Here is a 72,089-nt window from a genome sequence, read left to right as displayed (position 1 = left end):
CAGGCTCAAAAAGTAACCTTTAGTGTATTGTCAGTTACAACGACTAACCTTTATTGTTTTGCCAGTTTCAACCACTAATCTTTAGTGTTTTGTAAGGTTAAACAACTAACCCTTGTTGTGATTTTCCAGTTTCAACAGCTTTGACGAAGCTCTGTCACATGCTCTTAGTGCCCATTGTGACAGTATGAACGAGACATTTCCCTGTCCGCTTTGCCAGAGTATCACGACCAGCGAGCAGGAGTTACGAAACCATGTAGACTCTCACAATGATAAGAGAGAGGTGATTAATTTTGGTTTAGCTTGGTTTAAAATTTAATCTTTACAGGTAGTCCTCGCTGTATGACAATGTGCTCTGCAATATATGTTAAGTAGACGCCTTGGGGTATTTTCCTGGTAAAACTATAAACAAATATTTTAATTTTACTAACTTACAGCTTTTTAAGTTAAAGATGTAACATTAAGGGGCTAGGTTTTTAAGATTTTAAGTGAGGATAGATCAGGCTGGCTACCATTAAGTCTGCAAACTCACTCTTCCTCGATGTTTTGTGTACCGGTATTTGTGCAGTTTTGTGTTTCTTGTGCCAGTTTGGTCTCTTTACCATTCAGATGTGCTTACAGCTTTTAAAGTTTTACTTATAGTATTGAGTTGAAAAAAATCATTTACTGTGTATGGGGTTACATAACCTCATGTAACATTTTGCTCTAAATGTTGATGTATACACAAGATTTTAAAAACAGATTTTTTAAAGTCACAAAAAAATCAAAGCTGGAAAATAACAACAGTGCTCATTCAATGTGTAGAGGCTCAGTATGAACAATATTAAACTTAAAAGGGGTTCTCAGGTAGGGAGTGGGCCGGGAGGCATCTGGCACAAGGAAAAAACGTCATCACATTTTTAAAAGTTAAGTTGTTTTAATGTTACCTGGTGTGGCAGTAGGGGAGAAGGCAACTACATTGACTGGTTTATGTGGTTCCCAGTATAAGGTTGTATTGCAACACTATAATATGGTGTTTTGATGGTGTGATTAATCTTGTTAAACTCCAATTGTCATACATTAGGCCTAAGGGTTGTATAAATTTGAACCATCCATAATTATATTTTAATTACCCTTAATATTTTGGCATTGATTATGCTTGTTTAAGGAACCAAGGGATTAGAAAACGTTTGAATTAACAGGTTTGAAGTTGGGAAAATTAAGCTATTCAAAATTATATTCAAACTACCGTTACTGATGATATTTTAATACGATTGGACCAAGACAACATTTTTTTTTAATAAGTAAGTTGTAATCAAGCACGTTCTACTGTAAGTTTTCAATTTCACTAAAATAAATAAAAATTTAAACATTAATAAAAGTTTTTATTTTTTAACTCTATATCTATATATATAAAATCCAATGTATGTTTGTATATTTGTATGTTTGTATATTTGTATGTTTGTCCTTTATGGACTCCGAAACCGCTCGGCAGATTGTAATGAAACCTTCAGGCATTATTAAGAATTATTCAAGGATGGTTTGTGTGAAGTTTGGTGCAGATCCGTCAAAAGGGCTCCGCCCCAGTGGCTCTGGAGTTTCCCATGTTAACCTTATGAGTACTCATATTTAAATGGAATTAAAGAATCTTAACAGCTGGTTCAACTAAACTATCTGATTCTGTGATGTTCAATAGCATTAAAAAGTTAATAGGTTTACCAACAGGGTGCAGCTCTATATTTTTTTAATTTATGATAACAGCTAACTTGCAACCAAAAGGTGAGTGAGCGTAGCGAACGAACTTCAACCTGGAGGCGAGTTAGCGTAGCGAACGAGCTAACCTGAAGGCAAGTGAGCGCAGCGAACGAGCTCCAACCTAAAGGTGAGTGAGCGTAGCGAACGAACTTCAACAGCTAATTAGCAACCAAATGGTGAGTGAGCGTAGCGAACGAACTTTAACCAGGACATGATTGAGCCATGCGAACGAACTCATCTTGAAAATGAACGAGCATTTTACATAAATCCACACTAGGACAGGACGACGTCTGTCGGGCCAGCTAGTTTAAAATATACTAAACTGTTGTGTTTGATTTAAAAATATTGTGTGAAGTTTATTTTATTATATTTTTTTTGATTGTGCATTATGGTATGGTCTAAGTAATTTATAAAATGTTATTAAACCATATAACTTACTTTATTTCCAGTTACTTGTGATACGTTGTGTGTGCGGGGCTGAGTTTAGTAATGTCAGCTCCTTCAACAAACATGTCAGTACAAATCACCCCACGTTTGTGGGGTTCCGCTGTCCTCTGTGTAACTTAACAGTCAACAACAACGCTGAAGATCTTACGAGGCATGTCTTTCAAGAGCATCAGGATACGACGGAGCCAAACGTGTTTACTTGTCCAGTATGTACTATGGGTAAGCACTTGAACCCTTAAAAAAATGTTTAAAACATTGTTCTGGATAATTCTTTTTAAGTACAGTTTAGTAGATTACTCTCGGTAAACCTACATTTAAATGACCAGCAGGGTGTCAACCACTAGGTGCTCTAAGACTAACCAATAAACTGAGAATCGTAAAAAAGTCCATGGATGCCTTAGAGATGGATGGATTTTAACTGGAGTCACTACTCTCTGGGGGTTGAACATTAAAAAAAAACGTGCCATCCAAGTGTTTTGTTGGTCACACTGTCTCGGCTGGTTGGACTTGTCAAAAATAACCCCATCTGATTGGACCGAATTTACAGCAATCCAAGCAACCAAATCATATAGCCAACATAACAACACAAAAAAACTGATAAAAACTGCATTAACAGTGGCACACTTTTTTAAACACAGAGGGGTGACTCCAGTTAAAATCTATTCATCTCTATGATACCTTACTACAGGAGACGCTCGATAATCCGGCTGGTGTGGGACTGCGGCCATTCTGGATCATTATAAATGCTGGATAACAAAATGTGTTCTTTAAACTGAAACATTTTTTACAATACTAGCAAAATGACCACTAAATTCAGAGCCTCAATGTTGTATTCGGCGTTTTATTGTGTTGTCTGTTATTTTTTCAAGGCCTCTTTAACCTTGCATTTCCCTGTCCACATGGACTACAGATCTGTGCGTGGAACGTATCCAGCAAGAGTGAGACAGTACAATGCTGAGCTGAGAAAAAGTAGTGGCAGTGACCAGGATACGAACCAACGACATCGCTGCCTTAAGTCCATAGTCTGCTACGCTACCTACTAAAATAACACCAATTACTTAAATAACTTTAGAGCTATCTACTCTCTGAAGAGGTCTAAGATTAAATATCAGCGTAATGTTATGTGACCTTTATAGTCAATCTATAAACCCCTGGAATTGTCTCAGGAAATCTAGCAAAACTCTTCCCCAAAATATTCAAAACAAGAATTACCTAACCTAAAAATACTGTTTCAGTGTTCCAGTCGGAGGGAGACGGTGAGAAACACTGCTTCGAGACTCACATCACCGAGCTACAGATGTGTCCCGTGTGTAACTCCGAGCTCGGCTCCGATGAGGAATATTTCAGCCACTTCATGGAATCTCATTGTTCTACTGATACATTCACAGTTCCCTCGTTCTACAACTGCTGTGTATGTGGAAACAACTTCCGCTCTCAGTACCACCGCATCAAACACACTTGCAATGTGAGTACAGAGTTGATTTTGTGTGTCCGACGGGGTGTAATTGGAACCTGTACATCGTCCTGGTGGGGAACCATAATAAATCACAATTTAGTTTCTTCTTCCAAAACATATGTTCAAGGTTCTCTTCATTTGTGTAAGAGGTAGACTCCAATAGAGAAGATTTAAACGTATGATCAGGTGATGTAAGATCTTATACCAAACTAATGTTTCCATACATTTTTAAGTCAATCTAACTTAATTAAACACTGTTTAAGCAAAATCAATTGCAGTAGAACTCCGATGTCTGTACTCTATTTATTTTTTTCAATCGCTTAGAGTAACAATTTTTAAAACCTGTAACTACAGTAATAATAATCGTTATCAAAGAAGGAAGAAGCTGTGAACTGTGATCAAGGAAAAATCCTGATCATCTCCTGCACAACTGGGGGAGATGTTAAGATTCTTTTTTTTATTTGTATTTAATATAAAATTGTAGCCTAAATTATAAACTAATTGAATGGTGATACTGAATCTTAAACTCTTTTTTTATTATACTTAACTGATAACTTAAGTAAAGCAGGCCAATCATGTGCAACTTCTCCTATTTACTACAGGTGGCGTCAGATGAGCTGTACTGCCGCGATTGTGACAAGGGGTTCCCCACCAGGGCGAGGTATGTGTTTCATCTGCAAATCCACCAGTCCGCAGACACAAGTATGAGGTGTGAAGAGTGTCTGCGCACCTTCACAGATGAGAATATGTTCTACGATCATGTTAGGTGAGGACTGACAGCCCAATAGAACATCTTTGTTTGAACTAGGGTTTAAGAATTTTTCACTATTTCCCCCGATATTAGGTCATTAGCTGGAGGAATTAAATTTTGTATTAGATTGACTATTGTTATAGTACAAACATGTCAGCTTTACTGAGCGCCAACCTTGGAAAAATGTTTGGTCAGGCAAATTGTTGACTTAAATTTTTCATAAATTGTGAGGCCTCGTTAGAACTTTCCCTTTTTCTAAGCGCCAGTTTGATCTGGTTCATGTTTACCATCTGTTGTTTTAAATTAACTAGCAGCCAGTGTCAATTTGTGACTGTATCCATGATATATTTGAATTAATTTACAATTTTCTATTGCTCAATTTGAAAATTATCAATTTTTTACGTGAACTTATCACTGACTTGTAATTGCAAATCCTAAACATAACTTTGTAATTAGTTTTTCCAATACGATATGAAATCATTTGCTAATAACTCCTGTAGCTGTTTATTCACATCTAAAATATGAAACATGACAAAAACTACAAACTTCATTTATTAGTCCGAGTTCAAAAAAGGCAGATTTATTGGATTGTCCATGGCTAAAGGCGGGTCTACACACAAGGATTTACCGTACATTTTACCTGCGCAAGTAAATCGTTGCAGTCAAATCGTTGCGTGTGTACCGCAAAACTGTGCATTTTTGAGAACTGCGCAGAGACGGAAGACGGAGCGATAAAACTATTGCAGAGAGCATAGTTTTGACAACGTTTTCAGACAAATTGTTGCGTGTGTACACTGTCATCTGTTTCAACTCCGTCTTCACGCTGAAAATCCCAGTATGCAGTGTTGTCTTCACGTGCTGTCAGAGGTACAACTGTGTTTTTTAATTACGATCGCAGATCTTCACCAATGTTCCCGTGATTTTATTGTTGAATTCATCAAACTGTTCATCGAAGTTTTCCTTATTTATGGAGGGTTAAGAGTAAGGAACATATTGACTGTTATAAGAAAAAGACTTAAGAGACTTTTGAAAAATACAAAGCAGTAAATTCGAACGTGAATAGAGAAACTATTATGGAATTGGTTGTCTTTTTAGTAACCAAGGTCTTGACCATAGTGAGCGCCGTCGTCGCTCAGACTTATATCTTTGCTTTCTGCAGAAATACACTGGCAGCAGAAATTGACCACAGTTAACACATCTTCCATGATATTGAGTGAGGTGAATAAAAACAAGTAATAACTTGAGAGTGTTCACTAAGCAAGTCTAGTCTACTCTTAAATAACATGTGAATAAACACAAGAGTTCGCTTGCGAGAGTTGTCTTGTGGTACGGAGGGTTCCCTCTTGCGCCGGCAAGTGATCACTTGTAGAGAACACTTGCTTTTTAAAGAGAACACTCGTTTTTCATAATAAAAACAAAAAATTTAACTTGGGCAATTTAAATGTTTGAAGCAGCTTAATTCTGCGGCCAAAGTAATCAGAACAAACATTAAATAATAATATATGTATTATGTATATAATGTATTATGTATTATGTATATATTATATATGTATTATGTATTATGTATGTAATATATGTATATATGTATTATGCATTGTATATGTATAATATATATATTAAATAATTTAATATGGTTTGTTTTTAATATGGCATCGTATTGATTACTTCAAGTTGGCTTAATTTGTTTCAAAAATGTCTATTTTTAAATTAAGTCATAATGCTTTGTCATATTTATGTATTGGTTTGACCGTTGGTATGAACAAATAATAAATAAATAAATAATCAGATTTAGGATATTCATGAACAAATTACACAGGCCTACTAAGTTATAAGTTTATTTATTGCTCTGTGTATTTAACAATAATTGTTAATAAGCATATGTTTGTTTAAAGTTTGTTTTTTATTGCATCTTCAAATCTGAGTAATTGTTTGCACTTGTTAGAGCTTATACTTCTTCTAATCCCATATTGTTTTCGTTCACGAATATGCATGAAAGCAGCCATTTTAGGCAAGTGAACAGTTACAAGTGTGGGTTGACCCTGACTTGTAAATCGAGTGTTCTCTTTCTAGACAAGTGTTTGCTTTTTCTTTATTCACATGTTTTTAAGAGTTGTCTTGTGTCAGAAAAGGGTTCCCTTGTAGTGGAAGTGAACTCTTCCTTTATTCACTTGCTGACAAGTGTTCACTCAAAATAATACAAGTGGGAGAGTTCTCTAGTTTTTATTCACCTCGCTCATAACTCACATGCACATACACTGAAAGTTATCACAAAACTACACTAAAAGAAGAAGAAGCTGTTTCTGAAACCTGTACGGTGTGGACGCATTTCTTTGCAACGACTTGACTCCAACGTTTTACCTGCACAGATAAAACGTTTGCGAAATCCTTGCGTGTAGACCCCCCTTAAGGAAAAATCCTATCAAAACACAAAATCTAGCGTAAGTAACTTTCTTCTTTACATTTTATGCATAATAATATTACAATATTTTACTTGAATTCACTAAAACATCACAAACTGTAATGATAACCCCATTTTCGTATGGATGTAGTAAACAAATGTAAACTTGAAAAAGTTCAGATAATTGACAACAGAATTCAGCTCAAACTTTTAAAGCCTATAGCAAAGGGCTTTCACGGAATATCATTCCATCCCGCAAAAGGCACATCTAGAGGATAAGAGCTTTAAATTTATATCCAGTATGCCAATAAAAATAAATATTTATGTGGCGATTTGGTGAATTTAAAAAATCCATCAAATTATTTTAATAATTTAGATGTTGGTATCAAGTATTCTAGTAATCATTGCCAACATAGAGTGATTTCACACGTTAGTACGTCACTCTACACTATATCACACCCACATCACAGCAACCATGTCTGATCACATACTGTAGAACAGTACAAACTGGTTCTGTCTGCAGGTTCCAGCATGAATCAGAGGAGCAAGTGCAGTGTAAGGTGTGTCAGAAGTTGTTTAAGAACATAAACAGTCTCAACACACATATGAAACGACACGAAACCACCCGGAACCACAAGTGTGAGGTAAAGTACCGTTAAGTAAATATTAGGGATGGACGAGATTGGATTTTTAGTTCGAGACGAGACGAGACGAGATTTTTTATTTCTCATAAAATTTCGAGACGAGATCGAGACGAGATTTCTCTTCTCATACACAACGGGAAATGCACGTTCGAAATTTTTACCTGATTTTGTAACATTGTTAGATGACTGTTTAAATACTAAAATACCCCCGCCGCAGCAAACCTGCCGTCTAAGCGAATTTCTATTTGGCCGAATTGATTTTCAATTGATCTATTTAAATAACATTAGGTTTAACGAGTACCTAGGTTTGCTGCTACAAGGAAACTAATAAAGTAGTGTGTTTTTAGTAAAATATTGATAGCTTACTAAAAAATAAATAAATTTGCCAAGTTTGATCAAAATATATCCATAAACAAGCAAACTACAACATTTTACAATATTCTCCATAAGAATAACGTGAGAATTTTAAATTTACAATTTTTTTAGTTTTCTCCGTAACCAATAACCGTACAAAAACACTTTGATATACTGAATTGTTTGTTTTTTTAAGCTCTTTAAGAAGGTTTAGAGAAAAATTGGGAAATTTTGTGTTTTGAGGGTAAAAAGTGAGAAAAACCAAATTTTACCCCATAAAACCCCCCATAAAACCATGTTCCCATGGTTCGATCATGCTGGATCGCGAACTCATTCAAGTTTATCCCGCCTTACACCTTCAAACCAAATTTCATCAAAATCGGATAAAAATTACTCAAGTTATCGTGTTCACGGACACATATATATATATATATATATAAATCTATATATATATATACCTATATATATATACATATATAAAAATTTGAACGAATGGTGTTTTTGGCCTCTGGGGACATTAAAATGAAAAAGTAAATCGGTCCCGGGCCTAAGTCTTACCATGAGACCTACGGTAATAGCTACTTCCCTATAGGGAAATTCGCTAATAATGATAATAGGCAAGAATATTTACAATCTTTCATTAAATAACATCAGCATAACATTTTTTTATTAATCACGCCTAACTTATTAAAAATGCCTACAATTAGGAAACATGGTGATATCAGTTAGGATAGAGTTCAACTTATCCTAAAATAAAATAAATCATAAAATAAAAGCAATATTAATTTTTATAAAATAGTTACTTGTTTTGACTTTTTTTATAGTAATAAAACATTCCTCACACTGCTTACACTTAACAAAACTTCTCAAATGTTATTAAAGTAATATTATTAAAATAATGAAAGTAATATTTACATTAAAAGAATTAAAGTAATATTTACATTAAAAGAATTAATTAAATAAGAACACCTTCGAAAAGGAAACGCAACCACAACACGCTCCTGTATTGCGGGTATTGCATTGACTTTCTGCAGGCGTTTTTAATTTTTTTTTTTTTTTTTTTATTCTCGTCTCGATAAAAATCTCGGCCAAAAAGTAATCTCGTCTCGTATAACGAGATTGAATGAATAAATTGAGTTTATTTCCCACAAAAAAACTACAATACCATAGTGTGGTAGTGGTAGTGTGAATCTTCCATCCCAAATACTGTACTCCAGAAGTGCCATAACTCATTGACTTTTGGATTCTGAATTAGTGTCATTAAGCGTCTGCGGGTCCCTGATATTTTCGGGTTGAGGCCAGCAGATAGCCCGGACCGAGTTGAGCGAGCTTTTATTTTGCAAACGGAAAAATGATTATTTGCAACGATTCTGTGGGCTGTTACAATTTTGCTATGACTGCAGATGTTCTAGATGTTACTGTGACCACTAAAGAAAGACATTTACAATTACACTGTGACTAAGCAAGATAGCGATTTTGACGCGACTAAGGAAGATTTCGTTTATTGTACCAGGACTGCAGAATATGTTCTAGATTCTATTGTGTCCTTGGAAGATGTTCTAGATTCTATTGTGTCCTTGGAAGATGTTCTAGATTCTATTGTGTCCTTGGAAGATGTTCTAGATTCTATTGTGTCCTTGGAAGATGTTCTAGATTCTATTGTGTCGTTGGAAGATATTCTAGATTCTATTGTGTCCTTGGAAGATGTTCTAGATTCTATTGTGTCCTTGGAAGATGTTCTAGATTCTATTGTGTCGTTGGAAGATGTTCTAGATTCTATTGTGTCCTTGGAAGATGTTCTAGATTCTATTGTGTCGTTGGAAGATGTTCTAGATTCTACTGTGTCCTTGGATTATTTTCTAGTTTCCACTGTGACCTTGATAGATGTTCATAATTTCACCGTAACCGTGAACTTTGACAATTTCATTGTGTTCTTGATTTTGCCACGACCACAGTAGATATTCACGATTTTATCGTGATATGGAGAAGACCATTTACAATATTGTCAATAAACCGATTGTAGTGAAATTACACTTATATATTTTAAAATCAACCTGATTTCGCCCAACCCAATTTAGTTCCGAGATTGTGGACCAAAATTTTAGACCTGACTTGACATAAAGTAAAATGTCTGGCACACAGTGCCTACCCTATACAAGTTACAGACTTTCAGGATCAAACTAGGGAACTTCTAATTACATGTTGAGCACTATTACCTCTCGCCTTAGACAAATAGAATAAATATAGACTGTCAAAGGAAGCTTCCGGCGCCCACCGCTAGGAGTGTCGTGTAGTTACAGCGCACACTGCTGCAGCGGCTGCTGGCTCCTGCGCTCCTTGCCTGCAGCGGTGTGCGCCGTAACTACACGACACTCCTAGCTGTGGGGTGCCGGAACATATGCTAACTGCAGCACTGCTGCCGGTCTACAAGATTCAAATTATTTTGTTAAAATAATTGTACCTTTTTGCGTTCCGACTGTTTGAGGGACTCTACCTTATAAAGTTATTCTATTGAACTCATGTTGTTCAAGGAGTGCGGCAAGAGGTTCCAGAACGCCCAGACCCTCAGGGAACACATGGTTAGTCACATGTCCGTGAAGCCGTTCCAGTGTCACATCTGCGGAGCTTACTTGTCACGCCTGTCTCGTCTGAGGGTACACCTTCGCACTCACTCTGTCAAAGCGTCCAAGGCATCCATGAAGGCGTACAAGTGTTCTATTTGTACTCAGGTTGGTGCAGTGGTGTAGCCAAGGGGGGGGGGGTTTTGGCCCCCCCCTTGACAAAAGGATTTTGCCCATAAAAAAACTCCTAGTACTGTATAAATGAACATTATTGTGATGATTAATTTTCTTTTCACAATTAAAAGACAATTACAGTAGTATTGTGCAATCATAATAAGTTGTCATTAGCTTTTGGTTCAGTAATAAAAACTGTAACGTTTAGAATCATAGCTGACTCAAAGTTTTACTCAAACAAACAAATTTCCAAACACTTTACTGTACAGAAATGAATCGTGGAAAGAACAGAAAAATATATAGTCTAGTAATCTAGTCATAGGCTTACTGTTGGCCATAGGCTACTGCTATGTGCTGTTTTAGGACAGAATAAGATCTGTGACATAGCGCAAAGCACACAGACAGATGTGTAAGGAGTAGACGACTGTCAGTGAACTGTTATGTTTCAAAAATAATAATGTAAGAACCTACTGCATGTAAATAATATTGTTAACAAACTAGTTAAATTGAAAATACAATTCATTTCAACACATTAGACTAAAGAAACGCAATTAAAAATTTTTTCTTGGTATTGGATAGTGAGGTTATGTAACATACTTTTATAAGCATTTATATTGACCACTCTGGTTAATCGAGGTTCTTAATAGACAATAGATAACGTACAAACCTACTGAAAAAAACTGGACCTCACTGCTATTTAGCTTATTATGTTTAGTGCTCAAGTGGAACTGTGCAAATGAGGAATATAAAAAATCAAATGTACTAGAGGGTATACCCCTTTCTACAGTTACGGCTGTGCCCCTCCCCCCCCCCCCCCCCCCGATCAGCTATGTGAAACCCCCCCTTTGACATAATCCTGGCTACGCTACTGGGTTGGTGGGAATAAAACTTTTATCATTCTTGGGAGAGATAGGCGAGATAAGATTTTTAGTTCAAGACGAGACGGGATTTTTTATTTCTCATACATAGTAACATTATTTAAATACCTACTGATTTATGACAGATGACTGGTTAATTATAAAAATGATAATATTAGAAAAGAATATTTCAAATCTTTTATTGAAAATCATTAACCTCTTGAATCCCGGCTTTTGTTAGTACTGGCCTTAGCCCCAACCCGGGTTTATTTAGTGAATTCGCAGACATTGTTTAAAAAATTTATAAAAAATCTAAAAATTGAGCTATTACAACAATGTTTATACTTATTTTGTTCAGAATAAACAGTAGAATCTGAAAATAATATAAAAAAACATGGTAAAACATTTACAACATTTTTTTATACATGCAATATCTATATATATAAAAAAAAAAAATTTAAAGTAAGCTCACAGTAAAAATAAGCAAAACACTTTTTGGACTAATAGTTATACCAATTATGTAGAGAATTTAATTCCCTACATAGAAATATATAGGGTACATGTTGAATTTTATATAGGTACTTTTTTATAAACTGCAATATAAAACGCCGTAAACAACACAAAACTGATTTTCTGCAGCCTTTTGAGAAAATTTGCAAATAAGTTCATGAACAAATAAGTGTATGTAGTATGCAATAAACCAACAATAAACAAACAATATTGATAAATCTTTACTCATTAGGTACCTAAGTATAATTACAGATTATAAATCCCAATGAAAATAACATTAGTGTAGAACTATCTTACCTGTCAGAACTGCTGAAGCGTGTGAAACTCTTGCATGCAGAGAGCACAAAAAATACTGGCCTTAGCCCCAACCCGGGTTTATTTAGTGAATTCGCAGACATTGTTTAAAAAATTTATAAAAAATCTAAGAATTGAGCAATTACAACAATGTTTATACTTATTTTGTTCAGAATAAACAGTAGAATCTGAAAATAATATAAAAAAACATGGTAAAACATTTACAACATTTTTTTATACATGCAATATCTATATATATATAAAAAAAAAATTTTAAAGTAAGCTCACAGTAAAAATAAGCAAAACACTTTTTGGACTAATAGTTATACCAATTATGTAGAGAATTTAATTCCCTACATAGAAATATATAGGGTACATGTTGAATTTTATATAGGTACTTTTTTATAAACTGCAATATAAAACGCCGTAAACAACACAAAACTGATTTTCTGCAGCCTTTTGAGAAAATTTGCAAATAAGTTCATGAACAAATAAGTGTATGTAGTATGCAATAAACCAACAATAAACAAACAATATTGATAAATCTTTACTCATTAGGTACCTAAGTATAATTACAGATTATAAATCCCAATGAAAATAACATTAGTGTAGAACTATCTTACCTGTCAGAACTGCTGAAGCGTGGGAAACTCTTGCATGCATGGATGGATACACAGAGGGGTATTACATGGAGCACACATGTAATAGGTATCCTGCCGTTTTTGGGGCCTCCTCTTGGTGTGCATACAAACATGGCATTTCCTTCTTGGGCGAGGATTTCCAGCAATTGCAGGGATGGGCTCCAAAAAGTGCCTTTGCGTCAGGCGAAGTGGTGTTTCGCCAGAGGATGGTCGACCACCTTGTGGTTTGATTCTTGTAGGGCAATAGACCTGAAGAATTTCTCGAACAAGCTCCTTCCTGAAGTCGGAGAGGTGGGGTTTCTTGCCTGTTTTTATCTTTTTCAAAATGTGGGCATTTCTTATGGAAACGTCTAGGAGGTGGAAAAATAATTTTTTATACCATTTGATGGTTTTTCTTGCTGTGACATTGAAGGACAACTCCATGTCCCCAATGTCAACAGCACCCATGTTCTTATTATAATCTAAAACACTTTTTGGCTTAGTTATTTTAGATCCAGTTTCCCAGTTGGTTTTACCAGTTTCTTCTAGTCCATATGTATGCATCGTGGTCAAAACCCTCACCTCCCGCTTGTCCTGCCATCTTTCGTACATCATCACCTCCGTGTGGTGTACGTCAGCCTGGCCAGTTTTAACATTGGGTAACTTCTTAGGCAAACCTTGCCTATCTGGCAATACAGTACCACACATGTTTATTTTGTGTTTATACAGTTCCATTGCTAGGCTAGGGCTGACGTACCAATTGTCCAGGTAAACCTTATGACCGAGGCCAAAAAAAGGCTCCAAGAGGGTGAGCACAACTTGCCCTGTAATCCTTATACCTTCTATGCCAGGGAAGTTCAAACGTGTTTCAGCTCCAACGTAAGGCAAAATGTGAATAACCATGCTGGTCTCACAGTCAGATAAAACAAAAAGTTTAATTCCAAACCTGGCCCTTTTTTTGGGAATGTATTGCCGGAAGGCCAACTTTCCTTTGTACAAGAAAAGAGTTTCGTCTATAGCCAGCTTCTCTAATGGAGTAAACGTATCTGCAAACTGTTTGTTCAAAGAACACAAGATTGGATTGATTTTATGTAGTCTACCAAGTGATGTTTGGTTAGTAACAACGGAGTTATTGAAATGTAACATCCGCAAAATAGCCTGGAACCTATTCCTTGGCATAACCTCTCTGAATATTTTTGTCTCTATAAGGCTATCTGATGACCAGTACTCTCTAATTTCATTCTTTCGTACGTGGGACATAAGTATACATAAAGCAAGGAAACTCAAGATTTCATTCCTATTTGTAGGTTTCCAGTTTGAGATTTCACTTTGTGAAACGTTAGGTAAGCGTGAGACTACTTCAGTAAAGTAAAGGTTTGTTTGATCAACAATATGATCCACTAAATCCAAGGTAAATAGCTCCAAAAAAAACTTGAGATTGGACGATGTTTCGTCAAGACCACTGTCATTGTTTACTCCAGTATTGGAGCTGTCAAAATCAAAAAGGTTAGGTGAAAAATTTTTGTCATTTACCCATGGAAAAGTAATTGGAGGTTTTTTAGGGGTTTTAGTTTTCCTCTTTTTCGAGGGCCTAGTATCCTTATCTCTAGCACTGTTAGAGGAATTAGCGGTGTGTTCATTCCGCTTTTGAGTAGGCCTAGGCCTAGGTTTATGTGAACCATCACCACTGGGACCGGGGAGAACATCTAAGTTTATAATAGGCCTATCAGGGATATCATTATTACTGGTACTAGGAATGGTTGGATCATTTTCAACACTAATGTCTAAATATGGTACACTTTCAGTGCTGGCACTGGTAATAATATCATTAGGATGTACATCAATATCACGATCAATATTACTCACTGGCGTATTCGAGAGTGAAGTATCGAAAACATCCTCCATTGACGGTCCGATGTCACACAATACATCCAATTCGTCGTACAATTCATCGTCGAAATCTATTCCGGAAACATCACTAAGGTTGTCATTCCCTAAATATTCACATATTTCATCATCTTGAAGTGATTTACCCGCACGATTCGACATTGTTTACAGAAAACTCATAACAGAGCACGGCAACAAGCTAGTAAATAAACAGCAGCGAATGATCACACAGCTGACAAATGAGAGCTGACTTCGAACGATCGCTGCAGTGATGCCGTTGGGAATATCGCAAAACGAAATATACCACACGAAAGAGCAGGTTATTGCCAACACGGCAGTACTAAACAAGGCAACCTTTCTTCTTCTTCGGTTTGCTTGCCAAGCGCGGCAAATTCAAACTACACTAGGACGCGCCGGCGCGTCAGTGGGCTGGTAGCAGGGCTACCGGCCGGACGCGCGGGCGCGTTCGTGGGATTCAAGAGGTTAATAAAAAACATTTGTAAAAAAAAAACTTTTAATTAGGCTCACCTTATTAAAAATAACTCTTCTTTAGTTAAAAATCATTAATGAAAAACATCATTATAAAAAAACAATTATCAATTACGCTTACCTTATTAAAAACAACTCATCTGCATAGCAAACATGAATATCAGTTAGGATTCAGTTCAACTTTAAAAAAATATAATATTTATCAGTCTGAAACATCTGTCTTCCTAGTTAAGTATCAAGTATAAATTTTTCAGTCTTGTGTTATTTTTAGTATAATTTTGGAGTGACTTGTGTCGGGCTATGTTTTCAGTAGTAAAACTTACACCTAACAAAACTTATCATTTGCAATGTCATAACCAAAAATTATAAAACAATTTAAGCAATATTTACAAGTAAATAATTAATTAAATAAGAACGCCTTCGCACAGGAAACGCAACAACAATGCTCTCTTGTATTGCGGGTATTGCATTGTCTTTCTGCAGGCGTTTTAAAGTTGTTTTTTATATTTTTTTTATAACCTGGTCTTGAAAAAATCTCGATCAAAATAAAATCTTGTCGCGTAGAACAAGATTTAAAATTTCTCAAAATCTTGAGACTTGTCCATCTCTAATTCTTGGATATTGTATCTGGGTCAAAACCATATACATATAAAAAACATTTTGTTATGTTTTTATTTCATCATTAAAATACCCCCGCCGCAGCAAACCTGCAGACTGAGCGAATTTCCATTTGCCTGATTGGATTTAGACTAAAGTGTCTCCTTAAAAATATCACATTTATTCCCTAATTTAAATAACATTAGTTTAAGGAATACTTAGGTTTGCTACAACAGGAAAAAAGGTAAAAAGGTGTTTTTTGTAAAATGTTACTAGTTTAGTATGAAATGAATGCATTTTCCAAATTTTATCAAAATATGATCATAAACAAGCAAACTACAACAGTTTACTTATTCTCCATAAGAATAACATGGGAATTTTAAATTTACAGTTTTTTTGAATTTTCTCCGTAACCATTAGGCGCATAATAACGCTTCAATATACTAAATTATTGGTTTTTTTAAGCTCTACAAAATGGTTTGGAAAGAAAATGCTAAATTTTTTTGTTAAAAGTTTTTAGGGTCAAAAATGGGATAAACCAATTTTTGCCCCATAAAACCCCCATAAACCCCTGTTCCCATAGTCCGATCATGCTGGTTTGCGAACTCGTTCAAATGAATGTAGGTTTACACGTTTGTACCAAATTTTGATCAAATTGGATGATTTTTGCTCGAGTTATTGCGCTAACGGACACATATATAAACATTATATAATAAATGTATATATATGAATTTAAACGGATGGTGTTTTTGTCTCTAGGGACCTCAAAACGAAAAAGTAAAACAGTCCCGGGTCCAGGTCTTACCATGAGTACTACGGTAATAGATTATTCCCCATATGGGAAATTCGCTAAAATAACTTAATATGTTAGTGGTTTAAGTGGAAAACCAACTTAAAACCTCAAATAGTTTTTTGAATGGAGAATCTAAATTAATTATTTTGTGTATTATTATTCATAGTTAGCGAATTGGGGTTTTGTTCGGATAATCAAGACCACTCTTAAATGGATGAATATTTTTATAATAATTCGCAATTGCTATTCACAGAATTTAACAGTTTGAAACTGAGATAATTTTACATTTTCAAAGACTAAATAGTAGATTAAAGGCTAAAATTGTGAAAAAATATAAGAATAAAACTTTTTTTAAAACTTAAAGATACCAAAGAGAATTGTTTAAAATAGAGCTACTTTAGTTGTGGTGATATCGCAAGCATAATGGATTGGCACAATTTTCTGACTTTGATTGTTTGAGCTTTTAGTCTTAGCTTTGCTTTAACCTTAAACCACTCAATTTCTAGTAATTTTTAACTATGTAATATTTTATCTTGTACCTATGCTATGTAGCTTTTTTTTATTATTAGTTGTAAGTTTTGGAACAACTACTATTTTTGTTTTTGTTATCCGTGTTTCAGCTGTTTCCAAATATGAAGGATGCCATTAAACATACGGAAGGGCACGCGGAAGAGCAAGACATTAATCTTGAAGAAATGGAGGTTAATTTGGTAAGTTTTGAAGTGACTTAAGTCATACTAAATTTCTGTTACTATTCAATTCTCCATCTATTTTACATTGAATCAGATTATTTATTTCAATAAAGTGAAGACAAATAATGACTATTGTAACTAAGCGGAGTAGATTGTAGTGGGGATTGATTCAAGCATTTCGATTTCAGTGAATATAGGTGAACTTTGTTTGGATTTTCTGTACGTCCCAAAAGAACATTCCTTGTATTCTAATCCTGCTCCAGAAAAAGACATTGTGTTGTAATGAGCTAAAGAGTTTTGGTTGAACACAACTTATTCATATAGCATGTTTATTTCCATATACAAACTTATAACTTTGAACACAACAATCCGTTTCAAAGGACCATTACTCTACATCAAATCACAAACCATATACTGCTTCACAGGTGTTTCGGTGTGAGTTCTGCGATGCGTTCTTCCACAAGACGGCGGAACTGAACGCTCATCGTCAGAAGTTTCACAGTGATCCGCTGGTGATGAACCCGTACACCTGCAGTGTTTGTGGCGCTACTTTCTCCACATACGCTCGAGTTACGACACATAAACTGAGCCACGGCATCAATACAGAGTCACTTATAGTACCTGATAAAGGTATATGGATTGTCGATATTTGTATCTCCGTTATGACTTTTTCTGGCGTCGACTTAGCTTCTCCATATTATTATAGATAGTACTTCTCTCACTTTTTCTTCCTTTGACGTATACTTTCCAGCTTCTTTCCTCTCTACGTTTACCTCATCAATCCACATTCTTCGTACTCTTATTGTCGGTTTCCTTTGCTCTATCTTTGTGTGGTTGCAACTAACAATTCTTCACCAATCATAGTAGGGAATCCTACTGTATAAAGGGGATATCTTTTAAACAGATTTCAAAGAAAATCCATGTAAATTAAATATATTAAAGCTTGCTTATTAATGATTTTGGGTTATGTTATGAGAGAAATAACTTAAAGGAAGTTGCAAGCTAATAAACTCTATAATTTTCACACTAACTCTTTCAAAAGATAAATTTATCTGGTCAAAGGTTTTTATAAATGTGTTATAGTAAGGAATCAATTTTAAGTTTTGAGTGGGGAGTTTTTGACAAAATTTGTGACACTTTAAGTAATTTTGCAATGAGCATTTGCTTGTAATATAAGAATAAGCTTTTGTGTGATATTTGATCACTTTGCTGTTCAAAAGTGAACAGAAAAAAAATCGGAGATGGTAAAGGTTTATTCAAGAACATGTACGTCTACTATCTGAACTTACTCTGCTTTTTATTTTGTATTTCACTGTTAAAAGAATTATGGTTCTTTATCTTTTTTCAAATTTCAGTTAATCCATATACAACGTTCTTGAGTGATAAAACCACTGCAGTAATTTCAATGTGAATTTTTGTGAATGTTCCAGTGAACGAAGGTGAGGAGAAGTTTGTGATTCCGCAGTATTTCTTGTGCCACGAGTGTGACAAGCGATGTCTACACTACACGTACATGAGTCTGCACCGCAGGTTCCAACACGCCTCTGGCAAGCCTATCTTTACCTGTGACATGTGCGGGGATAAATTTGCTACTTCGTGGTCACTGCAGTTTCACAGGTAAACATATGTTTATGTTTTAAATTGCTCAATGTTGAAACTCCAAACAAAGATGCATGAATGAATTGGTAGACTGGACTTTGACAAAGATAAATTTGCTCTTTTGCTACGATAATTGATTTTTGATACTTGAGTAGACTATACATAAACACATCTTATCTTTTGGGGTGTTTTTTTTTTAATGCAACACAAATTGCTAGTACCATAAGACACTTTTTAAGGAGAAAACTAAATCATAATTTTGCATACCTGTTTTCTGTGCTTCACTGCCGATCAACTAATATGCATTTTAATCCTGGACCACAGGGAACTAAGTTCTGTGCTCTACCACTAAACCAGTTCCTAAGGCAAAAGTTAAAACTCAAACTTGCTGTAAAAAATTAATATAATTTGTTGCCTCTTACTACCTGACATTTACAGGAAGAAACAGCACAGCATGAATGACAAGGATGTGAACGGTGAAGGTGTCAACGTCAACAGTCTGTTTCACTGTCAGATATGTGAGAAACCCTATGTGACGGAGACCAGTTTGGAGCATCACATGAGGAAGTGTCATGAGTCGGGGGACGGCAACGACGGCAACAGCTACATCTGCGAGACTTGCGGCAAAACTTTCCAGTTCAAGGTAATATTTTTCACCTCGTGTAATATTTTATTGAGGTTCTTAAAAATGATGTTGGATGTGGTACGATTGCTATGTAGGTTCACACTTCACATCAAGTCTTAAATAGCCTCTCTATAATATAACAAAATGTAACTGTATGTCCTAGATCGGACAGGTGTACGAGCTTGAGACTATTTACCGTGTCGAGCTCAAGTTGAACTTTGGGGAAAAGATTGAGCCTCAAAATATTTTTGAGCCCAGTTTTAGTAAATAATGAATTATATATATTGCCATACACTAAATGAATTAATGCAAAAAATATCTCAGTGTTATAATTGTAATAATGTAGTAATTTCCCATGGATATGTGGATAACATCACTGTCTCTTGCAATCAAAGGAAAATTCTGTTTATCTCTCAAAGTCACAGAAACACCATCAGCATCTTTTATCTTTTGCAATCGCGGCAAACTCCTGAACATCTACCGCGGTCGCAAGCTGCTCGCACTCCTGTTGTATCTCCTTTAAATGTAACTTAATCATCTTAAAATTTCTGTAAAGTACCAATTGTTCACCATTGCTAAACACTTTTTTGGTATTTCTTATCTAGAGCCTATGGTAACGGATATGACATTTGTTTTTATGTCTAAAGTGATATATCACATATCACTTGAATAAATGATTACTGTTATTAAAATTAAAGTATGTCTATAAGTTAATCAATGGGATCTTGTTATTTTGTGGGAGCCATTGAGTCAATTCTCAAACACCATGTACAATATAAGTTGTTGTCGCAGTCTGCTCTAGAAGCTCACACCGATGCTCACCAAGGTATGAAACGCTTCAAGTGCAACAGCTGCGACAAGCGGTTCACGCATCGCGCGGGGCTGATACGCCACATGAAACTGCACTCGGAAACTGACACGTTTGAGTGCGAGTACTGCGGGAAGAAATTCCGAGATCGAACGGAACGAGAGAATCATCGGAGAGCTCACACGGGCGAGCGGCCTTATATGTGCGAAGTGTGTGGACGTACCTTCCACACTAGAGCGGTGTGGCTGGATCATTCAAGGTGTGTGGACGTGGATACTGTCACAGTTTGTAATAGCACTTCTTTTATTATTCACAGTGTAAATATTGTAAATATTAGTTTAAATTAATTTTTTCAAGTAAATTTTTATCTGACAAGACCAATGTAGACATCTGGTCAACGATCGCCAGTTGAAATTAAAAAAAAAATTGTAGTACAGAATAATTGGCTTAGAAATACATAAGTTATAAGTTAGAAGGAATGGACTAACTCAGCTAAGATTTAAGAAAGTTAACAGGGTTTTTTAATGAAGACATTTGCAGCCCTTTTTACCTTTAAATTTAATCCTTTATTCAAATCCTACATATTTTTTGTGGTTTTGTTGTCTTTAACCTGGGAGAAAATGCCTTAAACTCTTTGGTTATTGATTGGGTAAAATGTTCAAGTGCTCTAAACACACTTACAAACCCAACGTCCTAGTACTTCTAAGTAGGCCTTCCAGATTACAGCTCATGCCCGCTTTATTGTGTTATGTTGTCATAAAAATTATTTTAAGTGTAGGTTTTGTTACTCGTATGCTACTCATTGGCTAATATAACTTTAAGTGTTAAAATTAGTCAGCCAACTTTATTTCTCAATAACATTTTATTGTAAAATATGTGTGTATTATATGTTGTGTGTTTTGATGTTCCTCTTTATTCCTGCTACTGCATTCTTTGAATAGTCAATGCTGCACTGTTCAGATGATGACTCAGAGCAAACATTTTTTACTTTGATATCGGCAGTGATGTTAATTTACCTGTACTTAAATTTTTTGCATACGTAGAATGAAATGTGCTTATTTAAAAAAGTTTCTACCACTTTCTGACTTACAATACATGTTCTAGGATCCATCAAGATGTACGGCCATATCAATGTGACATCTGCAGCCAATCGTTCCGTCGTTCCTACGCTCTCAAGAGTCACTATTTGATACACACAGGCGAACGACCGTTCTCCTGCGATTTGTGTGGGAAATCGTTCCGTCTTAAGCAAACTTTGTTCGCTCACAGGAAGAAAGAACATCAGAACAACGACAACGATGATCCCGGTCAAATCATCCTTCCTGACGATGTTCTACTGATCGAAGAGGATCCACAGTATGACGAGTTGCCCGAAGTCAATCTGATGGATAAAAACTATATGGACAGTGAACTTGTCGACAATCCTGACGTTCCTACAACTTCCCTAGACAAGAACGACGAATGGCATATAGACCCGAGATACATGTTGAACAGGGCTGTGACCGAAACAAGCTTCAAAGTCGACAAAAGTTCCCAGCCGTTCCAAAAGTACAGCTTGCTGCTGAAGTCTCAACAAAATAACGGCAGTTTGAATTAAACTCAAAGGAACTCTGTGAATAGTTTTGAGTTCAACTCGAAGAAACACTCTTATGGTGAGTTAAACTTGAAGAAACATTTTAAAGGTGAGTTAAACTCAAAGAAACATTTTAAAGGTGAGTTAAACTCAAAGAAACCCTCTGAAGGTGTTGGGGGATCCCCACAGGTTTGATTGTGTTAAAGGCCTACTTCAGTTTATCTGGATTAATTTCATGAAACACTTTGACAAATATTCTGAAGTTAGACTTGCAATTACATTTCATACAGAGTTCAGAATTCTAGGGTCTGCACTTTTGCTTTTGCAAGTTGGTTGTTTTTGTAGGCTGTAAGACAGAATTGAAAGACAATGTACATTAAGTACAAAACTTTCACCTGGCATCAGTTTTGAAAACCCTCACACACATTAGAAAACCATAAATAGGTTATTATTAGTGCATACATTAAGAAAATTTGAAGGTGTAATGTGACAACATCCGATGACATTTAAGATGGCTCACTAAGTTGCGTAGTTATTGTTTCTGTAGCAAGATTGATTTTTATTACTTCTTCAAAATAACTTTCAACATTTTTGTTCCAAGAAGCATTTCTGAAGTGTTCTTGTATGGTATATACAATTTCTTATTGATTATTTATTGAAAAAATCTTATTTAAATGTTTCTGTTTTCCTACCAAGTATAGGTTGGACAGGCTTGTGTCATAAATATGCTATTTATTCAAATAGCATATATAATCGGTTTTTATTTCAATCAATATTCCTGTAAAACAGGCTTGTGTATTGAAAATCTTTTTAATATTACTGAAAATATCTTATTCCAACTGTTGTTTTTCCCACCAAGTAGGGCGTTTCTGTTAAAGAAATCATACAGAATTAAATCTTAGCTTAAGTTATTTATTTTCATTGGTTATTTAAAATATCATCGTTAAAATTGATATTTCCATAAAACAAGCATGTGTAGAAAAATCTCTATTTGTATTGATATAAAAATATAGTACTGTTGTTTTCCTACCCAAGTAGAGTATTTCAGTTGTAGAAAATCATGCCACAAAAATCTTAGTTTTAGTTTTTGTTTTTATAGCTCATTTAAAATATTATTGTTCCAATAGATATTTCTTTAAAACAGGCTTGTGTGGATAAATGTTTTGAACATATCTTATTTAAACTGTTGTTTTCCTACCTAGTAGGGTGTATCTGTAAGTACCATAAAGATAAAAATCTTGGTTTAGTTTTCATATTTTTTTAAATAGCTTACTTAAACTATTATTGTTCTAATTAACATTTCTGTAAAACAGGCTTAGAGTGTGTGATGGTTTATTTTGTTAACTCTGGAATTGTTCAGTGATTATTTCTATATTTTGTAATTTATTGTATTAGAGATGTTTGACTGTATATTTATTCAAAGAAATTACTATTTTTGTATGTTTATTAAGATTTGAAAAATACTGTTTGCATAATATAGTTTCCTAACAAAAGTATTTTATGTTTTATCATTTAAAAACCTGTGTTCAAAAATCGTGTAGTTTTAATAGTTATGCTTTAAAAAATTATTGGCCAACACAAACCAGCAGACTAAGCGAATTTCCATTTTCCTATTTCAATAACATTATGTGATGAGTTCCAAGGGTTGCTGCTACAAGGAGGGTACCTAATTAAGTATGTTTTTCAAAAGAAAAATTAATAGCCTTGCTTTGTAAAACCTCAGAGTAATAAAACAAAATTTAAATTAAATTTAAATTTGTTTTATTACTCTGAGGTAAAACATAAATGAATGTACCAAATCTGATAATAAAAATATTCAGAAACAACCAAACTACAACAGTTTACTTCCTCCATTAAAATAACATGAAAATTTTTAATTTAAAGGTTTTGAAACATTAAAAAAATTTCTACGTATGAAACATTAGCATGCTTCAATATTTAAAATGATTTAATTTTTAAGCTCCACAAAATAGTATAGAGATAAATTTTGAAATTTTATGTTTTGAGGATCTGAAATGGGAAAAATTACTTTTTATCTCCATAAAACCATTGACTATATAAACACTAAAACCCTATTTCCAGGGTCTGACGATTCTCGTTAGTCATTTGTATAAATTTAGGTTTAAATAGGTTTACACAAACTTTAATCAAAACCCAATGATTTTAGCGCACTTCCCTATAGGGAAGTAGCTATAACCGTAGGTGGCAAGGTAAGACCAAGACCTGGGACCGATTTACTTTTTCAATTTTAACACTATTCTAAATTTTATATATACTTATGTCTAAGAACGTGATAACTCGAGTAATTTTATCTGATTTTCATGACATTTGGCTTAAAGATGTAGGACTGGATAGATGGATAAACTTGAATGTGTTCACGGACCAGCAAGATCGGGTCATGGGAATAAGGTATTGGTGTTTTTAAATTTAAAAAAAATTGTGTTTTTTTTTCAAAACTTACCCCTAAAACATAAAAATTCCCAATTTAGCCATCTTGTAAAGATTAATAAAACAAATAATTGTGTACATTGAAGCATTGATGTAAAACTAAACGTTATGGATAAAATTCCCTAAAAACTGTACATTTAAGATTCCCATGTTCTTGTGGAGAAAAAGATGACTTTTGTAATTGCTTGTTTAAATTTATGTTTTTTTTATGGGGAATATATGTCTTGATTATTGAAATATTTTAGTAAACCCCCAATGAGACAAATTGAAATTCACTTAGTCTGCAGGTTTGCTGTGGTGGGGGGTATTTATTACTTTGACTTATCAAGCTAATAGACACAATAGAATTTCAATTTGTTTTGAAAGAAATGTTATAATTTCTAAACATTTTCAAAATGTATTACCTATTATGAAAATGCAATTTGCTTCTCCACTAACCCTGACAAATATTTCTATTGGTTAGCTGTTTTTAAAACTTATTAAAGAAACTGAAATTGTGCTTTTGTAAAAAGTTCCCCGAGTGTTTGGTGAAATGTAAGTGACTTTTCTAGAAAAAGGTTTTTTCACGCTGGTGGGCACTTGATACATTGTATTACATACTATACCAGTGTTATTACTTAATATACACGGTGGAAGGAAAAAACATAGGTGTGCTCTTCCCCATATGCTGACGTCACCCAGATTGCAAACAAAAAATAACCTGGTTGTATTGCCATATGTATATTTGTTTTGATATGATTGTTATAGATTTTATAATTTTTCCTAAATGATGAAAATGTGTTTGCAATCTTGGTGGCATCTGCATATGACGGGAACAGCAGCACACCTATGGTTTTTCCTTCCACCATGCACAATATACCAGGTGATTCCTTGTATATTACAACCTTGTTCTTGTACCATGAGAAAAATATATCCAGCTGATTTTGCTACAAAGAACCCAAGAAACCAGGTGCTTTCTGTACTGTTTAGAGGTGTCAAAAATATTAACTTACCTAATTCCTAAAAAGTAATATAATTTGGTTTATTTACGGTAATTGTAAAAACCTGAAAACTGTGAGTTTTGTCAAGTGTAAAAAACTAAATATTCGACCGCGATCGCGGCTTCTGTGACTGCCTTAATATTCTAAAATTCTCTTCCCGAGAGGTCCAAAAGTGCCCGAAATCCTGCAATTAAAAACGGGAAACAAATCGTGAACTATTTGATTTGAGCATACACTTTGAATTAAAAAATACAACAAGTAGTGTATTAAGTCCAACAAATAACAATAACCTGACTGACGCTAGGAATGTAAGAAGTTATTGATGATAGTGTTAACAGCAGTCACAGATACTAAATAATTTTATATTTATAACATTCTAAAAAATTGTGTATACTTTATCTGTGTGTGCGTCCGAGTTATTAGACTAATCTGATCGCCAAATTTTATTACCAACGCTAAATCCTACTAATATTATAAATGAGAAAGTTTGGATGTATGGATGTATGGATGTATGTTTGTGACAAGTGAACGCGAAAAATACTGGTCGGATTGGGCTGAAATTTGGCATGATGATAGCTCACATTCCCGATTAACATATAGGCATATTCTTATTTCAAAAATCCTTTCGGGCTCCGCCCCAGTGGCTCTGGAGTTTCCCATGTTAACCTTATGAGAAATGAAATTATTGAATCTTAACAGCTGTTTCAATTAAACAAGTTGGTTCTGTTCTGTGATGTTCAATAGCATTAAAGTTACAAAAATTACCAACAGGGTGCAGCACTATTATTTCTTTTACATTTATGACAACAGCTAATTTGCAACCAAAAGGTGAGTGAGCGTAGCGAACGAACTTCAACCTGGAGGCGAGTTAGCGTAGAGAACGAGCTAACCTGAAGGCAAGTGAGCGCAGCGAACGAGCTCCAACCTAAAGGTGAGTGAGCGTAGCGAACAAACTTCAACCAGGACGTGATTGAGCCATGCGAACGAGATAATCTTGAAAATTAAGAAGTTAAACGGGGCAAAGCCCGCGGGTTACAGCTAGTTATTCATATTTTAAATAGCCTGAAAATCCAACCAATGGATTTTTGGTCACCTTTTGGCCACATTATTCAGTAAAACCATTAATTACCCTACTTTAATAATGGTTCTCGACACTATGTGGTACGAAATACGACATGTAAATAGTTTTTATAGCATAACAAAGCTGGTACAGTTTGGTTTCCAGAATTTCTTATTCTTTCAGAACCGATATTGCATCGGCTAATCAAAACAAATTGAACAGACGTTGTAGGATTTATGCTATAGTCCAATCAAATATATTTTGATTTTTTTGTTCAATACCATGCTAACAATGAATGGCTAGATCGTAGAGATAATTCAATGCGAGATCAAAACAAAACCATAAATCCACTACCAAAATGCTGTGTACTGCGGCGTATTTGGGAGGGTTGATTTTCGAGAGATTCCACGAAATCCACCCCCAAACTGAATGACGTAATTTTCGTCCAATCGGAAGCGTTCCCTTCATCGACCGATTTTCACAGCTTGGTGTGGCGTAGGAGGGGGGAATGGGGGTGAGAGAGTCCGTCCGTCTGTCTAGTCAGTCGCCTAGCTGGAGTGTCTGGCACCTCGCAGTCCCAACAATTTTCGTGTCTTGTTTCAGTGTCAATAGTGTCAGTGTATGCCCGTGTTGTGAACTTTCAGTGTATAGTGTTCAATTGGATGCACACCTCATAGCCCGTAAGTATTTTCATAACCATAAGATAAGGTTAATTTATGTTCTCAGATTTTCACACCTAATGTTTGAGGTTATTGACTTTTAGGTGTTAGATTTGACAAATTGCTTATTAGAATAATAAATGTATTCATTTCAACTTGTTGTATAAGATGCAATTACTGGACCAAGGTGTAAGTGTAAATTACGGTAGGAATGTCTTAGGAATTCCGAATTACGATCGATAAGATACCGCGCCGTTCGTCTGAGAAGTTAAAATGTCATGTTTAGCGATGTGTTATCAAACGTTACTGTACCTCAAACTAAGTGTGGATAGATGATAAAAAGGACTTGTCGATATCAGTAAATAAAGGAGGATAATTCTGTTTACAAGAAAGAACTAATTGATTGTGTTATAAGTTTTCGTAATCCTCGTGTGAAAACTATGTGGTTTATAAGTGTGTGTTCGTTTACAAATAATTCATCCGTTACTTTATATTGGTTATTCTTGACCTCTATTTATTATTTTATCGTCAATATAAACAAAAATTATTGTAAACATAGGCCAAGCTATGCCGTTTACTATGTCTTGAAGACTGTATTTATTTTTGAAGGTGCAAAAGACCCGATACAATTTAATTGGCCTATTACTATTTTGATACCTAATAGTCTTAGTAATTAAATGTTTTTTTTATTATTTTTCTCTACACAAATGCAATATCTCTGCTTAGGCCCTATAGCGAGAAATAGTGTTTCAATTCAAATTCACACAATTACGGTCTGTATTAAAACTCGCGTTATATTATTGTTTGTTTTAAGACATTTGTCTATTTCATTCCAAGCGTTCGCTGCACATTGTTGCATTGCAGTGTACGATTTTTCTTTGAATAATTTATTTTCAAATAATTAATGTTTCCAGTTAACTTAATTTGAAACGCAACTGAACTGAGCGTATTTCCCCCCAGATACTTATTAGTAATTTGTGTAAAATGGAGCGAAAATGCATTATTTTGATTTTTACCAACACAAGGTGTTTCTTTGGTCAGGACCATTTTTTTTCCTAAAACCTCTTTAATCAAGCTGGACTTTGTGGATCACAAAGCTACCGTTTGCTCAGGATCGAACCGGTGACCTTTTTACTATTGTAATATTTATTAACCATCGTTGTTTAAATCAAATGTTGAGTAGCCCTGGTGGCGTCCGCGTGTGGTTTCGCAGGTTCTATTGTGATCTGGAGTACCTGGAAGTAGGCGCCTCCGCGTGGAAGTAGTGGAGCGAAAGCGGGAATGTCTACAAACAATAGCTCCAAGGACAACGGGTCCTGATGACTCATACACCTGTTCTGGCAAACAGGTTCAGACCGGCAGACACTCCTCAATGTCGTGCAGATGACAAAGGCCTACCGAACTTGACATCTCGGTACCTGGGTAGGGTTGTTTGGGTTGGGTAGCCGGGACAAACACGCTCACCTGCCTTTGAGGGGGTGGGTCGGGTCGAGGACATGCACAAAGAACTAATTAAAATAATAAAGTTCAAGGTAGACGAATAACATTTTATTTCATCCGGATTTTTATATGAATAATTATTGCGATCGCACACCATTGATTAAATGCGATTTTGTATTATTGGCCATGGCTTTAGGTCCAAATACAGTGTATTCTGAAAGAAAATGAATTTTATATTGAACACTATGGTTCCCACAACAGTCCTGTGAGTGGGGAACGAGCTTTAGTCGCAAAAGAACAACATAAGCAACGATTACACTAGACCAAACACAATAAGTACCTACATATTGACCTCAGCTATTTAATTTAATTACTGACTAGAACCAAAAAAGTCTCCTCTGAGTAACGTAAGATAAAATACGTAAGATAAACCATAGTGCGTGTAAGAGATGATAAACGCATGTTTATAGAAAACTTCGTACCCCAAACCTACCCTGAGAATTCCCTATTTTGAAGGGTTGATCATAGATAAACAGCACTTCTGGTTGGACAAAAGTAGCTACGGATGATGTTTTAACGATTCGGATTGGGTCAAGTTACTATTCAAAGCCGAAGATTATATTTCACGAACATCAACGCTCTAAAACCTTTTAGTAAGTATTTCGCTGGTGTAGAGCTTATTGCTTAACCCATCAGCTGTTCTGGATTATCGAGATGTCTGGAACCATTGACTATTGGATACAAATACATTAGTCAAAGCTGGAACCAACAACCAGATGATCTTAGTCAGTAACAAAGCTTTAATCTCATAAGCTAAAAACTTCCTTAGATTATCTCCGTCCTAAAAATGCCCGCCCGTCAAAGTCCTAAATCCAATTTATTTATTTGACGGAAGCCCCGATTTACAATGGCGAATAAACACAGTGTTTCAATACAACAATCCTCAAATTTGCAAGCTGAGGCCCTTGCAGGGTAGGTGTAAACAGCTGACTTATCAGGCACGATTCTGTTCTAGCGATAACCTGTGATAACAATTCTATGGTTTATCACATCAAAGCACGCTGAGGTCATCTGAGGTCGAACAGCTGATAAGCGTCGGTTCCTTGTAAGGTTATAATTGCTAAACCGTAGTAGGTCAAGATCCAATAATTGAGAACATTTGCGTAATTTAAGTACGTTTACGCTATACCTACTGTACAAAGATTAGAAATTGAATTCTAAACATTTGCACAATTTGCTGGATACGTGCAAACACCTACCCTGTTTAATTAAGAGACTGGTTATTTTCAAGCAACTGCATGCGTGTAGGAAGTGAATTATGATAATTAAAAGGGGAGATTTGAACTTGGAGGGGGTGTGGGGAGGAAGGGGTGTTGATGTAGGGGGTTCTTATCAAGATCATCTGTCAATATCAATATTAGCTAATGTAAAACTGTCCTAATGACCTCTACGATAGTTATGACGTACACGTTACTACGCCCCGTTAGAGATAATATACTGTTTTTATTCCCCTATACTTAATAGGCCTATATGTAGAAAGTATTATTTTCGTAAAAAAATTTTAGTTTGATTTTTGGATGGAAATATGCGTGTTGGACCCCCGAAACACAAAAACGTGGGTTTAGAAGTTATATGTGGATGTGTACAGTGCTACCTACTACACATTTACTACTCCTATTGATGAAATTTGGTATGTGGGTACCAATTCGTTGTTTCATCTAATGTTTTTATGTTGGATAAAAAAATGTAAAATGTAAAAAAAAAAATTGGATGTGTTAAGTAATGGATAATTGGATTTTTAAAACGGCTCTACAGATTTTAATTACTATTTAGTAGGTCCTTGTACTATGTTATGGTCCTTGTAGCTCTAAATAAAATGGTACAGCCCCAATACAAAGGTCATTGGTTATCGAATATTTTGTGATTTTACCCATGAAATACCATTCTTAGATAAGGGTTGTTGAAATAGGAGGAAGTCTATGAGATTAACAGTTTATTTATCTATAGTAATGAGTCAATCAAACATGTATCTTAAAGAATGAATGAATGGATGATTTTACACGGGAAGAAGATTCATTCATGACTTCCTTCATCCGGATTGATAAAACGAAACATTGCATTATTTCAAGCATTTTGTTGAGTCCAAGAAAGCATAGTATGAATCACTAAAAGGGCGCCGGCATATTTTTGACGTCACAGCCTAATGATCATGCGCAAAACTCCCCTAACCACCCACTACGTTGAAACTTCATTCATGATTTGTTGGAATGTCACACGGATCGATGTCCTTGATAATGAATTTAGTTCTTTTTAAATTTACTTGCAAACACTAAGAACTTGTATATGTCGCAAGCTATGGCATAGGTCTACATTATTTATAAAGTATCGTTCACCGGTTCACCACCAAACCAAAAACATGTTATGTATAACCCATCATAATTTAGGATTATAAAAATTCCGTAAGCGAATCGGTCCCCACGAAATATTTTGAGCTAGGAAAAAGGTAGCATGGCGGTTGAGGATTCATTTGAAAGTTTAAGGTCGAAGGACGGTGGGGAAAACATCAGAAGTGTCAAAAACTATCCCTGCTCTGCTCCACAGGCTGTCAAAGATCGAGGATCCAGTCATTTTCTAATGGAAGTAGTACTGATTCGAAAGCACATCATAGAACAATGTGTTTTAAATAATACCAGCTGATGTAAACATTGTGTATTTGTTTGTTTATTGGTTTTAGTGCGCTGTTTTTAGGTTTGAATGGTACAGTAATGCAGTGTTGAGTTTCGGTAATGCAAGTTTGCTAACAATCGGATTTGGATTTTGGTCCCTAAACGAAACCAAAAACTTGTATATTATCTATTAACTCAAACAATAGTTGTTTAGGGCGGATACTCAAATAGCTTTGGCACTTCCTGTGTGATTTATTTCTATAGATTAATAATTTCTCCCAGCTAATGGGTTTCTCGGATGTTACTGACCTTGCTTCCGTTTCCGTTCATCACCCCGACGGGGCATTTCTGGGAATAAGGGATTTCTTGGGGAATCTGTGGCTAAGTATTTTTTCTTCAAACGATAATTGACGATTATTGACCCGAATGAACATTCTGGACAAAATATGGAGCAGAAATGACAAACCGTTTGCTTCCCGATTTTGGTTGTTTCCAGGTAGATTTCGAGGTCGAAATATCGTCAGCTGGGTTTTAAATACAACCAAGTAGACAATCCTACGGAAGATAAAAATTAATTTAAAAAATATTCGACTTGATTTTGCACTACACTGAAAGATAATAAGTTATGAGTTGGAAGTGTGGAAACTATGATACAAATGTGTTTACGTAGGTTTATTGTATCACTGTGGTGTCTTCGTGGTTGAGAAAATGAACATGAGAGACACCATGCTGCGTTTAAAATTTTAAATATTTGGGGAACAATTCGGCTTTAAACAAAAGTGCAATGTACTAATTACAGTGATAGGAGGATTGAAACAAACAAAATATTCATATGTTCATGTTTAAACGTCTATATAATAAGTTTAGTCGCAGATTTTTACGTCACGAACCTATATAGCACAACGTGAATCGGGCTAGGGTAGGAATTTATTAAAATAAATTTTGTTTAACGCATTTCTCCAAATTGTATCAACATGGATGTTTTAAAAGAGTTCTAGAACCTGACACACGCATCAGAGACATTATTTACCCATCAGCTGTTTAGTCTCATTAGGAACTTGATAATAGTGATCCTCGACCTCTTCCGTAGCGAAATTCGCCGATAAGGTTATATTATGTTGCCTACTTTATAACAACGTGCCGGGACATCGTAAACTATTTGAAACAAATAAATACGAATAAGCTGTATATTTATTTGATTTTTTGTTTTCATGGTACAATATCCTGAATATTTGGCACATCGTAAAATATGTTTAACACATGAATAAGCCGTATATTTATTGATATATTGTTTTTATGACACGTACAATATTCTGAATATTCGGTGCATCGTAAAACTCTGTTAAACACACACGAATAATCCTTGATTTTTTTGTTTTCATGGTACAATATCCTGGATATTCGGTACATCTTAAACCATGTTTAACATATTATGAATAAGCAGTAAATTTATTTTATTTACTGTTTTCATGGAACGTACAATATCCTGAATATTCGGTACATCGTATAATATGTTCAGCATATGATTTTAGGGTGCTGTTAGTGAATTTCCCAAATAGGGAATAAGCCATTACCGTAGTGCTCATGGTAAGACCTGGACCCGGGACCGATTTACTTTTTCGTTTTGGGGTCCCTAGAGGCCAAAAACACCATCCGTTCAAATTCATATATATTGATGAAATTTGGTACAAACGTGGTGTAAACCCACGTTTATTCGAACGAGTTCGCGAACCAGCATAATCGGACTATGGGAACGGGGGTTTATGGGGGGTTTTATGGGATAAAAATAAATTTTCCCATTTTTGACCCAAAAAACACGAAATTTCACAATTTATTTCCAAACCATTTTGTAGAGATAAAAAAAAACACATAATTTAGTATATTGAACAATTATTATGCCCCTAATGGTTACGGAGAAAATAAAAAAAAAATGTTAATTTAAAATTCCCATGTTATTCTTATGGAGAATATTTTCCCATACATATAACATACATATAACATATAACATTACATATAACATAGGGAAATATACATAGTTATACTTATGGAGAATAAGGCATCTGTTGTAGTTTGCTTGTTTATGAATATATTTTGATCAAATTTAGAAAATACATTAATTTCTTACTAAACTACAGTATTAACATTTTACAACCAAAAACACTTTTTTATCCTCCCTGATGCAGCAAACCTAAGTACTCGTTAATGTTATTTTATTTAAATAGGGAATAAATGTGTTATTTTTAAGGAGAGATTTTAGTTTAGATCCATTCAGGCAAATGGAAATTCGCCAAGTCTGCAGGTTTGCTGTGGCGGGGGTATTTTTAGGTTAGAATGGTAATGCAGTGTTGAGTTTCGGTCCATTTCGGAGCCACCGGTTTCATCCTGAGTTTCCAATTACGCTGAAGAATTAAACTGATACAGCTCTTCGCCGCTCCATTGGGCGTAATGATTTCAGCTGTGTAGCCCTATAATCGCTGCTAAACCAATTAAAATTATTTTACAAAACGATATGTTTACTTTTAGAATTAATTGATTAGGATGCCCATGGTCATAGTTGGAAAATGGCGATTGCAGACTATTAATTTTGGATACGGTACCGGTAGTGAAATAGACAACTATCTAAACCGGATACCACAAAAATATTTAATTATCCATATAATTATTATGTATCCCCTATACATAATAATAATATGGTTAATTTAACGTTTTCGTCATAATGAATTTTTGGGTGGAAAAATTCGTTTTGGGTCCCCTAAACCCGATAAGTGAGCTTTTAGGTTGTGTCTGGGTTTGTGGGGATGTAAAGAGCTATCTATACCTGTGGTCTGGTTTTTGTGAAATTTGTGTGTTTAGCTTCTAATCCATGGTATCGCAGGGTGTTTTTTATTCACTAGGCGATGTTTCATAAAAATTCGAGGTTTCAAACAAAAGCTGATCAAACAATTTTGACTAAGATTAGTATGTTACCATCCTTATTACTAAAAAACAAAAGCTAAAAAATTACGTGGTAAAAAGTTGTTGCAACGTTTTTTATTTCTATAAAATATCAGCTATTCCAACAGCTTATAATACCGCTTTACAATTTATTCTGAAACAGTACAACACAAGTACATAGTCAAAGGTGTTACGTACATTTTAGAATCCATGAAGGGCCATAGGGAATGGAGGACCTTTCAGAATTTATTAAATCCCAACAGGAATTTCTTCGAACGGTTACCTCGTGGCGTCTAGGATATTTGCGAAGTTTTAAGAAAGGGCAAAGTACGATGAAGAATTTGAAAGGTTGGCTTGTCTAGAAACCGAATTCCAAAAGTGTTTCTGTTTTAGGTTCGTCTGTGTCCATTTTGGAATTTTTATCCGGGATTCTTTACACCTTAACAATTTAAATGCCATGGATAACCCACAAAATTTAAATATTGTGAAAGATTTACTTAGTATTTCCCCAGCTGTGTCGTGAAATGTCCCATGGCTGAGGACTTTTTATTGTATCAAATTGCTGTGTAAGTTTTACACTAAGGAACGATAATGCCATATATTGCCGAAGTCATAGAGGGTTTCTCTATTTATTATCACGTAAATATTATACAGGTGTTTTTTAACGATCCGCAAATTACAAGTATTATAGAGATTCACTGTTTAGGGACAAAGGGAGCTCATAAGCTGGTAGCCCTGCTCCACTAGTTCATTACCGATCAGCTGATGCATTGTTTAGCATTACTATCTATACAGTTTTAGTTAAGAATTGTGACTAAGATTTGACATGTTTTTTTTTTTTTTTAAAGAGCAACCCATTTGTAATATTTATAATTTTTATATTATATGGAGATCTAACTATTGTATTATTATTACTGGTCTTTACAGTTAATACAACATTTAGTTGATCACTGAGAATCTTGCTAAAATCCTGCAAACATTTAGTTTGTTTTTATAAATCGGATAATTTACTATTGATGTATTCTTCTATACATACTTCTTCAGCTTATAAGTCTTATCCATAATAAATTCCTAATAACACAAAACGTGTGGACAACAAAGCTAAAATGCTTATCAGCTGATCGGCAATCAAGTAAAGGAATCAGGTCTGCCAACATTATGACCTTGATTTTTCCCTAAACAATAAATCTACGTACTTGTAATAATCTATCTATACTATTATAAAAAAGAGGTGGTTGCTGTATGTGTGTATGTGTGTATGGGAAAAGTAAACTCGAAAAATACTGGTCGGATTGGGCTGAAATTTGGCATGATGATAGCTCACATTCCCGATTAACATATAGGCATATTCTTATTTCAAAAATCCTTTCGGGCTCCGCCCCAGTGGCTCTGGAGTTTCCCATGTTAACCTTATGAGAAATGGAATTATTGAATCTTAACAGCTGTTTCAATTAAACAAGTTGGTTCTGTTCTATGATGTTCAATAGCATTAAAGTTACAAGGATTACCAACAGGGTGCAGCACTATTATTTCTTTTACATTTATGACAACAGCTAATTTGCAACCAAAAGGTGAGTGAGCGTGGCGAACGAACTTCAACCTGGAGGCGAGTTAGCGTAGCGAACGAGCTAACCTGAAGGCAAGTGAGCGCAGCGAACGAGCTCCAACCTAAAGGTGAGTGAGCGTAGCGAACGAGCTCCAACCTAAAGGTGAGTGAGCGTAGCGAACAAACTTCAACCAGGACGTGATTGAGCCATGCGAACGAGATAATCTTGAAAATTAAGAAGTTAAACGGGGCAAAGCCCGCGGGTTACAGCTAGTTACAAATTAAATACATTATTTGCGCAAAAACACCCTGTAACTACTTAACTGTTACTGTACTAAATATTAAAAGTAACACACATAAAACGGATCTATAGCTCGTGAGGTAAATACCATTTTATAAAGACCATGTAACTTTTCAACCTATAATCTGCTGTAATAGTTTATAGTCAATGTACATAACGAATAATTAATTGTATACACTGCTCTAGCTTGGATTACCACTATGTCACTTTTTCATTCTTCTCCTTCTCCATCAAATCAAGTATAGCCTCAGAGACCTCACTCTGTGAAAATGCTACTGTAATCTCCGAATATTTTTCGCTGACCAGTTGTTAATTTCAACGTTATAGCATGTATTAATAATCATCCATAGCATCTCTACTAGGCTGTTGCAATGTGAAGTTTTAATTTAATTTGGATAAATGATGATTTATGTTTATTTTCCAGAGCTTGAATGATGCTCGGAGAGTTCGACACACCCTTCGGGCCTCAGCCTCTCTTCACACCGGATTCTCCCGAACGTTCTTCGGATCTGGAACATGACAACTTTACCAACAGGTGAGGAAATTCAGCCGGCTCATTTCAAAGCTTGTATTCAATACTGCACGTTATTGTAATTTACTCTATAACCTTTTCATTTAACACGTTGGGTGCTGATGACGGGAATTCCCGCAATTGCTTAACATTGAAATAAATGCAACTTTTATGTTCAAACATGTCAACAGCACAAATAGTGTTAACAGAGGACAACGATAATTGAAATGGATACCCCATTGAGAGTGATTAGTTAGTTGAGAGTAGGCTAGATACTTTGATGAAAATGGATAATTAGTTGAGGACGAATAATTTGTCGAGGGTGGATACTTTGTTGAGAGTACATTAGTGATTTAGGCCTACTTTTTTGGGAGTGGATACTTTGTTAAGAATAGATACTTTGATAGGAGTGGATACTTTGTTGGGAGTGGATACTTTGATAGGAGTGGATCATTTGCTGAGAGTGGATACTTTGTTGATAGTGAGAACTTTGTTGGGAGTGGATACTTTATTGAGAGTGGATACTTTGTTGAGTGGATATTTTATTGAGAGTGGATACTTTGTTGAATGCAACTACTTTGTTTGAGTTATAAGTCTCATGAGTCACTGGCGCCAAAGTGACAGTTTGGCTTCGCAGTTTTTAGGGTTTCTTTCCTCGAAAGAAGGGAATAGCAAAGAGCCGCGATACCTGAGTGTTCAACGTGTGACTTCTCTCGTCTTCTTCATTTGAAGAAAGAATAACTTTATGCAAATATAGATAATTTACAAATTATTTCATATTGTAGCGTTTGTTTGAAAATAATTTTTGAAAATTTCCTTGCCCAGATTAGATTGGATTTTTACGAGTTTACTAAACAGGGGTGCATTATTCAGCTATGTTAGATGCTATTTGAAAAGTAAATTTCATTACCCTGAGCTCACTTAAGATGAAAAAAATTTTCTAATGTTCTGTGTAGTTCGGTACGTAACTAATCGTTTAGTGGTCGTTTAGTTTAATGGTGCAATAAATTAGTTGATAGTCTACGCTTAAAAGCATAATTGAATAATTTTGGGCAGGTCTACATTGAAAATAAGCGTGTTGTCACTAGAAATTCAACAATAGTTTTGTTTACTTTGAATTATTACACAATTCGAAACTCCAGTTCGTAGCCCCTTTAATAATCAAATTCAAGACAGCTGTTTGTTCATACTCTGAACTCAACCTTTGTTGAGAGCGATGTCAGATAATCTCCTGACGTCACTTTATCACCATCGCACGTGCTCGTACCTCTGGTACAATGACAGCAGCCTATGTTGACACTAACTGTCACCTATCAGCTGCGCATGCCCAACAGTCAGTATCTCGCTGGCACCGCGTCAGTTCTACCGTGTGCAACGTCTCGCCAACATTTTTCTTTTGCTGAAAATGCTCTTCCGGCGCTTCTTTCGTGGAAAGAAAACAGACGATGCACGCAGGAGGTCTTCCCTAAGTAAAAACCCGGACCTGACCCGCAGGTAACGATACGTCCAAGTCGAGAATGTAAACAACGATGGTTTTTGTACAGGCTGTTTGTTTATTGCGTAGTTACGGAAGACTCCGCCAGTATTTGCAGTAAGTATCGAGGTTTTCGATGTTGAAGCAGTTGACAAAAGTTAAGTGGATTTGTTTAGATACTCTCCGTCGCGTCGTCTTGACATTATTTCGGCGATAAGTGAGGCTTGCTTACGTCATTAGGTCACGTGACTTCCCCCTCCCATCGCATAACAAACATGATTGCAGTTGTGTAGTTACATTAGTGATAGCAGACATTCCTCTAATCCTAATCCTTCCTTTTCCTTATCCTCTACTCTAGCCTAACACTTTGGAGGTTAGGTTTGGGGTTCTTTAAGTTCTGTTTCTGTTAACGCACGTGTGGATTTCTATGTGTTATAATGTGAAACTGGAGGTCTCCAAAGTGACGAGTTTCCTAGTGTAATTGATCTGTAATTGAGCCTCTCTCAAATGTTGTTTAAAACGAAAGGATGCGTGGTCAAAGAGAAACCGTAAGTAGTTTGCGTTTCGATTGGTGTATTTCATTAAATTATAGTATTTCAGTAATTTTATACTATTAATAAAGAACATGGCCTTTTTAGTTTGTAAAAATAATGTTCTACGGTTCCAAAATCAACATTGGAGGAACACAGTGGTTGATATCATTTTAATGTGACAATGTACGTTTTTGGCCCAAGAAGCAGCTCAACGCATTCAATTTCGTTTTAAATGAATTTAGGTGACTTGTTTACCTGCAAAGGTCATTAATGAAGTGCAACAAAGTTACCCTAACTGAGTTAAAATGGTTCCACACATTTATAAACGGTATGAATTTTTATTGCAACCACAGATGGTCTGTTCTCTGTGATGTAAGATATAATACCTTCGCCGATTTATAACTTAATAAAACTAGCAATAGCAACCTGCATCACTTCGTGACTTCAAAATCCGTGATATTTGATATATAGTTGATGAGGTTAAAAACGATTATTTCTCATCATGTCCCTATTATTTGCATTGCTATTGCGAGGCCAATTTTCATCGCGTGCGCGATCTCTTCGAGGTATCTTAGAACAATTACAAATACTAATGAAACATACTATAAAAACACAAAATCTAACTTAACTAATTTTCTTCTTTACATATTAAACAAATAGGCTAACATTACAATACTTTACTCGAATTCCCTCAAAATCTAACGTAGGCTAAGTAATTTTCTTTTCATTTTATACAAATAACATACTTACGGTATAATATTTACTTGATTTCACTGAAACATCACCCACTTCATTTAACCCCATTTTCGTATGGATGTAAACAACTTTGTATCATGGCCATCTGTTTTGATGTAAAGAAATGTAAACTTGCAAAGTTAAGATTTGTACATTGTGTACACAAGGGATATGATTGTGCAACACTAAAATTCTGAAAAGAAAACAGCTGTTCTGGGTTATGATGAAATTGATTCTTATTCTTAAACAGCTGTTGTTGGTTCAACTGAAGCTGCGTGGCGTATATTTATTTGAATACGAAACGCATTTTCGATTAAAACAAAACAGTAGATATTCTCAATCAAAATAAGTTAAAACCAACATTCATTGTTAATTCTAAAAATATGCATTATGTAATGTGATTATGTCATGTGCTGTGTTAAATACCGCACCTGCTCACCCAGTCGTCCGTATGTCTGTGTGTTTATAACTTCGTCACAACTCAAAACTCAACAACTTAAAAGCCAATTGTGTTTTTAACTTGACATTTCAAGCAACTATAATAGTGCCCTTGTCTCAGCCAGCACTAACCTGTAGTAATTATATCAAATCCTTATTATTTGATTTGGTTATATATCAACCTTTGGTAATTTAAAAATGGCAGGCGTTTGTGAATTGAAATACTAACTTGTTGTAACATATAGGTTCTTTTTTATTACACTAGTTATGTAATTGATAATTAATAAGTTTAACTAATACATTTCTATCAAGAACAATGTCATGTAACATTTGTTAATACCTATAACAATATAATAATAAACTGCAGAGTCATGATAGTAATAATACAATTTTTTGGTATGATCCATAATATCATAGAATAGTTATTTGTGCAACTAGTGAGAAAAGTGAGCAATTGACTCACTCGAGTTGCACATTATACTTTTCCTACAGTTACCATAAAACAAATAAATTGGTGAAGAAACATAACCTATTTTTACACAGAAGTGAACTTTTAACATAACATTTAATGCGAAGTGACAAATACAACAGTACAACAGCTGACCAGCTGATTTACAGCCAGTGCTGCGGGTCGCCGGAATGGTCGCCCCCGGAAACATCACCCCCCAGGCTAAACGTGACGTCACGAAACCAGACAACCAGCTGGTATAAAATCTATGTCCGCGACCGGAATCGTTCCCCCCCAAGGCTTGACAAGTAATCTATCAAAATCTAGTTGATATGAACTAATTATGTTATTAATTATAATTCAAACAAGTAGAAACGGAAAGGTCTTCCCCGGCAAGGCATCCCCTATGTACACCCCGGAATCGTCCCCCCCTGAAACGCTACCCCTAGTAGGGCTGTGCTGCTCGGCAGCCTACCTGCTGCCCGTCCTCCTCAGTCCATTGTTCTCAGGGTCGGCCGCTCGTTCATTATTATTGTCGCTTGGACAACAGCTTTTCCACAGAAGAAAATTGCAGACGCTGTGGTGGAATATCAATCAGTAGATTTAGATGTGTATGAACTTCTAAGACAACTAAATAATGCGAGCAAAGATTGACTTTAAAAAATGATTCTTTTATACTTAATTCATAACCAACGATAATGCGTAAAGTATACATTTTTTCTGTTGCATTAAATGGTAGTTATACTTATCAACATCAGTAAACTTACCTTACACCCTATGGTAATTGTTAAGCAACACATTTGTTAAAAATAGAATAATTTCTAAATGTATTAAAAATGAATCGCATTGCTTTAGGTTTGGCCCCGATTTAATTAATAATTTGAAAATTAGAAACAGATTATTAAATAAGAATAAACATAATATCTTTTAGGGGATTAATCCCTTAAACTTATCGAAATAATTCATTGTTAGTAATTACAACAATGTAAATGATACTATTCTAAAGGTTATGCCAAAAAGTACCTTTATTCAGAAACAGCCTAGGCTAGTTTCATATCACTGGAATAGAGTCAAAATATAATGAAAGTATAATCAAAATATCAGAATCACTTTAAATCGAGAAGAGGACTTGCAATCAGTGTTGATATACCAATTAATTAGTTTTGTTATAAGAAGAATAAGAATAAGAATAATGTTTATTTTCCCAAATAGTTACAAATGTGATATTTTGATGTGAAATTGTGATATAAGATGTATATGTTTAGAAAACCTTTTTGCTACTGAAGTTTGCAAAATTATGTTTCATAATTACTAAGGGGAAAATATACTTGAGTTCAAATTTTTAATATGTTATCAAAATTTGAAATGTTGAGCTGTAAACGTATATACTCCAATTAATGTATCACAAAGTGCCAATTATAATTAAAAATACCCCCGACAAAGCAAACCTGCAGACTAAGCGAATTTCCACTTGCCTGATTGGATTTACGCTAAAACGTCTCTGTAAAAATATCACATGTATTCCCTATTTAAATAATATTTCAATATATCAATATCAATTGATATGGGGACGCCACCTAGGTGCGTATTTTAACCCAAATATGAGTGTAGAATGGTGTGAGATGATCTGTGTAGCTTTGTTACTGTACTGACTAAGATCAGCTGTTTTATTAGCCAGGACCATTTATTTAAAGCCCAATGATCAGGAACAGATGGGTCCAGTTTTGAACCATCAAAGTTTAACGAGTACTTAGGTTTGCTGCAACAGGGAGGGAAAAAATGTGTTTTTTTTTGTAAAATGATACTAGTTTAGTATGAAATTAATGCATTTTCCAAATTTGATTAAAATATGTATATAAACAAGCAAACTACAACAGTTTACTTATTCTAAGTATAACATGGACATTTTAAATTTACAGATTTTTGGAATTTTCTCCGTAACCATTAGGCGCATAATTAACGCTTCAATATACTAAATTATTTGTTTTTTAAGCTCTACAAAATGGTTTATAAAGAAATTGCTAAATTTTAAGTTTTTAGTGTCAAAAATGGGAAAACCCAATTTTTACCCCATAAAATCCCCCATAAACCCCCGTTACCTTGGTTCGATCAAGCTGGTTCGCGAACTCGTTCGAATTCGAACTCAAAACGAAAAAGTAAATCGGTCCCGGGTCCAGGTCTTACCATGAGTACTACGGTAATAGCTTATTCCCTATAGGGGAAATTCGCTAACACAAATTTAGGATTTTGTAACAAAGTTTGGAAGACAGGTACTTAAATTGAGAAATAAATACACACAATGAGTACTAAATCGTCTATTAGGCCTATACATTTTAATTATGGAAAGAAAATACAAAAATATAACTGAATAACAATTTAATATTCTACAAAGTGTCAAGGAATTTATACAGTACCGGTACAAACTTCATTTACAATATAATTTAAAACAATAAAATATATCAAAACCAAAATCAAGAGCACAAAAAGAAGAAAAAAACATAAAGATAAATTGTTTGTGCTACGCACTTTAAATTTGTGTGTTTCGTTTCTTATTCTTATTTTTATTTCTTTATATAAATACACATTTTGCTACTGTAGTACCTTTACCTATTTGGTAGTGTTTGGTAAACACCTTCTTAAATGGGAAAAGGTTGAAAAATATGTTGATAATATTTCAAATTATCAAATCAAATATTTAGTCATTTTAACTACGTAAAAAATAATGTAAGTAAATAATTAAATATATTTTCTTAATTGTTTTTGGCAACAAATAAATCATTAAAAACCTGGTAAACATTAAAGACCAGGAGCACAACAAATAAAGAAAGCAAAAAAAATTATTTGTGTCCTAAATGAAAAATGGCTGTAATACAAAAAATAACGTTTTATTAAGTTGTAGAATATGCCTACGGTTATCTGTAAATATAAACCTATGCTCTTATTTAAGATTTCCTTCTGACTCCTTGCGGGATGTCCCCATTATGACAGAAAACTGACAGTCTTTAAAACGTTGTTTTTAGGTGTGGTGTATATGTACCAAATCTTATTGATTTATCTATTGCCGTTTTGAAAATATTAAGCCCATGCGGGACTTCATAAATACACCCTGTATATGTGATCGTGAGCGCGGTAACTCGGGCAACAACGCTGAGAGTTTGATGAGATATGTTACAAACGTGTAAGCCTAAGTTTATTAGAACGAGTTCGTGAACCAGCATAATCGGACTATGGGAACGGGTGTGTCTGAATTGCGAACACCTCCAAAATGCTGGAGACTGAACATAAGTCGCCAAGATTGCGCACAAATATTCGGAATCGGGGAAAATGGATGAGTCACTGTTTCTTGTAATTTATGGAAGATTTAATACAATTGTTTTAAATGTAATGTTTTAAGACTTGACTTGGCATGTACAAACACGCAAAGAGTGGAAAAGTAAACGGATAAGCAAGAATTCATATGGGTGGGTTTCATCGATTTCCACTAGAGCGTGCAATTAATTGTGATATATTATATTTTTAAACGTGACAGAGTTTTTTTTCATTTCAGGATTCTGAATCAACCACTTTCGCGATTTCGTGATTTTTGTGTTGAAATATATATAATTTTCTAAGGAAGGGAATGTCAATGCCATGATTTCATTTTTTTAAGTTTAATTTTTTTTAGTCTAGCAGCCGACGCTAATAATTTAAAGTGGTTTCAGTGCTGTTTTAACTAACAGCTGGTTTCAAACTGTCATTGACGTTTTTATGTTACAAGTAGTTTACTTAAATATTGATCGTCGGTGTTTGCCCGCATACTGTTTCAATTTTAAATGTTGTTTTTTCCTACCGTAACGGATCTTTGTATTCAGGAAATCTGTAGATTTGAACTATACTTCTACCCTTGGGTAAAATCAAGATCTGTCTTAAATCAAATCTGTGTAAGTAGGCCTATAAGTTTATGCCATGAAAGTTATGTCATGTTTGTAGAATGTGTGTAGTCTATATCGATATACCAAAATTTCGAGGGTTATAAAAAAGTAAACCGGTGTAGCAGGTCTCTAGAAAACACTGGGGAAAATCCCCTACCATATTTTGAGCTGGTTTTATTGTTAGTGCAACTTCAGAGTATACTTTTTACAAATTACATTAACATTTTCAAAATCTGTTTAAAACTCAATGAGGGGTTCTGTTCACAAATTAACCCCTTCCAAATTAATTAAGTACATAGGCTAGATAACACTGATAATTATGAATTATGTTAATGTGCGAATTATGGTAAAAAGATGAAACTGACTTTAGTAAATAACTAACTAAACTTTTCCTTGACTATGTTAAACAAACGTATTTGGCTCAGGTATTCTTGGGAGGGATACCTGAAGTGGGGAAATCTAAGCTATTTTACAAAAAATACTTCCCGCTATAAATACAGTTGTACTCTACGAATTAATAGTCTGCAAATTACAGACGAATTCCATAAATCAATACTCTGAGAGTAGTGGATACTATACTTAGGATTATGTTCTTTTGCAAACTTTTAAGTTATACGTATTAATATTCTGCGAACTACAGGTAGATTTAAATGTGTAACTTTCAAAACAATGGGCGACCGTTCATGGAATAACTGTACTACTTCAATGTCAATTTAGTTATTTAATATCAGCTGTGTGAAATAATGAAATAAAGTGAATGTGACACTGTTGCTTGTTTCTCTGTCAACGCAAACGTAAACAGTGTGAGATTTTTCCTGTTTATTGCCGAAGAAACTAACCAATATTTACTTTCTAAATTCTTTTTACGGGAAAGAGTCCTTCACCAATATCAAATCAGGAATATTCTCAATGCATTTATTTTACCATAAAATCCAGACAATTATTTAAATGTATAAAAATTAGCATTTATTGCTCAATGTTTACAATTTAAGAATTAGGAAATGTGAAAATATGTTTGTCAAGTGTGCACTGACTGTATTATGATGTTGAGTGGTTGAAGCATGCTCATAGTAATACGAGTTGATTTCTTACCTAATTGTCACTATTACTATAAACATTTTATTTCATTTCCACGTTTTTCAAATACATTTTATACGTTGACGGAAAAAAACTATTATGTAATTTATACATCATTTGATGTATAAAATTAAGGGGAAATGTTTAGAGAAAGCACAATATCAAAGTGTTAATTTGTATTTATCTTAATATCCACAACATTTGCGTAATAATACCAAATCCTTCCCATTCTTGCGAGTTCAGTCGAGCGGTGGTAATATGGGACAGTCTCTACCCTTGTGAACAATAGCTGGCTCGAGTCACGAGCCCAAGCCCTACAGCAGGTATACCGGGGGTGTCCGGAAAGATGGGGACAAGGAAACTTAGGGACACGGAAACTTGGGGACAAATCGGGTTTTGAGCCGAGGGGAGGTAAACAGAGGCTGACTAAGCTCTGAGATCGACTCTTTAAATCGACTCGTTCTCTATTTTTATTGTACCTAGGTCTAGTTGTAACTACGACTTGTTGTATTTATATCTAGTCGTATCTCCCCTTAAATCTTTCACCTTGTTTAAATGGTCACTTTTGTGGAGCTTATGTGTAACAGATTTAGTACATTGAAGTGTTTTTGTAGGGTTATTTTATTAATCACGGAGTAAATTCGAATTATAAATGATTATTCAAGCATACATTTTTTAAATAAATAGTAAACTTGAAAATTCCAAAACAATAGCTTCTACTTCGTGAGGATGTTATAGCCTCCAATTTATGTTATATAACCGTGGACATGGGCGAATTTCTCTCGTTTATATTAGAACAATAATACAATACAATTCAGGAACATCCCGTGACTAGCTATTACTGGGAAAGATTAAAGAAATACCTGTTGTAGTCGTAGGCATCTGGTACAAAGTATTCCACCTATTGTTTAATCTAAGCAAACCTATAAACATTCAGTACTTGGAAAGGTAAAGGAAATATGAGCGAACAGAATACAGCGATGTCCTGTTAATCCCCTCGCACGTTTCTCCGAATCGACTTCATTTGCAATTTTTTTAGATTTTCCTTTCAAACAGGCCAGTTATTGGGGTGTCAGGTCACTCGGGTCAGTTAACTTTTGTGTAGTTGCGAGAGTGTGATTGACCTCCAATTTCCAACCTAAATATTGTTTTGGGTTTACGTGGCAATCGCAAAAGAGGAACTCTAAGGTTCAGCTGTTGATAAAACTATTTTTTCTGAATTCTTAAAAGTGGTGGTAATTTATACCTAATTTATTCTTTCGTCGTCAGTGTATACTGATTGAAATATTTATATACAAAACTATCCAAAACACTTATGTGTATGATATTGGACACGTTTTCTTCAATTCTTTACTGCAAACGTCATTTACCAAATATCAATAATGTGACGATATAATATTTCGTCTGAAAACAAATGCCGACCTGTTTAGAAACATGTTCTTCCTACAAACTTGCATTTCTATCTTTAAGTTATAAGTTATTTACTTATTTTATCAGTGACGTGTTTGGGAATCAACAGGACAATTAATTTAGTGATAAATTTTACACATTCGTTATCAGTACAGGTTTTTGAAAATAAAATTAGTTTTCGTTCAAAGTACCAGTACAATCGGTACATAACTACATACCCCTCATGTCACAGACTCGCGGGCAAGAATAACTCGTAGTAGGGTAAAAGGAATCCGAATCAGAGTGAATCAATAGTACTAAGTCTTAACAAAGTAATACATTTTGGTCAATTGACAATAACTTGTTAATCTAAATAACGTTAACTAATGATCTCAGGATGAAACTATCAAATTAATTTAACCAGCAACAATGATAATTTAGGTAAAAAACATCGAACTGTAGGCCTACATTTAAAACATTGTTTATGCCAAAACCATGAGTAACAACGAATTCAGTTAGTTGGCAGCCTAATGCAAGGTATGTTGTTCATAAGGCAAAAGTAGGCATATCTATATACAAAGCCAAAAGTACCCATGAACTTTTGAGGAAACTACAAAAGTCACACCATATACTTAATATGTTAGTCATGACAAGAAACCTTGCGCAAAACTATCCATTATTTCATAAATTTCCCTTAACGTCGTAATTCCTTTCTAAAGGTAACTTTCCATATACCCAATGTTAAAATACCTCAGCTGTACTTATTATTTGTTTGTATTACTGTATTCTGTTTTGTTTATTTCAGCCCAACCTAACCAATCAATAATGTTATTAATACTTATGAAGTCAAACGGGGTGAAGCCCGTGGGTAACAGCTAGTAGTTATAACTAGGGGAAACCCGTCGAAATCGACGGTTACTTTCAAGGCTTACGTTAATTCATCTAACTGCGATGAATTGGGTGAAATATACATATTTTGAGCATTTAAAATTGTTCAAAGAGTAAGTGTAAAAACAATAACAATATTGCGTTAGTTGCCAAATTTGGTTGTTCATTCAATGATTAAAATATTTCCTATACTGTACGTCATCGGAGTTATTATTAGTATGTTATATGGTAGCTCTTCCTTTGGTAGAACCTTTAAATAGTATTTAAATCGTATTGGTGGATCTTTTGTAGCTAAACACTTCCGTGATTTCATCAGTGTTTGAGAAAAAATATATGTTTGTTGAGAAGACACGTTCTAACTTCAAAGGGAGGTATATCCGTTACAGTGTAAGTTTGATTTTCCTTCGTCACGTCGCGTCAGTTCATATCGTACTTCTGTGCCAATGAATGAACCCTCTAGCATAGTTTTGAGAAATTGACTGTGGGGTTACTGATAAAGCTGGAAATCCTTGACATGGGGGATGTCAGTTAGTTGTCTCGCTCGGCCTTATCAATAACATAAAGTTGTCAATATAATCTCTCTACGGAATGTTAGGTGTAGTGGAATACATGAAGTAAAGTTGGCTTTTATTCTTGAACTGTTAGGGGCCTCCTAGTTCATATGATCTTGGCGGCTTCATTGGCAATAAATAATGCAAATGACATAGCAATTGAACATTTCCAAAAAGCAAAAATACTGTAAAATGGCTGTTACGTATATATTGACGTTTACATATTGTTAATCAACGTATATGATAAATACTTTAATCCTTTAATACGATTTTTTTTATGGCGACCATTCATAGTAGGTAAGCCAAGTATGAATGGAGATGAGTGTAGGAAGAGTGGCGCGATCTTGAAGTCTTGTTAGTTACTAAGGCCGACATTCCTTAGATACAGCTGTTAATTAATAGCCCATACAGCGAATGGCAACCAAGGGATCTACAGTTTATAGTTGAATTGGAACCAAATTTTTTTTGCATTGGTATTTATGAATTGGTATAATTATCAGGATAGCACTGCGGGTAGTCGTAGTACTCACTCGTGCGGACGTTAATCCACACCAGGGAGTATCGCATCCACAGTGCATTCCTATAAATATCCACAATTCGTGACCTCCTAGTAGCTGGATTACAGGACGACGCCACCCGTCCCAGTCAAAGGATTATGTGATCTAGTTTAAAAGGAATATGACCTTTCTGTCATGACAGTAGCTGCTTAAATAGTATTTTCTCTTTGTACCATATTTTACAGCCAAAATGTCGTGTTATTTTCAATAATGTTACTAATTCAGTGCGCCAAAGTCCGTAATATAGGCAGGTGCAAATTATTTGTCAAGATAGGTACCATTTTAGGCAATGTTTCTAAGTCTGGATTTAATTAGACACAATAAGAGCAGATATTTCTACATAAATATTTGATATTTTGTAGAATAATATGATAAAATGTAGGCAAAAGTGGCGAAAAAGGCACATACCAACCCGTACAATAGATATAAGATAGTTCAATAAGATATAATTTAAGAATTGCTGTGATAAAAGGATTTTCCACTGATTTCGTAATGGAACGTTATATTGCAAAACATGGCATGATAAAGAAGAAAATCAATTTTAAAATCAGAAAATAACATTGCAAATACTTATTTGGTAGAATTCAACTCCCAATAAATATGTGTTGTTTGAAATACAATTTAAAAATGAACAGCTGTTTCATTAAAAAGTATTATTCTCATGGCCAAAATGTAAACAACTCTGTGGAGGGATCTTTAAAGGCTTCTGGGGCAGAGTCCTAAGGGATTTTGCTTAGTTTTTCTTTTCATAACTCATCTACAGACCAAAACCTTTCTTTGGACACCTCTACCAAGTTTCTACGCCCAACCGTTCTCTCAAATTAGTGGGGACAAAGTTTCCAATCAAATATTTAGATTCCCCCATGTTAATCTTATGGGAGAAACTCCAACTTTGATGGCCTGTGGGGCAAAGCCCGAGGATTTTTACTACATGAATTGGTGAAAGGGGGTGTCTACACAAAAAATATTTTATTTTGACACGTCGTTTGTAAAAATCCGTCCATTATTAACGGAGGAGTAGTGTTTTCAAGAAATCGCCTTCACGTATTATATATAAGGATGCCAAGCATAGGAATGATCTTCTTACTTACCGTATGTCTTTCGCTGTGCGATCCGGTAGTGCCGCGAGGCGTGAAACTAAATTAAAATACCCCCGCCGCAGCAAACCTGCAGACTAAGCGAATTTACATTCACCCGGCTTGATTCCTACTAAAATGTTCCATAAAAATTGTCAGATTTATTTCCTATTTAATTAACATTAATTTTAGTAAGTACTTATAGGTTTGCTGCTACGGGGAAGATATTAAGGGGTGTTTTTTTTATCAAAATGTTGATAGCTTAGTATTAAGTAAACAAAATTGCAAAATTTGATTAAAATATATCCATAAATAAGCAAACTACAACAGTTTATTTGTTCTCCATAAGAATAAGATGGGAATTATCTATATATAATTCAGTTTTAAAAATCTTTGTACAACTAAATCTAGAGTTCTACTGGACCGATTTTATTAATTAATGGGTCGTTGGAAAGCTTAGGTCGTGTAGATTTGTAAATAATAATGAAATTTTGTTTTTATTATGATTTATGGTGAAAAATTTCAAAAAAACCTGTTTTCCATAAGAAATACATTGAAAACGGTGTTTTTCACACTTTTTATTTGGGTGCGACTTTTAGCTGCCTTTTTTTAGTGTTTCCTAGAAGTGTATGGTATCAATTTGTAGGAAATTTTATTCTCTTTCAGAATATCACCTTCCACTTTGGTCGATTTCCTCACCATTTAAAAGTTATTTGCAAAAAAGCTAAGCAACCTCCGAATTTATAATAATGAGAAAATATTGAGTTGGGTCGCCGGATTTCTACCCCCGGATATTTACCCCCATGAAAAAACGCCTACGTCATTTTGACGTCACGAGGGGCGGGGCTTATACACGGTCGAGAAACAGCCCGCGACTGGAAATCTACCCCCCGGACATCTACCCCCAGACATCTACCCCCAGACATCTACCCCCAGACATCTACCCCCAGACATCTACCCCCGGACATCTACCCCCGGAAATCTACCCCCGTGGTCAGCTCTGCCGTTGCTTTATGTAAATCCACGGCTCTTCGGTTAATAATTACCCTGTAATATCTAGTATTAAGCATGTGATATGTCATTGCCTTGTTTAACATTATCTATCTTCCTAATAAAATAAGCCGTAACAGCCCTTTTTCACCCGAACTACTTCACTGATATTTATGATTGAGGTGTAATTTTTAAATCTTAAGATCCAGCTCAACGCAAAACGGCATTTAAAACTATATGTTGATAAAGGGTTTCAAAAGTGTGACCCTTATGCATTTGATTCATTTCCAGACAGTGATTTAAATGGTTGACCAACTTTCACATACAGTAACAGCTAACGGCGCATGCATGAGCGTGGATCGGAATTGTTTATCACAAAAGATTGACCAATACGATTTTAATACTATTTAAAGGTTCTTCCAAAAGAAGAGAAACCAGTTAATAATAATAACTCTTATGACATACGGTATGGCAAATATTTTGTTCATTGAATGATCAACCATATTTTGTAACTAACGCAATAGTCATTATTGTTTTTACACTTATTACGCTTATTACTCATCAAAAAAGCTAGAGCTAAATGCTCAAAATTTTCATTACTTCAGTCTATTTATCGCAGTTATATGAATTAGCATAAGCCTTGAAAGTAACCGTCAATGTCGACGGGTTTCACCTAATTCTGTTCTGTATACTACCTTAAAATGCCTCATTTTAACATTTAACTGGCAGGAAACCTGCTTATTCACTTCCTATATGGTATTCTTATGAATGAATCTTTTGAACACTTATTTATGGACATAAGTTGAAAAGTTTTGTTTTAAGGCAGGATTTTCCAATAAGACTTTGTACATTCTCTGAATATGCGAATGTGCTGCAATAGGGGTATTTAGGCGTATATATATATTAAAATATATTAGGCTATGCTTAAAAAATTGAATGTGGCCATTATTTTGAATTTTAATAATTGTTTTATTTAAGGTCTTTAAGAGAAAATACTTTACAATCCTTTCTTAGTACGCATCTAAAATCTTAGAAACTATTTTTAGCGAATTTCCCTATAGGGAAGTAGCTATTACCGTAGGTCTCATAGTAAGACTTAGGCCCGGGACCGATTTACTTTTTCATTTTGATGTCCCCAGAGACCAAAAACACCATTCGTTCAAATTTTTATATATATATATATATGTGTGTGTGTGTCCGTGAACACTATAACTTAATGTGATGTTAAGTAAAGGTAATTAAACCATTCATTCACTTACTATAACTTGAGTAATTTTTATCCGATTTTGATGAAATTTGGTTTGAAGGTGTAAGGCGGGATAAACTTGAATGAGTTCGCGATCCAGCATGATCGGACCATGGGAACAGGGTTTTATGGGGGGTTTTATGGTGAAAAAATTTGTTTTTCATCACTCCTCACCGAAAGTAACTATTTTCGATAACAGCTAACATCTATGAAAGTAGTCGTTTCCCAAGCTCTAATTTAGGGCGAAGGAAAATCGATCAGCTGATTTTCCCTCGCTCTAAATTTACTTTCCCTCGCTCTCAATTAGTTCTCCATTTATTCACTACGCGCGCTAGTGTTTTGTTACGGTTTTATTTAATGATTTGAATCAGCTGTATGTATTGTTCAAAGTTGTTTTATTCTTTTATTTTGATGTTTGAAGTATTGGGAAATATACAAAGGTTTCCTTTGGAATATTTTATTTTATTTTTGTATTTAAAAAATTAAACTAAAATATACTTAGGTTTACTTTTAGAAGATTGTATTTTATTTTTATGTTTAAACAAATTGTTTTATAAATAATTATTGTAATATTACTGAGGTCTGCTTATCTGTGTTTGTGTAGTTTTGCGTCGTGATGAAAAGTATCGTTCATAACTCGTACCGAAAGTTATTACCCGGCACTTTCTCCATTATTCCCGTCCTCGGCTTCGCCTCGTACGTGAAAATAGTTCTCACATACTCGGCTTCGCCTCGCACGTGAAATTGGAGTTCCCTGTGTTCGGCTTCGCCTCACACAAAAACTTGAGGGCGCGCCGGAAAATGTCACTTTCGGTCCTAGTAATGAAATATACAATTTCTCACTTTTGACCCTCAAAACACAACATTTCCCAATTTTTCTCTAAACCTTCCTAAAGAGCTTAAAAAAACAAACAATTCAGTATATCAAAGTGTTTTTGTACGGTTATTGGTTACGGAGAAAACTAAAAAAATTGTAAATTTAAAATTCCCATGTTATTCTTATGGAGAATATTGTAAAATGTTGTAGTTTGCTTGTTTATGGATATCTTTTGATCAAACTTGGCAAATATATTCATTTTATACTAGGAAATAATTATTTTACTTAAAACACACACTTTATTAGTTTCCTTGTAGCAGCAAACCTAGGTAGGCTACTCGTTAAACCTAATGTTATTTAAATAGATCAATTGAAAATCAATTCAGCCAAATGGAAATTCGCTTAGACGGCAGGTTTGCTGCGGCGGGGGTATTTTACTACTAGGTGATATGAAAAATTTACCATTATACACCTGACTTTTATTGATCCTCTTTCCAATTTTATTAGTTTGCAACTTAGTTTTGGTTTACTAAACAATTATTACTACTAGGCCTACATTGAATAAACCGGAAGTTCGCCACAGTTTATTCACTTTATCCTTTAAGAAATGTGTGTAAAAACAATGGTTCAGTACGATGTAACACTTGACCATGTGAAAAGTGCGCAATATTATATTATTTTTATAACTTTTCAATCTACTGTTTACAGTTGCAGACGATCTATTCATGTTTTCACAACCTGAGACTTAAAAATTAATCTGATGAGCACTACTCACATTTCACTTTTAAACTGTTACTGTATGGTGTAAAAGTTGGTCAACCATTGGAAGCACCTTCTAGGAATAAATCAAAGGCTTAGGGGTCAATCTTTTGAAGCCCTAATCGAAATATCCTTTAATTACCAGTTTGTGCTGCGCTAGATCTTAAGCTTTTACAAGACACCTCAATCGTAAAAATCAGTGAAGTAGGTCGGGTTGAAAAGGACTGTTACAACTTATTGAATTATAAATATGGATAATGTTAAAACAGACATCGACATATCGCATGTTTACTACTGGATATAAGAAGGTAAAGCAATTTATAAAATCAATTACAACAATGATTATTGGCCGATACGTGGAAGAGCTGGCCACGTGGGGTAGATTTCCGGGGGTAGATTTCCGGGGGTAGATGTCTGGGGGTAGATGTCTGGGGGTAGATGTCCGGGGGTAGATGTCTGGGGGTAGATGTCTGGGGGTAGATGTCCGGGGGTAGATGTCTGGGGGTAGATGTCCGGGGGTAGATTTCTAGTCGCGGGCTGTTTCTCGAAAGTGTATAAGCCCCGCCTCTCGTGACGTCAAAATGACGTAGGCGTTTTTTCATGGGGGTAAATATCCGGGGGTAGAAATCCGCTACCCCATTTTTGTTAAACTTTGTACAACTAAATCTAGACTTCTACAGGACCGATTTTGATAATTAATGAGTCATTGGAAAGCCTTACTCATGTAGATTTGCAAATAATTATGAAAGTTTGATTTTATTTAATATTTGTGGTAGAAAAATAAAAATAACAAAAATACATTAAAAACTGTTTTTTTCAGGTTTTTATTTTCAAGTTTATATTTGTAGTCAGCTTTTGGCTGCCTTTATTAAATAATTTCAAGAAATACACACAAGGTATTTGTAGGAAATTTTATCTTCTTTCAGAATATTACGTGCATTTTCTACGATTTACTCACCATTTAAAAGTTATTGTCAAATTAGATAAGTGACCTCCAAATTTTTAGTTGTTAAAAATACTGAATTAGGGATATTTTTGTTAAACTTTGTACAACTAAATCTAGACTTCTACTGGACCGATTTTGTTAACTAATGTATCGTTTGAAAGCCTAATTTGTGTAGATTTGCAAATAATTATGAAAGTTTGATTTTATTAAATATTTGTGGTGAATAAAGAATAAAAAGCAAAAATACACTAAAAACTAATTTTTTTTATAGTTAATATTTTAAAATTTCAATTTATAGTTAACTTTAGGTTGCCTTTTTTAAATATTTTCAAAAAACGCCGAAGAGTACTTTGTAGCAAATTTTATTCTCTTTCAGAATATCACCTTCCACTTTGGTCGATTTCCTCACCGTTTAAGAGTTATTTGCAAAAAAGCTTAGCAACCTCCTAATTTATTGTGGTGAGAGAATATTGAATTGGAGAGATTTTTGTTAACTTTCTACAACTAAATCTACAGTTCTACTGGACCGATTTTATTAATTAATAGGTCAATAAAATCTGTGTAGATTTCCAAATAATTAGTAAAGTTTGAGTTTTATTTATTTATGGTAGTAATACGTTTGCCGGTATGAATAATCTAAAAAAAATTATGGTAGTAATAATGGGTTAGCCAGTATGCATCATCTGATCATATGGAACACATGTATTAACCTATAGTTTAACAGCTGATTGTTTTATTGTTATTTGCTTGATTTTTCTTGGTTTACATTTAGTTGTTCACTATTTGAATTGGTGGTTGAGGTCCGTAAAGTGTGTTTCTAAAGTGATGTTTTTAATCTGTACCATTAATAAGTATTGGTATAATGTTGCTACGAAATCTTAACACAAAACGGGGGTTATGTAATGGCACACGATTAATTGTTAAAGAACTCAAGCCCAATTAAATAATTGCAGAGGTTTTAACTGGATCAGCAGCACGTGAAATTGTATTCATTCCAAGGATTGACTTAGCACAGACGGATACAGATTTACCATTTGTTTTAAAAAGACGGCAATTTCCTTTAAAATTAGCGTTTGCTATTTCAATAAACATAGCGCAAGGCCAGACATTGGATAAAGTTGGGATATACCTTCCAGCAACAGTATTCAGCCATGGACAATTAATTGTATGTTGCAATATCAAGGGCTAAACGGTTTGAAGACATAAAAACTAAAATTATCCCTGGCAAAGAACAAGGAAGATTATTAAAACCATCAGATGAAGTCTTTACAAAGAATGTTGTTTACAAAGAAATACTGTAAATAAAATATTTTTGGAAAATTGTATTTGTTTTTCATTATTTTACTCTTTTAGAAAATCAGTTTATTTTCTAAACAATTTCATTCTTTAAAAAATGTTCAGGTACTTACAAGGGCATATATTATGTACTACTGTACTTTCTAGGGACCGTTGTATTTATTAACTACAACGGGCTCTGTTGCTAGTAAATTTATAATTTAAATTATCTCCGTAACCGTTAGACATACAACAACGCTTCAATATACAAAATTATTTCTTTAGCAAAATCCTTCCGCTGGATATTGAGATATATATATTTATTCTATTTATTTGTCTATGGTATTACAGACACACAGACAAACAGACATAGCTCGTATTAGAGTATAGGATTGAAGGTGCATCAGCTGTTAGAGTTGTTGTTATTTATATTTTGTTTGTTTACTTTTTCCCAGAGTTAATATTTTATTTTCATAATAGGCTAGGTGTTTACAATTACAATAAAGTTGTACTAGTTTTGATTCTGCTACACAGTTTTATTTTTATACAATAAATTTTGTTTAAAATATGCAATAAGTACGATTGAGAGTTGCCAGTATAATTTTAATGGTTTAACGCAGGTTAGGAACTCAGTTACTGGGGCGAATCTCTTCGATTTTCACAATCTTTAAGTTACATTTTCACATGACATAATTGTAACACATTTCCTAATAGATTCCTTCAATCATCTGTTAATTATAAGCAATAAATACCAATAAAAATAAATATTGAAAAAATGATTCAAGACAACAAACAAAGAAAAGTAACACCGGCAAAAATTGTTAACAAGCGACGTTTTGCAGACGTGGTATATAAAAATCTGTAGGTTTATATATCAAGTTTTATTTTAAAAATGTTACAAACGAAAAAAATACTCATAACTTTTATAAAAAATACAAAATAAATATAAAATGCCTTGTAAACAATTGTAACGAACGTACGTATTTATATTTCAAAAAAATACATTGGGTCATTTTCACCAATTAAGTGAATATAAGAAAAAAGAGTTTAATCCCGTGGTGGATCCAGCCATCAATTCATTATATTCAGTAATATTTTTGCATTGATTGCGTTTATATTTTCTGTAATATATATTTAACTTACCCAAAATGCGTAAAAAGAAGCTAGCAAACCTAGGCGATTAGGCCTGGATCAATCAGTACTTGACTTAATTTTTGACATTTTTAGGTTTATCAAGTCAATCCCGTTACTTTATCTCTCTGTGAACTGAAACAGGAGAACGATTCGTTCTAAAAGAGTCGTTTTAGAACCTAGTTCAGCTAATCTCTCCCTCCCCCCGGTCGAACCCCTATTTGTCCCTAACTTTCCGTGTCCCTAACTTTCCTTGTCCCCATGTTTCCTAAACTCATACCGGGGGAGATCATGGCAGGGGGGGACCTTTCCGGGGTGTGCATATTGAAAACGATCGGGGTTAACGTATCCGGTTAGCATCAATTCTAATTAGAAAATCTGGTAATTGTATATGATAAGTGAATATCATATACGCATTAGTGAATTATCTAATTAATACGCAAACTCAAAAATAACTCGTCATATCGACGAGTGCATGCTGCAACTGAAATTAAGTGTCCGCGGCCGGAAACATCACCCCCCGGTCTCTGACGTCAATATGACGTAGGGGGGTGATGTTTCCGGGGGCGACCTTTCCGCGTCCCCAGTGCTGCCAACGTATTTCGTGCGCATACTACGTTGACTGCATGTTACGCGCTCACTATTTCGTGCCTTCACGTTGCAAATCTGGAGTGAGACAAAGTAATTAGAGTGAGACAATGTTAACATTGTCTCACTGATGAGCGAATTGGCCACTTTGCTTTCTCAAATCAGTGAGAGAACATGTACATTGTTAGGTAACTGTAGGAAAAAATATATTCCTACCCATTTGTCTATGATAATTCCTCCAACACGCCATACCATGAATACCATGGCCTAGACATAGACCATGGCCATGGGCATAGAATGGATATTCTGTTTAGGTACAGAATTAATGTTTAAAACTGACTAGTTTTTTGTAACCAGTCCTAAAGATCTTAGAATAAGTTGTTTATTCAATTTGAGTAAGATAAAACATACTCCCTTAGTCCCTTGGTATTATGGTATGTTATAATTAGTAGACTATAAATACAGGGTGAGTCAACTTACTTGTTAAGGTGTCTACTACTGATTTCAGACAAACCACGTTGGCCTCACAATGGTGAAATGAAATATTTTCCAACTATTACAAACCCGAGGAATAACTTATAAATATTTTAAATGGTTACATGACATGCGTCTAGGGCAGTGTTTCCCAACCTTTTTCCGTTCAGGGCACACTAACTAGAAGAAGTTTGTAGTCACGGCACACTTGTCTACAAAATACCGTTGGTAAAAATTACATTTCGTAAGTGCATAAAAAACTCTTTTTACAATTACATCTTACTCCGTAAAACCTATTTTTATTTTTTACTAGTACCTATATATATATATATATATGTATATAATATAAAGGCGGATTTACCAAGGTAAAAAATATAAAACTCACATTTGTTATCCAACATATGTACATTATTTAGTGTTTATTAGGTGGAAAGTTTTAAATAATAATAAAAAATTGAGCTTGAAAAAATTTTTTTATGAATTTACCAATAATGAGTGAGAAATATTTAATAAACCCTGGTTTCAGTTCTAGTAAGAAATTTGTGCTCGACGTTTTCTCCCAAAGGTGTATAGTCAATAGTTTTAGGCCCGTGCCAGTCTCATGGAGACAGCTGGTCAGGAGACAGGTTCCATCATACAGTCTGTAATAGATTGTATCAGCCAGATATTCATAAGAGTCTGTATGTTTCAGTATGCTGTGTATACAGGAAGAGTTGGGCCAGCTAAGTGTGGGCGCTCCGCCTATCCAGGTACAGACACAGTCTAGCTCGGACTTCTCTGTTTCTACGTTCAATGAGACGGCCGGCAATAGTCTGCCGCCGGGCAAGGAGGGGTGGATAGACGGACTACTCGGCTGTCTCAGACCCGTCTGGACCATCATCGGGAAGGCTGCGGCCAATGAGATCAAAGGTCACAGACCTGGTGAGTTGATTGTTAATACTGTCAAATAAATTAATTTTTGAAAGAGTAAACGATTACTTATTTATTGTTATGGTTCTGATTTGCGGAACTGTGTGAATGGCTTCAGTTACTATCTTTGAATGTCCACAATCACAGATTTCTAATTAGTATCTAAAAACTAGAGTCTACTATTTTTTAGGGTTTACCATAGACAAATAGAATTAAATATAGACCGACAGCAGTGCTGCGGTTAACATATGTTCTGGCGTCCATCACATGCTAGGTAAGCGGTCCAAGTGGTGGACGCCAGAACATATGTTAACCCCAGCACTGCTGTCGGTCTATGGGTTTATTTAACCCTTGAATCATATTTATAGAGTACTAAACTTGAAACAATTTGTATGGTTATCCTTTATATGCATTTATCTTGTGGCTAGGGTTGATTTAAGATAAAATAGATTTTACTCTCAGTTACAGAACTAATATGCTCCAATTTCAAATATGCTTTATTTAATCATGTTTTTTTTATGCATTACTGAAAATGTTATTGGTAGTACCATAGTACATATAGTTTTGACTATTAGATTTCAAAGCAATGAAGCTCTGAAACTAGTCACCTGTGAGATTGGTTAATTTTCAAAGCCAATGTTTGTAACCTACTTTGGAGGATTTGCAGTTTTTTGTTGGCTTAAGTCTTCTACCAATATTAACTTACAAATTTTTAATGTAGGTACCTAATATGTAATGCATATAAATTGTGAAACTTAAAACATTAATTGTTGTGTATAGTTGTAATTGCCTTTGAAAACATATCCTACAAAACAATTTAATACAGTTCATTAACGTGTGTTTATCTTGATTCAGATGACTGGGAAATACCTTTTGAAATGATCAGTGAGCTACATTGGCTGGGATCAGGAGCGCAAGGGTACGTGTACAGAGGGAGGCTGAAAAATGAATACGTCGCTGTCAAAACTGTTAGAGAACAGAAAGAAACTGACATCAGGCATCTTCGTAAACTCAACCATCCCAACATTGTACAGTTCAAGTAAGTATTTTACTTATTTGGAATCTTTTTAAACTTCCGAGTTCCTTTTTTCAGCTTTATTGGTGGATATAAAATTAGTACAGTAACAAATAACCAGCAACCCACAGGTTTGAAGGCGGGAATATAACTGCCGATATGCTCATTTATTCAGTGCAACAATATACAACAATGTCACCTCGATAACAAGTGTCATTTTCAAATCTCTAGAATTTATTTTACCCCTAATCACAAGTTATTGCAAACCTCGATAGGAAGTCAACCTCGATAAGTCTTATCCCATTACCATGAAGCCAATAGATTATGTGTGTTTGTGTTTGCAGAGGTGTTTGCACGCAGGCCCCTTGCTACTGTATCGTGATGGAGTATTGTCAGTACGGGCCGCTGTACAACCTGCTGAAGGAAGGGGAGGAGATCCCGCCCCAGCGACTGGTGACGTGGGCCAAGCAGATAGCGGCCGGCATGCAGTACCTGCACTCCAACAAGATCATTCACCGCGATCTCAAGAGTCCCAAGTAAGACAAGCGGCAACGGTATGGGTGTAACACAGATGTCTTAAAAAAGTAAACTCAGTTTGAAAATCATGTTTATGTAAGAGTATCATTTTAGGGTTTGCATTGATTTGAAAAGATGTAGTCACGTCCTGCCTCCTGCTATTTTTGCTAGTATAAACTTTCTTAAAATGAAGACAATGTGATTTCTGCCAATTTAGGTGAGTTGGTGGGTGGATCAGTCAGTAGCACGACACAACAAATCTCAGTGATGTACATTCACACCCTCGTGTCACTGCTAAATTTTGTCAGTACAGTTCACTCTAGTACTGTACCAGCTCAGCTTTTACCATGTGAGTTCCAAGGCTTATGTGGACGGGCAAGAGAAAAATTTAAAAAGAGGTTATCAAGCTTTAAAACAAAAAATCGCAAGAATATTTCAAATTTTCTAACAATATTTTTTTACTGACGTAGTTCTAGCTGAAGTACAGTTTATTTCGGTTAAAATTCCCAGGAAAAAAACTATTCTGGAGGTGAATGTAACTCCGAGAGTTGGTTGATAAACCATGGTTGCCGAAAAGTACACACTTCTGCCGGAGACTTATTTGATTTTTGCATTGGAATATATTTGCTCAGAGACATTTCAAACCTCACTAAATAACTCTGAAGAACTGCTAGTTTTTTAAATACAGTAGAACCCTGGTTAATGAAATTCGGGTTAACCGAAACAGTTCCATAAAATAATACAAGTAAAATATGCTTTGGTAACTTCAGTGGCTTAGTTTAAAGTATTTTCTAAACCATTGTAACATTTTTGTAGCTGAAATAAAACACTGTATTATATAGACGTTGTTTTAAATTCACTTTGCCTACACACCGTGGTAATACATAGGCTATTTTGAGCATATGAAATATTGGTTTTTTCCAAAACGGCTCTTCCCCCTTTATTTCGGCTCACCAGGGTTCTACTGTATGGTAAAACCATATCTGGATTGTTTTCCCAATCGCAACAATGTTAATTGTAAAATATGGAATTATTTTCTTCACTATTTCTTGGCTCATTAAACTCAAGAAGTTTTTTGATTTCTTAACTTTATGTCGACATATTTATATGTAGTTATTAAAAATAAGTTCACCAATAATACACATAAACAATTCTGTTAAACAGTATTAAATATTAGAATGCTAATTTCAATTCGTCTATTGCAGTGTTCTCATTGGATCTGAGGAAATAGTGAAGATTAGCGACTTTGGGACGAGTCGACAGTGGAACGAGATAAGCACAAAGTTCAGCTTTGCTGGGACGGTGGCTTGGATGGCTCCAGAGATCATCAGGAACGAGCCTTGCTCAGAGAAGGTTGACATATGGTAAGGATCTTAAATTATCGAAAAAGGTCTGTTTACAAGTATCCTGCAGATTTAGTTGTGAATGACACTCGTGCGCAAATAATTGCACATTATAATAAAGTTCAAAACTTTTTTCCGTGGCAAAACAAATATACAACACTCTGCTTTTACAAAGGGTATGTGTATAAACAATTAACTGAAGGAAGCTGTTATTTTATGGTTTACATTTTAGTACCTGGGGACCGATCTTTGCTCGGGAAAAATCTTTAGTTTACTTTGAAAGCAGTCTTTAAATGCTAGGGGGTGACCAAGTCCTAAATGAAATTACTCTTTAGTTACCATTTGTCCCTCCGCTAGGTAACTTTATAAGTTTCAAAATGATACATAATTTGTAAAAATCGGTTCAGCAGGACAGGCGAACATGGGCGGTTTTGTATTAAGTATTACAAATTGATCAGGGCCCTTGAGTTTGTTTCTTTTTGATGCAATACATTTCTTTCCAACATTAATTGTTGTTTTTTAAATCTTAGTCATTTTTAAAGGAATTCCTGTTATATGTTTTAAGTATATTATTCAGCTAACCGTCAATCGAGGATTGTTTGGTTTAACTATACAACATTTTATTCATTTACAGTTTAGTATGAACTGTAGATATCTTTAGAATCTTTGTAGTCCATTATTTTAAAACAATAAATTTTACTTTGCAGGTCGTACGGAGTGGTCTTGTGGGAACTTCTCACCTGTGAGACGCCCTACAAAGACGTAGACTCGTCAGCCATCATCTGGGGTGTCGGCAACAACTCCCTGCACCTCCCCATCCCCTCGTCTTGTCCTGAAGGCTTCCGTCTGTTGATCAAACAGTGTTGGAGTGCCAAGCCTCGTAACCGACCCAGCTTCAAACACATCCTCATACATTTGGACATTGCCGCCTCGGAGGTCCTAAGCAGCTCACCGGAGGACTACTTTAAAACCCAAGTACGTGCAAATTTGTCAAATTTGTGATGAGTTCTTAATGACTTTAGTCTCTAGGTCTGACATGTAAGACAAAAAAAGCTTGTTACTTTGGAGGGGTTAAGAAAAGCTTTTGGGACGAGTGTGAGAAGAGAATAATTCAGTCTTGTAAATCTAGTGTTGAAAACAGTTACAGAACCAAACTTTGGGGACTTTGGGGCTTACTCCTTAAAAGCCACAAATGTAAACACATTGGCCTGACTTAAATCATACTTGACACCAGCGTAGATTCCCCTCACGTCATTCCTTACAGTAGTAACAAACAACTCTTCAACTTTTTTCATTGTAGTAACAATGAAAAAATCATACCATAAGGTTCTGGTATGATTACCAAGAACCTGGTACCAGAACCAATAGTGATTTCTGTTGTCAGATTTTAACTACCTTCTGTCACGACTAGAGCTCATTGCAAACACCCTCATTTTTGTTTTAGCAGTTTTGAAATTGTGAAAAAAACCTGTACTGCTGACCAAACAACACTACCTCTAGACTAACAATCCTCCTTTTCCTAGGCTTCATGGAAGAAAGAAGTGCAAACCCACATGGAGCAGATGAAGTCAAGCGGAACTCATCAACCGAAATTTGAGTCTGAGGACTTAATAAAAAAGCGGGAAGAGGAGCTGAAACACGTCAGAGACATTCAGGAACATTACAGGAGGAAGCTGGAGAGAGTCAATGAGTTGTACTCGGACCTAAAAACCGTCCTTCAGCGGGTGAAGGAGCGGGAGCAACAAGTGTCCAAGTAAGCTTTATCTTTGCTAAGGTATCCATTATGGAAATCATAAGTAGAAGGTGTTGTTTATAGTTTAATCTCGCTCGGATTAATGTTACCTGCCGAGTTGTTTGTGTCTTGGACTTCAGAGCGGGAAGCACAAGCTGGAACACTTAAAAAAATTTCTTTTGCTTAAAAGCGTTTGTGATTAATTAACTATGATAACATGATAATATAAAATACCCCTGCCACAGCAAACCTGCAGACTAAGCGAATTTCCATTTACCTGGCTGGATTTCTACTAAAATATTCCCTGAAAGTTGTCAGATTTATTTCCTATTTAAATAACATTTATTTTAATGAGTACCTAGGTTTGTTGCTACAGGGAAGGTATTGAGGTGTGTTTTTGATTGAAATGTTGATAGCTTAGTATGAAATAAACAAAATTGCCAAATTTGATTTAAATATGTCCATAAACAAGCAAACTACAACAGTTGATCAATTCTCCACAAGAATAACATGGGAGTTTTAAATTTTAAGTTTTTTTTATTACCTCCGTAACTGTTAGGCATACAAAAGGTTTTTGAGCACAGTTCTAGATGTTAAAATGGCTTCTAGATGTTAAAGCCACTATACAGCTTTAAAATAAGTAAATTTCCATGTGGAGGACCCCCGAACATCACTAAAATGATCCCTTAGGTGAATCGTCTAGCAGAACTCCCACACAAAAACCATATAGTGCAAAGTTGAAATGTTATTCATTATGTGACAGGAGAGAGAAGCAGTGGATGATCCATAAGAGTGGCAAGAGGAGATTCGCCCGGCCGCCGCTGCTGAGGGCACAAGTCCAGCGAGGGGAAGCAACGAATATTAACTCTCCCGACAGCCTCACTACCAGTCCTGAATCTCCCCAACACGTAAGTAGTCATTCAAAACAAAAACCATATACAGTTTTTTTTTTTGTTCAAGACGCTAAGCGAAATAAAAAAATGCAAAATGAAATTTTTTGAAGACTTTCTTCTGACTCTAGCGGCTTGTCCCCCTGAGGAAGTAGTAGATCACTGAGTATGTGTTAAAATAAATTTTTATGTGCAGTATCTTTGTGTAATGTTTTGTAGCTCTATTTTAAATATTTCAAAAAATATTTAACCAACCTGAGACATTTGGACACCCTGTATAGTATTTTTTTATACCAGCCAAGGCCTAATAACAGTTTTGTTTCTAGAATCTTTCAACCAAAAAAAACCTTACACTTTCAGTGAAACATTTGATTTAACACTGATTTTCTCATCTTTTCTCAGAGCCCTGTGAAGGTGTCACTGTATGCCCAGTTAAACAGCAACGCTCACCCCGAGTCTGTTGTTTTGCCATACGCAGTTATGCCGAGACCTAGGAAAGTGAGGCTGCGGAAAGACAGTCTCGTCCCGTCCCCTCGACATAGCCCTGCCAGGGAAAACAAGGTTAGACTCCTACACGTAACTGTCGCTCCTAGTGTGATTAGAACAAACAAAAGATTCAAAGGAGAATTTGAGTTAGGCTGTACTATAAAGGTGTAAAATGTTTGGAAATATAATGTCAATTGCCTGGTTTTGAAATGATACCCGAACCCTCGGGTCCACTCGAATATTTCAGGGACTTGCAGACGCCTAACAACGTGGGTGTAAATTTTGCAGATTTTCAAACCACAGTGTCATTCAAGGTTAAGACATGCGAATGTTGCTTATGAAATATTAAAGACATCGCTATTGTGATAGCATGAATGTGTATGTTTTAGGCTATCGTAGAGAGCAGCAGTGACGAGGAGCCTAGCGTAGTTCACACGGAGACTCAGACAGAGGCGATGGACATCAGTGACTCAACTCCTCGGTCTCCACTCAGCCCTACAGACAGTCTCAACGGCAACGTGGAGCCTTCCAATCAGGTAGACACATTCACTGGAATTAATGTAGGATACTTATTGTAAATTCAAAACTTATGTTACTGTACACTAAGATAAATGTATTATAGTACTCATCTAAGCAAAATAAGAAGTCTTTCAGACATATTACAGAGTAACAATAGTAATAAATTAGAGACCAAACGTCTGGTTAGTTTATTTTGTCTAATCTATTTGATATATAAAAAATAAATTATTTCCTGTTCAATTTACAAAAACAATCCTTGTGTCAAACCAACGTCGATTGTCACCTAAAGGTGTCTGGTCTCAGGTTAGGTGTTTTTAAGTTTTTATTTAACTTCTGTGTGATCTTTGGCAACTTTTCCTATCCTTTCTTGTATCATTTGTTCAGCTGCTATGTACATTGTTTGTTGTACGTTCACTTTATATGTTACCTAGATGTCGGAGAGTACCGTGAAGGAGCGAGTCAGTGATGACGACAACCTAGAGCAGCTGGGACGCAAAGTGAGCGAGATCCTTCACAATGGCAACCCTCACTCACACACACCCGACAGCTCTGACGACCACGACTTCATGTACACCCTGCGCAGGAAGAGGTGAGCGTTCCTAATATCAGGTGTCACCAGGGTTGCCACTATGGTTAGTGAAAAATCGGGATGGCCCCCCCTCCCTCTCTCTCTCTCTCTCTCCAGGATAAACATGTTTAAAGTTGTGAACTATACCGACAGAATCGAGATGGGTGGCCACTCTGGATGTCATAAAAGTTGGCTTACTTTTTAAGGCACAAACGCTAAAAAAGAGTAGTATAACAATTCAGTTCAAAAACAATTTTTTTCATGGAGTAATCTCTACAGATAAAGTGAATTGTGTCAAAACCTAATTTACAGAACAAAAAAAATCTTCCCATAGTAATACTATCATTAACTATTGAATACCGAAGTAGACTCCCATCTATGTGGACCAGCTGAAAGCGTAGTTGTGGTTGCCAGTCACAGAATGTGATAGTGTCTAAAATTCTATTTTATACGTTTTTTTGTTGCTGACCAGGTTGATGGGTCATAACAGTTGCTATAGCTCACCATAGTCATTCCCTATGTTTGACTTGGTAAAAAGGTTTGTGTATTCAACAGAATTTAGTAAGTAAGATCAGCACAATCTGTAGTTGGCTCACATCAACTAAGACGATTTTGACAAAAAATATGGCTACAAAATACAAATACGAGTTTAGGTTTGGAAAGAAAGGGCTAATTGCCTGAGAATAGGTGTGAGAAAGGATAGGATAAGCAGGCTTGCCTTAAAAAATGTAGGCATCCCACTTCATTCACTGCAGAACACAGAAGGAAACACAAACAATTAACAAAATAAACACTGGATATTTCGAGGCCACTGGCCCCTTTCTCAACATGGAGAGTCTCATTAGATATTTAGAGTCTTTTCAAAAAAAAAATCTCTCTGGAAAAGACTCTAAATATCTAATGTGACTCTCCAAATACGAGTTTAGATGTAGTATACTAGGGATTTAGAATTGCCAGTGCTGTAGACCATTAGGTCTGTCCAATGGCTGAAAGATCCAAGTGTTGTTTCCTCTGTTGAAAGGCAGCATTAACGGCTTACATCCCGTCTAGGTCAGGTATACTATCCGAGTTTATCGGTTTGTGGCAAAGAAGCCCAAGCTCCACAAATAAGACCAGGTCCCTGAACAATCCTGAAATACAATCTTTGTTTTGAGATATAACTTACTATTATTGCTGTTCAGTATCGGAAGACGACCTATTGGCCCAGGACGGCGAGCCAGTCGACTGAAGATGAGCGCAGCGTGCCCACTGTCTGATGAAGACAACACTTCAGATCGTAGCAACAGTCGTAGCTCGACACTGGACAGCAATCCTCCTTTAAAGGTAAAAACCCTAAATCTTAAGTATCTCTACCCTATTATGCATTTTTTAAGTATTTTATAGATTGAGTTTCATTTTGGAAAAAGAAAGGTATGTCTGTTTCATAAAATTTGGATTTTGAGTTTGCTTATTTTGAGCTGGCAAAATACTTTAATTAATTTTAAATATGAATGGTTGTCATGACCCAACCCATTCATTCCCATCACACTAGATTTAAGAGTTATATTAAGCCTGAAACCCATAGATTAGAGAAATTTCATTTATCTCCCCAATATATAGACCCACAAGTTTACAATAAGTTACCACTCCGCATAAAAATATTGATTGTAATAGACAGTTCAGATCCACCCTGAAGACCTGGTTAAAAACAAAAAAATTTTTTCTATCTAATGTTATTTAAATAGGGACATAAAGTTAGATTAATAATTTAGTAAGACATTTTTGTTATTTCTTAGTTTTAGTATTATCCTGTATATGACTTTATGTCCTGTCAAATGATGTAATGACATGTAATGAATAAATAAATAAATTGAATACTCATAAGAATAACAAGAAACCTTTGAATTCCGTGGTGCGTAGCCCTATAGGACTTTCACAACTATATGCCTATGTGTTTCTCAAGACTATCAAGTACTTCAAAATGTCAGCTTAATCTGTCCAATAGTTTTCACATGATGGAACTTCGGAGTTATACACAAAAATCCATATTTTAACATTTATAATATATTAAAGTGGTTTAAATACCTGCGTTTATAAGTAATCCAATTCGTTGCTTTATGCTGCAACCGTTTTCAACTCCGTGGAGTCATCTTCAGGCGTACAAGGATAATGTTTTCAATTCATTTGAAGGTCGTAGTATTAAATAAAAAGGGAAACTCAAATATTGAACAGACACTTTTGTTTTACATATAAAAAAAAAACACTAAATTTACTAAAACGGTGAGCCGGATGTAAAGTCTATAGACTCGCGGTGGTGGTGCTTTGGTCTACTGGTATTTAAACCACTTTAACTATTATACAGTAACTAGCGAACCCGTTGTGGCTTCGCTCTCAAAAATTTTTATAAAAAATTTGTAATAAAAAATGTTCAACCTGAGCAGGGTCTACACTTCTTGATTTTTTAAAAGATTAATAAACTATTAAAAATCTGTTATGCAGTAAAACAATTTTTTCAACCCACAAAAATTATGTAAATATTTTCATTTTTGTCAAAAAATAACCAGCTGTTCCCTTAATTACAGATTCAAAAGTATTCATAGGTTCAAATGTAAACAAATTGTTTCTCCAAAAGGATAACATGGGATACTTCTAAAGCCACTGGGGCAGAATTGGTGGAATTTCTTGAAAACGATTATTTCACACCTAGAGGTTGATTGAAACGTCCATGCCAATTCCTGAGTTTTTATGGCTTGTAGTTTTTGAGATATAGTGATCAGTGAGTGAGTGAGTGGTATTTGACTTTCATAATTATACATCTAGAGGCTAACGTCCATCAATTTATATACAATCTAAGCTTTAGCATTTTTTAATAGCGTCAATTATATTTACAATGCAAGGGTCTCAATACGAAGCAAATTTATTTACACACAAAATCTAAATATTTCATTGTCACTGATTACTTTTATCAATCACAAAGAAAGGAAGATTGTAATGTTTACAATCTTCCTTTTTATTATCTCTATTTCCGTGTTCCGAGCTGTAGAAACTTGAAATTCAATCCCATTCTATTCAATAGCTCGAAACTGAAGCACTTAATTTCACTAGACACTAGACTTAGGCTTCCAGTTGATAACACAGGTGAAATCGAATAGAAATAATGTTTCCGACAACTTTAAGTCATATATACTAACATACTGTCTTTCAGTTTGTGATCGATATGTTTGTGCAGAGGGCAGGCAGTGACGGCAATTCAAGTTCGGACTCAGAAGCCCTAACAATCTCCAGTCAACTCCCGGTCGCATAGTTTGTCACCATGACGCTTCACATCCATAGCCTACCTTCAGCATGACATTTTATACACTAGCCTACATTGTTATTTAATAATTAAACATTACATATTTAGCGTTAACTGATCTTCTGTAACAATCTTTTGACCGTAATTTTTGGTTTGTACTTAAAAAGACGAAAATACTTATTGAATTCTTTTGTAGAGTTGTCGAATCCTTTTAAAATTATCGGATCTAGTAAGCGGATAGCGTAGTGTTATTTGTTATCAATATTTTATACTTACCGCAAAAGGCATAAAATAACAAAAAAAATTGTAAATATGTATTATAGATTAAGAGTAAGATTTATTTTCCTAAGTACAATATTCGACTCATGTACCTTATAGCCTTTGTTAATGTAAAGTTTTTCTTTGTTTTTTACTTTTTTATGAAGCTTAAAGTGTGTGATTTTGGAATCCTGTAGTAAAATGTTTTTACTTTACAGCAAGCAAATGTCATACTTTAATTTACAATGTACGTTTTGTTTTATACTTGATCCAACCTTTACAAGATAAACGAGGATTACAATCAAAAGATTTAATGTACAAATTTTAAGCTGCTGTGCTGCTTAAAAAACCTAACTCATAATAATTGTTAGAAAGCTTCATTTTCTCCTTCATCCATTATATTGTGACCACTTATTTCGCTACATGGTATATAGTTTGGGGATTTTCATTTTCTGTAAAGAGATTGTCAAGTATCGTATAAGCTAATAAACCTAGAAACTTGTACTTATAAGGTACCAATGTGCTAGATTACAATAATTGTATCGCAATATTTTACTTTATGATAACAATCTGTAATATCGGATTTGAGTTTGTTAATTTAGTTACATTTGTGTTTGAGGTATTGCTCAATGTCTAGTCTGTATTTAATTTCTGCAAGTCCAGTGAAAAAGCAGACCTTTGAAGATTTTTGTTTCTTCAGCCATTGAAGAACTTTCATATTGACCTGATATTTTACTTTTATACTCGAGTAAAATATGCATACTATTTTGTCGTGCAAAATAATTATCCTTGGTTCCGTTTCAGGAACCTGAAAATATTTTTATTGGTAGCTCCTAAAAGCCTATGTATTGTTGAAGAATAAATATACATAGAATAAATTTTCTGTGGATATATGTTAAATTTGTAGTTTATATACCTATGTTCCGTTCCATCAGTTTTAAGTTAGATTTTTATTGGTAACAGGAAGCCACTAAAAAGTGTCTTGTTGTATAGCAATGTATTTTCAGATTTGTTGTTAAATAAAGAATTTTTGATAAGAAATGTATTAGTTGTCATTGATCTGAAAGGGGTTTATTTGTTTAGGCAGTCTACTTATAGTCCGTTCACAACATTTAGGCAGTTTGAGGGGAAGTTCTCCCACTACTTTTTTTGCTTTTTGGCAATACTCAGATGTTGAGATGTTTTAAAGGTAGGGTCAAGTTTTCTTCCCCTAAATTTTATGAACGGACTCGAGTATTGTTTACAATAATTACTGATACTACAGTTGAACCTTGATAACAAGACTCTCATGTGGATTACTAACCCATTGGCGCTGACTTGCGAGCGTTACTCATATGGCAGGTGCAGGCCCGGCAGCTGATGTACGAGTGCCGCTTGTGTCACCTCTTCGCCTATTTATTACTATTTTCCCCCCTTTTTGTTTCTTCTTTCTTTTATGATGTTTATAAATATCTTGCTTCTTGTTTTGTAAATTTACTTATTTTTTTGCGAATAACAAAGTTGTGTTGCCATGGAAACCAGGTACTGGATTACCCAAAATCAGCTGCGGTAAGGTAAAACAAACATTTTTTTCTATGTTATTACTTAAAAGTAAACAACTTGTGATTTTCTACGTAGGGTATCAATTGAAATTTATAACAGTAGTGTCACTTGGTGTCTGGATTAATCTTAGAATTTGTAAATCAAGTTTACAATTTTGATTTTATAATCTTTATAGCCTAATTTAATTTTTTATTTATTTTACACTTTGACCATCAAATAACCATTTATTTTAGAGCCGGGACTTCAAATTGAATACTTTTGCAGTTGGTGGCAGCCAATCACAAGACAAGGCTAGTGCGACGTTGCCACATCGTCAGTTGACAACACAAATTTTCAAATCAGCTGTTATCATTAGATTTGGCAACACCGCACGGTTCTTATTGGTTCATTCAAATATGGTAAATAGGCTCCTCTCTCAACTGCAAACTTACGTGGTCCCGACTGTAGACAATTTTACTGTGAACAAAATGGCGAAAGAATTATTTAATTGTGTTAACGACACAAGTATAAATTTAAGGTAAAAGCCTTTGTGAGTGCTGTAAAAACTTCTAATTGCCACTGACAGTGATGCAACGAATCATTGTACCAAACACTAATTTCACCACTCAACAATTAAAGTGCCCTGAACAGCTGATTAGCTGATGTTCGAAGCATTACAATTTTATTTCTTTTCTTTCAATCCTTGAACCTCATTAGTCTGTTACCTGTGTTGTTATGTAAAACCATGCTGTTATGAAAGCAAACAATGCTGTTATGAGAAACTTTTCAATTCTAAGAACTGAACTTAAACGGCTAAATTAAAAAATGGCCGTAGGTAAAAACCCTAAATGTTTTTATGAATGTAATTTTATAATACTGTAAAGTCAGGTCCATATTAAGAATCTTCTATGAGGCTCCTGGCCGCTACACCATTGAGGCCACAGAGTTTGTATTCTTCATTTGCTGGGCTTTGATTAAGTGATAAGTTGTATTAATATTGATTTGTTGCTGAGTGTTATACTGACAAGTACTGTATACAGGGTGATTGATATAAGTGTGCCAGCCGTTTTATTCGAAAACTATAAGAGATATAAAAAAAAGTTAAATGGTAAGTGCCTTGGATATTTTATTTAAAAAATTGTAGTCAAGTCAAAAAAATTATTTTAGCCGCCATTTTTCCAATTTGGCCGCCAACTTTGATTTTTCTTAAGGAACGTATTTTATGATGTATTCTGGTAGAAAATGTGATTTTAAGACGATTTTATTCTTGTGATTTTTTCATAAACCTAACCGTTTCATAGATAATAATGGTTAAAGTTTTAAAATTTCTGCATGAGAAAGAATTTCTAT

At 34.9% G+C, this 72,089-nt stretch overlaps 2 protein-coding genes across 5 annotated transcripts in view; both read left to right on the top strand.

The window, feature by feature from the left end:
* Positions 1 to 22,429, top strand: part of LOC128994046 (zinc finger protein 721-like) — a 30,853-nt gene extending 8,424 nt beyond the window's left edge. The window contains exons 7-18 of the mRNA XM_054418256.1: positions 130 to 280; positions 2,181 to 2,397; positions 3,414 to 3,643; positions 4,237 to 4,400; positions 7,307 to 7,427; positions 10,313 to 10,510; positions 17,184 to 17,273; positions 17,681 to 17,885; positions 18,686 to 18,872; positions 19,293 to 19,497; positions 20,272 to 20,546; positions 21,392 to 22,429. Of these exons, the coding sequence (XP_054274231.1) occupies positions 130 to 280; positions 2,181 to 2,397; positions 3,414 to 3,643; positions 4,237 to 4,400; positions 7,307 to 7,427; positions 10,313 to 10,510; positions 17,184 to 17,273; positions 17,681 to 17,885; positions 18,686 to 18,872; positions 19,293 to 19,497; positions 20,272 to 20,546; positions 21,392 to 21,884 (2,536 nt within the window). The 3' untranslated portion in view covers positions 21,885 to 22,429. The remainder of the gene's footprint in view (positions 1 to 129; positions 281 to 2,180; positions 2,398 to 3,413; positions 3,644 to 4,236; positions 4,401 to 7,306; positions 7,428 to 10,312; positions 10,511 to 17,183; positions 17,274 to 17,680; positions 17,886 to 18,685; positions 18,873 to 19,292; positions 19,498 to 20,271; positions 20,547 to 21,391) is intronic.
* Positions 22,430 to 26,913: 4,484 nt separating this feature from the next.
* LOC128994047 (mitogen-activated protein kinase kinase kinase 13-like) lies at positions 26,914 to 70,282 on the top strand. Of its 4 annotated transcripts, none has more exons than XM_054418259.1 (14): positions 26,914 to 27,028; positions 36,319 to 36,429; positions 58,400 to 58,629; positions 59,473 to 59,656; positions 59,977 to 60,168; positions 61,354 to 61,512; positions 62,199 to 62,466; positions 63,015 to 63,244; positions 63,987 to 64,131; positions 64,516 to 64,674; positions 64,989 to 65,135; positions 65,550 to 65,707; positions 66,868 to 67,009; positions 68,895 to 70,282. In XM_054418259.1, exons 2-14 carry the CDS (start codon positions 36,326 to 36,328, stop codon positions 68,967 to 68,969), a joined length of 2,193 nt encoding a protein of 730 aa, XP_054274234.1. In that variant the 5' UTR covers positions 26,914 to 27,028; positions 36,319 to 36,325; the 3' UTR covers positions 68,970 to 70,282. The 4 variants fall into 4 exon arrangements, with proteins under 4 accessions (XP_054274234.1, XP_054274232.1, XP_054274233.1 ...); XM_054418257.1 differs by having other exon boundaries at positions 68,871 to 70,282; XM_054418258.1 differs by lacking the exons at positions 26,914 to 27,028; positions 36,319 to 36,429 and adding an exon at positions 37,767 to 37,899 and having other exon boundaries at positions 68,871 to 70,282.
* The last annotated feature ends 1,807 nt before the right edge of the window (positions 70,283 to 72,089 follow it).

Source organism: Macrosteles quadrilineatus, unplaced genomic scaffold (assembly GCF_028750875.1).
Source record: "Macrosteles quadrilineatus isolate MER2022 unplaced genomic scaffold, UCM_ALF_1.0 Scaffold_5__1_contigs__length_97177068, whole genome shotgun sequence".
In the NCBI taxonomy this organism is placed as follows: domain Eukaryota; kingdom Metazoa; phylum Arthropoda; class Insecta; order Hemiptera; family Cicadellidae; genus Macrosteles; species Macrosteles quadrilineatus.
This window is presented reverse-complemented; position numbering and strand designations above follow the sequence as displayed.

What these genes read in the sequence shown, in the direction of transcription:
- LOC128994047 (XM_054418257.1), top strand. Translation starts at nt 36,326, where the DNA reads ATGATGCTCGGAGAGTTCGACACACCCTTCGGGCCTCAGCCTCTCTTC. An exon ending in GTCCTGAATCTCCCCAACAC is followed by an intron (nt 64,132 to 64,515) that starts GTAAGTAGTCAT and finishes ATCTTTTCTCAG; the next exon opens with AGCCCTGTGAAGGTGTCACT. An exon ending in ACAGCAATCCTCCTTTAAAG is followed by an intron (nt 67,010 to 68,870) that starts GTAAAAACCCTA and finishes ACTGTCTTTCAG; the next exon opens with TTTGTGATCGATATGTTTGT.